This window comes from Akebia trifoliata, chromosome 16 (genome assembly GCF_017979445.1).
Source record: "Akebia trifoliata isolate Shusen 1 chromosome 16, ASM1797944v1, whole genome shotgun sequence".
Taxonomy (NCBI): Eukaryota; Viridiplantae; Streptophyta; class Magnoliopsida; order Ranunculales; family Lardizabalaceae; genus Akebia; species Akebia trifoliata.
The window spans coordinates 20,023,300-20,095,388 of NC_141390.1; the positions used below are offsets into that span (position 1 = coordinate 20,023,300).

At 36.1% G+C, this 72,089-nt stretch overlaps 1 protein-coding gene, 1 long non-coding RNA gene and 1 pseudogene across 2 annotated transcripts; all 3 read right to left on the minus strand.

Moving 5' to 3' along the window:
- Window positions 1-28,678: 28,678 nt before the first annotated feature.
- LOC147382766 (dynamin-related protein 4C pseudogene) lies at window positions 28,679-31,278 on the minus strand (annotated as a pseudogene).
- Window positions 31,279-36,073: 4,795 nt separating this feature from the next.
- LOC147382767 (hexokinase-3-like) lies at window positions 36,074-40,646 on the minus strand. Its single transcript, XM_086427224.1, has 4 exons — window positions 40,604-40,646; window positions 40,257-40,387; window positions 36,809-37,124; window positions 36,074-36,177 (listed from the first exon to the last, which is right to left on the minus strand). The coding sequence occupies exons 1-4, from the start codon at window positions 40,644-40,646 to the stop codon at window positions 36,074-36,076; spliced, it is 594 nt and encodes a 197-aa protein (XP_086283350.1).
- Window positions 40,647-47,407: 6,761 nt separating this feature from the next.
- On the minus strand, window positions 47,408-52,069 carry LOC147382768 (uncharacterized). Its single transcript, XR_015173203.1, has 3 exons — window positions 51,852-52,069; window positions 50,606-50,697; window positions 47,408-49,021 (listed from the first exon to the last, which is right to left on the minus strand). It is a non-coding gene; the product is annotated as an uncharacterized LOC147382768 (long non-coding RNA).
- Window positions 52,070-72,089: the final 20,020 nt, after the last annotated feature.

The window sequence follows — 72,089 nt, forward strand, 5'->3', positions numbered from 1 at the left end:
AGATAAATAAAACGCATGTGGAAGTTACCAAATGATCTAACAAAGTTGATTACAATGTGCGAGCAAAAAAGAAAAATCTGACCGAAGATGAGTAACAAAAGCTGCCACATCACCGCGTCGCAGTGCCTTCCTAGTGTACTACAGTGATCTAAAGCCATCTTGCCTCGAGATTCACACTGAATACTCCAGATACTTCAACCGTTATAAATAACTGATCCTCTCGAATTGAATCATTCGAAAATTTGATGCAATAATCTGATTACAAATGTTATAAATTAAAGGGTTGATTTCAAAGAAAGGGATCAATATCTAGTTTTTCTTAGTGTAAATTCTCTGTAATATTCTATAATTTCTTTGATTCTTTGAGAGAACTCTTGATTGTAGTGAGAACATCAAGAGTGCTTGAGTTAGTTTTTCCCATTAGTTCTTATCGTAACTTTGTTGAGAGGCCATTAAAGAAGGAATCAAGTTGCAGCTCTGTTTTACACTCTCTTGTCTATTTATTATTTTCTTTATTGTTATTGCAACTATGAACCTTACAATGAGTAGCTAGACTCTCCTTAGAGAGGTCAAGAATGCCAGAGCAACTGCATCCCTCTAATGTAGTTTTAATTTCATATTCTTGCTTTACAAGTTAATTATTCTGAAAATTCTTCTATGATTAGATAATCTAACTTACATTTCCGATTCAAACTTTGATAGCCATTGCTTAGATAAGTTCAAGAATGGCTATGCTTTATGAAGAATTTAAATATAAGTTAGGCGATCTCAATTAAATTAGGATTTTCATGAAGAACCTTTGGTTATCTTCGATGATTAAACTGCTCCACTTTTCGGTTATAAACAATGACTTGCTGCATGAATTGAGTTATTTTTAGAATTAATCTACATTATGGATGGTTTGCAAATGTTGGATTGACTTCTCTAAGCCCCCTTTCTTATATTTTCAATCTCTATTTTCTATTTTACTTTCAATTACAAGTTGATTTCCATCTTTGTTGTGCTATTACACTATTGTGTTTTCAATCAATCTGTTTTAAATTCTATTTTGGTTTATAACTTGAATTTTAAGTAAATCCCAACTGTCCCTGAGGAACAAATTTGACTTACCCAAAGTCCATATTTTAATCTCTATCTCTGTAATTTACACATCAAGTTTTTATGTCGATCATTCCTTATGTATGATGGGAAGGGTAATGCAAGGGAAGACGTGCCATAGTTGTTGGAAGCACTTGGGGGCTATGTTGCAGACGATGACGTACTATTGTGAGACTTTTCAAAATCTTTGACTAAGAAAGCATACACTTCGTACAATCATCTACTAGCTGGATTAGTCCAGTCATGGAGACTGTTGACAAATGCTTTTCACCAGAAGTTTTCATTATTTGTGAAGAAGTGACGGTGACCCACCTCGTTCAGATGTGCCAATAGGAGAAGGAACAATTGACTATTTTTGTGAGGAGATTTCATGAATGAGTCGTAGAACACTACGAGCAAATCAACGAGGCTAGGCTAGTGGAGATTTGTATTATGGGGATGCTACTCCCCTACCGAGCCTTTTTGGAAAATTTGAGGTTGGCTAGTTTCTCTAAACTCCATAATACAACCAAAAGAACCATGGCCTCGGTCTCGGTGCCATAGGAGAAGGCATTCACGCCCAAAATTTGGAAACTGGTAAAAAGAGGAAAGAGGAAAGATGGAAAGAAGATTTGGACACCAAGTTTGTGCGTTAGATAGACAATTGAAGAGAATAAATACACGAGAGCATTATTTCTTGAGAAAAAAGAATAATAAAGGATAAGGAAGAAGAAGTGATACCTGATTTCCTTTATAGGATGGAAGAGGTAGATCAGATACTAGAAGCATGGATTAGAGATGGTGGTGTCAGAATGTCGCTCGTCAGTTGAGAGGTAACGCCAATAGAGTAGGCTAGCCCTTGATACTACAAATTTGACCGTTGGTTGGGACATCCCATGCAGAATTTCCACCTTTTGAATTCGCTCGCACTAATCCTTTACTGGGCTACACCCAGAGGTGTTGATGGTCATTCACAATGATAGGGGAAAAACAATTGAGGAGGCTATGTCTGCGAAACTACAGGGAACCGCCTTGTTCTAAGAGTTATTTTATCATTTGGAGTTCTCAGATGAAAATGGTATGAAGCATCAGTGGCATTGGCTTCCATCTCAATAGGGAGTGGGTTGGCGAAATAAGACGGTGCAGTGGACATTGTCTTCACTGAAGTGGAAAGATCGACGGATTTGGATCACTTACAACCACTCTATATCATAATTTTCATCAATAAGACCTACCTGAAAAGAGCTTTCGTGGATACTGGGGCATCAATGAACCTAATCTCATTGAAAAATTCTTGGACATGACTAGAATTTTGAGGCAAAAGATAATGTTGTTCGTAGCTGAGGTAAAAGGTTTCAATGGGCAAAACGTCAACACCATCGACTATGTGTATGCACCTAAAGATAGAAGCGAAGACCATACAATCATTAGTATGTTTCCACATGATCAACATTGATATGTCGTACCATGTATTATTGGGTAACCCATGGATCTACAATGTCTAAGTAGTAAGCTCAACATTTCACCAATGTGTGAAGGTAGTGGTTAGAGGAAAGGTAATCGCATTGATAGTAGATGTAGATACCCTATTTTTGCATCCGCCTGACTTGGCGATCTGTCACTCAGTTGCTGTGGATTTCTAATGATGAGCGCAAAGAACTCGAAAGCTTAAGAGAAGCCTCCTTCCAATTCTCTTTTGTCTTTTAATTCTATTCCTTTCTTTCTCTTTGTCACGCGACATAGAATTATGCACGCTTAAGATTGCTACACCATATAACTCAACTTAGCAAGCACGTACGCTTAGGTTCGCTACACATTTTGATAACTTAGAGACCTCGCTACGCTAGGAAAATATAACCTCGAGACTTAGAAATAATCACGTTGCAATTGAAAGAAACTACACGCCAAAATTCACCAAAATGGAAAAAAATTGAAAAAATGATGAAAATACACCTTATGAATTTCGGACCCCGGAAAAGTCTTGAAAATACTTTCATTGTACTTAGAATAGGATTTCGAATCTAACGAGACCCAAATTGATGAAATCAGATAAATTTATGAAAAAATCAAAAAATGATCAAAATGCCTCTCGACCTCCAAACCCAACTTAGAGATCTCGATCCTTAGGAAAATATAATAAAAATTGAAACCAAATTAAACTTAAACAATTAAAACTTAAAATTTAATTTAAAATTAAACAATTAAAATCTGATTCAAAATTTAAACAATTAATTTGAAAACTTTAAACAAAAATTTAATCAACCCATCAATGTTTAAATAAAAATCCAAGCAATCGATAATATTTAAATCAAGCTCCAATTAACCAATCCGAATTAAAATATTAATTTAATCAACCAATCAAGATCGAAAAGTGAAACACAATTAATCTATCAAATTCAAATCAAATCAAAATTAAAAATTGTAACCCAAACCATCAACCAAAATTAAAAATCGAAATTTAATCAATAATGATCTACCAATGTGCCACGTGTTGTGAAACATGGGATCATGATCCCATTCTTTCTAAACTTTAAAAGAGAGACATTCTCTCTTTGATTCGGGCAAAGAAGAAACAAAAAAAAAAAATATTAAGGAAAACATCAAAAAGGAAAGAAAGAGAAAGAATAGAGGAATAAGACAATTAGAAACTATGGTTTATAAAAAGAGCCATACGTCCTATTGAAGAAGGGAGGCTTTCTTTTGGGAAAAAAAAAGTGAAGCAAATAGAAAAAAAACAGCAAGAAAGGGGCTGAAGGTTTTATTATTAAAGAAGAGGAGAGGGTGACAAACATAAAGAACAGAAGGATGAAGGAGAAGCCAAGGTACTACTTAGTTGGGAGGGCTACCCTAGCACAGGTCGATCATAAGGTCTTTGAGATTCAGAGTTGCTGGGTGAAGAATAATTTGGCCACCAGGATAGTGGAGAGAAGAGATAAGGGTGGTTCGGAACTAGTGTTGCTTGAAAAGGAACGTCTGTGGTTAGCACAGACCCTGGTAGATGCAAAGAAATGGAATGCAGAAAAGAATTTTTGGAAAAAATCGATAGTAATGGGGCGATGTAAGATGGCACGAGGTTTTGAAAATGAGTATGGACGATTTCTAAAAATTTCTGAATTCTCAGGGCAAGGATGGTTCCCATCCCTAATGATTCCTGAAGGAAATGATGGTATCGGGTGGGAGAATCTCTCGGAGGCTTTACTTGAAGGAGGAGTAGTGTTTGCTAACCCTTGGAGGAAAGGGTTCGAAGGTAGAACCGTGGCTGATAGTAATAATAGGTATCTGAAGAAATCACCAGTATCCAACAATGAACATGGATACACAGATAACTTTGGAGCATGGAGGTGGGCAATTATTTGTGAAGCTGGTGATCAGATGATTTGTTGGGAGGAGGCGGCTAGAGTTGTTAACTCAATGACCTCAAATCCTTCAAAAATTATCTTAAGACCATGCGGATTTAATTCAAGAATTTTTTTGTGCCACGCTAAGAAGGACTTTGATGCTTTTAGGAAGTTGAAACAACTAAAAGTTCAGGATGCGGTGGTTGATTTGAGAGCATGGTTTGCTAATTACAACATTTTAACGTATCAATGGGACCAGGCTGGCACATGGATAGACATCCTCGGTCTTCCTTTTCATAGATGGGAAACAAAGTCTTTTGAGTTCATTGGTGGCTTGTTGGGTGGGTTGTTGGAAGTTAAAAAATCTACTAGTCTGTTGGCGGATCTCACGGTGGCAAGCATTAAAGTGAGATGGAGGGCCTTAGATATCCCTAGATGGGTTAAAATCCCAGTTAGAGGTGGATCAATCACACTAGGCATTAAAGTTACTGAGAATTGGGATGTTGGACCGGAGAAGATGAAGCCTGGTGTTAGCAATAGAGGTGTGGCAATATCAGAGCATTTGGTGTCAGCTGCAATTAATGTTGGCTCAAATTCGAATTTGACAATAGAGGGGCAGGCGGAGTTGTCCAGAGAATTAGCAAATCAAAGGAAAGGCAAGGTGGCGATGGTCAGTAGTCAAGAAGTGTGTGAGACAAGCAACCAAGTTGGCAGGGAGAGGGAGTCGGGGGCAGGCCTAATCACAGACATACTTGTGCCAAATCAGTTGAAATCAATTGGCCACGTGGCGGAGGCAAGTGGGACTCGTGCAGCAATTTTGTTGGTAGATACGAGTGAAGAGGTGATAGGGCCTGCTATGCCCGTTGGGGTCAAGCCCACGAGTGGTGATCAGATCGGGCTAATATCTTTGGATAACCATGGGCAAGATCCAATGTGGGCCAAGCCCACGAAATTCACACAGCCTGATAGCGTTGAGTTTCAGGTAACGGGTCCATATGGCCCAACTGTCCAGCACGGCCCAACGGTCAAGCACAACCCAATGGACCAGCACGGCCCAACAGTCCAGCACGGCCCAACAGCTCAATATGGCCCAACGGGCCAAGACGGCCCAATAGTCCAGCACAGCCCAATGGACCAGCAAGGCCCAACAGTCCAATATGGCCCAACGGTTCAGCACGGCCCAATAATCCAGCACAGCCCAACGGTTCAGCATTGCCCAACGGTCCAACACGGCCCAACAGTCCAGCACGGCCCAATGGTATTGACTAACATAGGATGCAAATCAATGGCTAGTGACGCTGAATTTGTAAATTCCCTTGAGCTAGCAGTGACGAAGCCTAGGGACGCTGTGTTCTTAGAGGACGAGTTGATACAGAATATGTTAGAGATGGAGCTTTTTGTGGCAGACGGGCTGGATAAAGTCAAGTCAGGTGGAACGACCGATAGTAGCATGTTGCGTTCAGAATGCAAAGGGGCAGATCAGGTAGACCAACTGGAGCCCGATGCAACGTTACAAGTAACAGCAAGCCCATTGACTACAACAATGGTAGAGGGAGCTTCGTCGCTGGGTAAACAGTATGCTCAAGATTACAGCTGGACAACAACAAATGATACACCGGTGATAGGGCATTTGGAGACACTACAGGAGGTGGATGATGGATTGAGGTGGGGAGGCTTGCACAACACTGGCCAAGGGGGGTTTCTACAGCTTCTCCAATCCGTCGAAGGTTCAGATCACCGCAAGGGCTGTTGTGATAGAAGGGAGTTTGGTGAAGAAGATGATCAAGTAAGGCCTATTGCAGAAACATGTACCATCGGCATGGCAGAATTAGAGGATAATTCGAGGGGTTGGGATAGAGGCAAAGCGAAACACCAGGTGGTGGGAGTTCTAGCAGATTGGATTATTAAAAATCTAAATGAGATTTCTTGGTCTGCTGGACTAGTTACAGAAGGACAATACGAAGGAGCCGGGTTGCTGCTGGAATTGGCTTTAAAGAAACGAAACGGGATTAGGGACAGCTTTGATACGGTGATCAGAGAGGAAGATATGTCTGACGAGGAACAGGATACTATCCGGGAAGAGGTGGAATTCATCCTTGGGTCAGAGGTGGATCAGGATCAGCTGGGTCAGCAAGACCATGTGAACAAAGGAAAAGGAGTAGAGATGGCAGATGAAAACAGAGTGAAGAGACTAAGGGTCAGGTTGGTCAAAGAGGTTGAGGAACTGCAAAGATCAGGGGCCGGAGAGAAGATTGGGACGTCCTTAGGCTTGAGAAGTGGGAGAAGAATTAACGTTACAAATGTCGATTAAAATTCTATCTTGGAATGTGCGCGGGATTCACGATAAGACTAAAAGGGCCTCTATCAAATCAATGCTACAGTCGTACAAACCCCACATTGTAACTTTACAAGAAACCAAATTGAGCCAAGTAAACAATGCGGTGATGCGAGATATTTGGGGTATTCGTTGTATGGGTTGGAAGTATATAACAGCTAATGGATCAGCAGGGGGAGTCTAGGTGTTATGGGATAAGAAGCTGATCGAAGTGGTGGACTCATTATTGGGAGCTTTTTCTGTTTCAATCCTGTGTAGATGCGTAGGAAAAGAAGATAGTTGGGTGTTCTCGGGGGTTTATGGCCCTACTAAAGAGTGGGAACGTAAGCAATTCTGGGAGGAATTGGAAGATGTGGGAGCTTATTGGAATCGCCCGTGGTGTTTGGGGGGAGATTTTAACGTCATTAGATTCGCATGTGAGAGGAAAGGGGGATCGAGGATAACTTCAAGGATGAGGAGATTTGGGGAGTTTGTGAATCGGAATAACTTAGTGGATATCCCCCTTCAAGGCAGAAGTTTCACGTGGTCTAATCATCCTGCAGAACCCATTTTGAATAGATTGGATAGATTCCTTGTTTCAGAAGATTGGGCAATGTTATTCTGTCAGATCTCTCAAATGGCCATCCCTAATCCAATTTCAGATCATTGCCCCATTCAGTTGGAAGCGGGGCCGTTTAGTAGGGGTCCTATTCCATTTCGCTTTGAAGTTATGTGGTTGAAGCATCATAATTTCAAGGACTTGGTAGCTGATTGGTGGAGAAGTTTTGTGTTTGTAGGAACAGCGGGGGAAGTGTTTAGAAAGAAGTTGAAGGCTCTAAAAGAGGCTTTAAAAAAATGGAACAAGGAATCATTCGGAAGAGTGGATATACAGAAAAAAGATACCTTGGCTAGAATTGAGGAACTGGATCGAATTGAAGAGTTGAATCCAATATCAATGAATGATAAGACAACTAGATTCAACCTTCGTGAGAAGTATCAACGGTTGGCTCTTATGGAAGAGGTCAGTTGGAAACAGAAATCTAGATGCAGATGGCTTAAAGAAGGCGATAGTAATACAAAGTTTTTTCACAGTATGGCTAATGCTCGCAATAGGAACAATCACATTACAAGAATAAAGGTGAACGGGGAATGGATGGAAGGGGATGAGACGGTTGCTAGAGGTTTTGTGGATTTCTACTCGAAGTTGTATTCTGATGATACTCGTATCAGACCAAAACCCGATTTATTGCAGTTTGCAAGAGTCACCGAGTTTCAAAGGAACTGGTTGGAAAGACCTTGTGGGGAAGATGAGATTTGGGAGGCCATCTCAAGCATGAAAAACGAGAAAGCACCGGGGCCGGATGGTTTTCCTGTGGAATTCTACAAGACATGTTGGGAGATAATCAAAAGCAACTTCATCGCAGTCATAGAGGAGTTCTTCAGAGATGGAGTGCTTGATATCGGGTCCAATTGTACGTTCATTGCTCTTATCCCTAAAGTGGTGGGGACAGAAGATATAAAAGACCTGAGACCCATTAGCTTGGTGAATACTAGTTACAAAATCATCACGAGCATTCTCGCTAGAAGACTGAAGTGCGTTATTCAAGGGTTGATAGGCTGTAACCAAAGTGCGTTCGTCAAAGGGAGACAGATTCTAGATGGGGTCCTAATAGCAAATGAATGTATTGATTCTAGAATTAAGGTTGGGAAAGCAGGAGTGGTTTGCAAGATAGACCTTGAGAAAGCATATGATCACGTCAATTGGAAATTCTTGGAATACATGCTAGGGAGAATGGGATTTGGTAGTAGATGGATCTCCTGGATCATGATATGCGTGTCTTCTCCATCCTTTTCGGTATTGGTAAATGGGACACCTCACGGCTTCTTTAGGAGCTCTAGAGGTCTCAGGCAAGGAGATCCTATCTCCCCCTTTTTATTTATCATTGTAGCAGAATCACTCGGGAAGATGTTGGAGAGAGGGGTGGCGATTGGGCATTTATCAGGCTTTGCTGCAGGAGCAGGTAATGTAACTGTTTCGCACCTTCAATTCGCAGATGATACACTAGTCTTCTTAGATGATTCCATTGAGCAAACAAGAAGATTGGGTGGATTGCTTTGTTGTTTCGAAGCAGTGTCAGGCATCCCAGTTAATATGAAGAAAAGCAAGGTGTTTTCGGTTGGCTTGGTCAGATGTGTTCCTTTACTTGCGGCATCGTTGGGATGGCAAGTGGGTAGTTTGCCTTCCTCCTACTTGGGGATTCCGCTAGGGGCTCCGTATAGGAGAGTGGCGATTTGGGATCCGATAATAGAAAGAATTGGAAGAAAGCTCGCAAATTGGCAAGCAAATTATCTTTCTAAGGGGGGTAAGCTGACTTTGATTAAAAGCGTCTTATCGAGCATTCCAATATACTTTCTTTCAGTACTTTCATTACCTCGTAACGTGAAACTAAGGTTAGATAAGTTATTCCGGAATTTTCTTTGGCATGACAGGAATGGGGGTAGAAAACATCATCTAGTTAACTGGAAACAAGTTTGCTCAGATAAGAAGGGTGGCCTCGGGGTTAAGAGACTTGGAATAATGAACATGGCCTTGAGGGGGAAGTGGTTATGGAGATTTGGATTCGAGGAGAACAGTTTGTGGAGAAAAGTCATTCAAGGAAAATACGGAGAAAGGCGAACGGGGTAGGAAAGTGGTCCAGTTAGACATGCTCATGGTTGTGGGATGTGGAAAGGCATCATGAAAGTCATCCCTATGCTCAAATCGAGAATCAAATTTATAGTAGGGCAAGGGAACAAAGTAAGATTTTGGGAGGATATTTGGTGCAACAATCAACCTCTTATGGAAGTATTTCCTTCTTTGTATTCCATATCCTTAAAAAAAGGGTTCCCAATCGCATCCTTCCGACGAGATGTAGGCGGAGAACGGGCTTGGGACTTTGGGTTTCGAAGAGGTATTGATGGCTTGGAGTTGGTAGAAGTTGGCAGATTAATCGATGTAGCTTCGAGTATCGACCTTCGCTTGGGTAGGGAAGACGAGAGAGTGTGGATGGCAAGCAAAGATGGCAAGTTTTCGGTACGTTCCTTCTACCATTCCTTGGGTAACAATGGCGATAATACATTCCCTTGTGTCCCAATTTGGGGATCAAAGGTGCCAAGCAAAGTTGCTTTTTTCACTTGGACGGCATCGCTAGGAAGGATACAAACGATGGACTTTTTGATGCGGCGGGGGTGGTATGGGGCAAGCTGTTGTGTCTTATGTATGGAAAATGGAGAATCCTCGGATCATCTTCTCCTTCATTGCAAATTTTCTCATGGTATTTGGGCACAATTCTTTAAGTTGTATGGAATCCTAACTTGTCTTCCAAAAACAATAAAGGACCTTCTCACGTGTTGGCCGTCAATCGGGTATTCTTTTAGAGGCACAAGGAGACTTCTGTGGAGCATTACACCATTCGCAATTTGTTGGGGGGTGTGGCTGGAGAGGAATAGACGCATCTTTGAAGGGAAACAAATGGATTGCACAGACATGTTTGTATCTATTTTGGGTCTTTTGTTTTGTTGGTCTAAAGTTTATAAGGAGTTTTGGGGGCTGTTTTTCGAGGACTTTCTTTACAATTGGGAGGGGATTCATTGTATTTCTCGTGAGTAGTTCCTTATGTAAGGTTCTGCTAGGTTGGTCATCTCGACCGGTCTAGCCTTATTTTTATGAATATAATGATACTTATCAAAAAAAAAAACAGAAAGGGGCTGACATGATTGAGACAATAGAAGAGATCTGACATTCTTTGACCCTCACCTCTCTCTAGACAGCTTCTTCTCTCCTTCTTCAACCATTAACTCTCACCTTTCTCTCTAATCTCTCTCTTCCTCACGTCTTTACAGCCCCCATCAATTACCATAAGCTCTCCCCATTGTTTCTGCTGCACCAACGTCTTCATCACAGCAGCCAACTATTTTTCTTCCTCCTCTCCATTAACGCCTAGTTACCTCTTCGTTCCTCCTTCTCTTCTCCATTAACGTCCCAGCCACCTTCATACAGCCATTGCTGCACCATAGAACATCTCCCTTTCATCTCCATTAATACCCAACAGCCCCTACCTTCACTCACGTCCTCTATTAATCTGCATCAACCTTTACTTATATTCACTTCCTCCATTACAGCCCCCATCAACATACTTCACAGCACCCCCCCACATCTACTACTCTTCCATTCAACACAACCCCAAGCTCCCTCCATAAGCACCCCCAAACACTCTCCATTACGTCCATTAGCAGCAACCTATCTCTGCTAAACCGACGACCCAACCAGCACCATTAAAATCACCCACACACCTCCGTTTTTATCCACTGTTGAGACCAACACATAAACTCTCGGTTCAGCCACTATCATCATCTGCAACACCTTCGCTTACTCACGGTTTCAGCACGTTCCTCTCAACTTCTGTTTTCCACTATATCAGCATACCATCTCGTCATTTTGGTCTCACAGATCCCTTCTTAATGTCCCAACATAACAGCCCCTATCTCCTTCTCCATTATCGTCTTCTTCATTCTTCTCAAACCACACAGCAGCCTCAACCCGTTGTCCGCATCGCCATCACCTATTTCGTCACTTACACGACAACATTGACACGTCCCCGATCGGATTTTCTCTCATCGAAATATTTTCTCTCACTTTTGAAGTTGTGCCTGAAGGAATCTCACGAAACTCGACCCTTGCAAGTGGTAAGTTCGATTTTATTTTTTTCTTTCTTTGTCTCTTCTTACGCCTCTTTCGTTGTTATTCTATGCGTAGATTTTATTCATGAATTTTAATTCATAAATTCTCACGAGTCGACTGGTTGTTTTTTTTTATGTGCCTCGAAGTTTCGAAATCGGATTTTTCTATCAAAGTGACACGAGTCGACTCGCTGTCCTTTTATGTATTCAAGTTCCGAAATTTATTTTTCTATCAAAGTTACATGAGTCAACTCACTGTTTTATTTTGTGTGCATAGAAGTTTCGAAACCTTTTGTTGATTAAATTGATATGTAAATCGAGTTGCTTCTTGTGCACATACAAAATTCAAAATTGGAATTTGAATCAAATTTGCCACGTGAGTTAACTCACTAATTTGTGTGAGTATGGGAATTTCAAAATTGAGTTTTCAATGAAGTTGCAACTGAGTCGACTCACTGCTTTTGTTACATACATGAAAATTTAAAATCTTTTTTTTAACAAAATGGGCATGAGTCAACTCATTGATTTGTGTGCACATATGGGTTTAAAATCGATTTTTCTTTTTAATAATAAGCATGCGGATTGATTCATTGATTTCTGTGTACATTGGAATTCCAAAATTGATTCATGAACAAAATAGACATTGAGTTGACTCACTGATTTTGGTGGACATTGGGGTGTGAAAACTTATTTTACTTTTCAAAATGTTGTTGATGAGTCGACTCGCTGATTTGTGTTCACGTGGCAAAAATGGATTCTTGAAAATTCACAACTTGCTAATTTTGGGGATTTATAGATTCTTCATTGATTTGGTGATTTTTCTAACATCACGATTTTCTATTTTTGAAAAATTAATGTTGGTAAATTTCTAATTTGGGAAATCCAATAATGATAATTATCTAATTTGGAAAATCATTTAGCAAATTTCTAATTTGGGACTCTCATATTTGTAAATTTCCAATTCGAGAAGATTATTTTTCTAAGTTTCCAATTTAGTAGCTTCTCATATTTTTATAATTTCCCAATTTAGGAAATTTTTAATCTTTAGTTTAGAAATTTCATGAATTCCCAAATTAGAAGTTTCATATTCCCAATTTTTCATTTTAGAAAGTTTTCGCAAATTCCTATTTTAGTCGATTTGGAAAATCTTCACATATTTAGATTTGTAATTGAAATATTGCTACGTGGACTTTGGAGCATAAGGAAATTAAGGCTTTTTCAAATATTTTTATTGGTGTGCGTAATTCGAGAAATCGCATGAGATTTGGGACAATATTGGCCTTGAGATTCGTTTAGCACATTTGATATGATTTGATGATGACGGTGATGATGATTGGACCATAGTCTTGATTTTAGTCTGTATCCGTTGACCATAGAATAGTTTGGATCGTAGTAGAGACCGATCATCTCGATCGGGCGGGTTTGGTGCCTAACACCTTCCGAAACTCGTAATCTGACCCTTTACCCATTTATCTGATTTGTGGACCGACCTGATCCATTTTGGAGTCATTTATGGTTCCTAGACCTAAACTAGGTGGCGATTCCTGATTCCCTAAAAGTCCCCAATTTACCAATCGGACTCCTATCCACCATTTGGTGGAAAACGAGTCGAGGCGATTTCAGTGGAAGACCCCTTTTAGCCAAAAGAAATTCACATTGCAGAAGTTGTTTTCTTTCAAGAAGATAGTGGACTACGGTTAGGCTCGACTCCCCTGCCTATGTGGTAGACCACAGGGCACGACAATGCCATCGATTTACCAGAATAAGCTCTAGTTGTTGAAGAGAAGCTGAAAGAAGCTCCTCCCACCTTGGAAGAAAAAGTAAAAAAATGTGGTCGATGAAATGATGAAGTTTTTTTTTTGTTCTCCAAAATGAAAATAATTTAGGGTTAGAATTGGAGCACAAAAAAGCTTATGAGATCACAGAAAAGCTTTCAAGAGTTTACAAAAAAGCTTCCTGTAATTGCTTTATATTATTAATGGTTTTATCACATTTGTTTTTTAAAAACGCCATTATAAACGTCCTAAATTTCATGCAAAAAAATAGCTTTGTAACATCAGTTTTTGAAAAAATCAACGTTATAAACCTCTCTAGAGCTGAAAGAAGCGCCTCCCACGATGGAAGATTTTTCAATGAAGTTGTTCAAATGGCTGCCTTTCTTTCAACCATCTGAAAGATACTCTTCCATCATTTTGGGGTGGATATCCTTTCTAGATCTTCTATTTTATTGTTAAGAGGAAGCCAACCTTCGAAGCGTGGTTTGTGTTGTTGGGGGCCTCAATGCATGTAGCAAAAGTCAATGTCCTCTTGGATTTTCTTAAAGTCCAATCAAAGTGTATATGGATTTTTCATATCGTTTTGGGGACAGCCCATAAGCTATGACTCCATTCCCTAGTTTTGTACATGTTACTCAAAACTGGGTCATCTGGAGGTAGTTTGTAGATCTAAAAATTTGAAGAAAACAAATGTTCAACCTTAGGGAAAGGTAGTCCGTGAGAAACCTAATGATGTTCTTGCTCAAGACAAGTCCAAGAAACTTCCAAGAAAGGTTCTTGTAGAAAAGACATTGATTCTCCGAAAGCCTTTAACTATTAGGAAGGTGTGAAAACGGCTATTTTGCCTGTAAACAATGAATCCGAAAGTAAAAGGAAACAATCATGTTCAGGCCAAAATAGTAAAGAAGAAAGTGTTGATGTGGAGCAAGTCCACATGGCACCCAAGCTTACATGTTTGGTTGATGAATCCTCTAAACCCAAGAGTGTTGATATAGAAGGCCACATGGAAAAAGATTCAAAGGAAGTTGGAATTGAAAATTCAAAATTTGAACAAGAGAACCCTCATATTAATGGAAATAATTCAATCTTGGTTACTCAAAATCCTTCATTACAATAAAGGGAGGTTAATATTAAGGAAATCATGGAGTCTACTTCTAATAAGGAAAGTCGTGATAATGAGGAAACAATTGGCGTTTGCCTTGCGAATGAGGAAATTAATGAGAAAAAAACATGATCATGAGGATATCTTGAAGTTTCCAAATGTGGAAGGTGTTCATAACGTGTGGGATTGTATGGAATCTTCCCCCTCAAATGCATTATCCCTCGTAATGGCTTAATGATGACTTTGATGGACTGGACCTATATTAGCCCATGTACTAAACCTTTGTTGCTTTTGAATGGTGATTTTGTGGAACCATTAGCAATGGAGAGTTCCCATGAGGAGTAGTCCCGAGATGAAGAAGATGACGATTCTTTCTTTACTTTGGGATTTAAGTAATTGGATTATACTTCTGATGTTGGAAGTATCAAACTTGAATCCAAAAAAATGTCAATATGTAAGTTGTGATCTAGTTTGGGTCCTGCAAAAATGACTTGATCGAGGAATGTTGTTTATTCTTGTTCTTTATAAAAAGACTAGTATGGAATATCAGAGAGATACTCAATACCTCATCCCAACTTTGCTTGAGAAAGTTAAAGAAGGATTTAAATCCTTTATTTATCTCAATCCCTGAACCTATGTCAAGAAAAAAAATTTCCTTAATTTTAGTAGAAAATTTAAGCCTACAAATGCCTTCAACAATGATGAGTCAAACAATTGTGATTTAATTTGGTTTCGGTGGTTCAATATCTAGTTAAAGTTTATTTACTTCTTTTGCATCCTCAAACGATTGTGGTTCAATTTGGTTTCTGTGGTTCGATGATTTAGTTAAAGTTTATTTACTTCTTTAGCATCCTCAGTTCATGTTGTTGGAAGCAAAAATGGAAAGCATTATGGTAAAAAATTGTGTTGACTGTGCATCCTATGACATCCAAGAGAAAAGAAGCTTATGTTCGAAATTTAAAGAATGTACTTAATCCGTCAAAAAATGTCTTGATTGTTAGGGATTTCAATGCCATTCTCCTGGGAAAATGTCCTTTATCGGCCTCAATAAAATATTTCGGATGTTTTTTGAGTGATCATCGTGTTGTGGATGCAAGATTCTTTGGATTTAGGTTTACTTGGTGTGACAATAGACAAAGTAGGGAACAGATTTGGAGAAAATTGGATGAGGCATTTTCTTCTCCTACTTGACTTACTCCAATTGCTCATTTATCTTCTGACCATTGCCCTTTCCTTCTCCATTTCATAACCCCTATTCCAGCCCTAAACAATTCATGTTTTTGGAATTTTGGTTAGAAAGGGATGATTTCCTCAGTGTAATAAAATTTGTTGGAATATTCGTTTTGAAGGAACTCCGTTCTAAAAAAATTTCTCAAACCTAAAGCGTCGTAAATTAGCTATAAAAGATTGAGATAGAGAAGTGGTGGAGAATATAGGTCTCAAGGTTAAGTATGTTGTAGCCAGAGTCAAAGCTTGTGAGGAGAGATTATCAGATGTTGGTTGGGATCAACAAATCTATGAGTAGTATTAGAAAGCCTAAAATAAGTACATAGTATGGTATGATTGTGAAGAGTCTTTATGGAAGCAAAAAGATAGAGTTTCTTGGCTCCAGAATGGGGATAGTAATTCTAATTTCTTCCACATGATAACAAAAATCCAAGTTTCTCACAATTGCTTTAAAAAAAAGCTAGATGGCAGCTTTCTAGAAAACTAAAAACAGAATGGTCATAATCGATGTAAAAACTTGATGTAAATTGCAGATGAACAAATTTTTAAAATGAAACTTTGGGAAGTCGAATTCATTTCACAGGGACAGTTGGGATTCACTTAAAATTCAAGTTGTAAACAAAACAGAGTTTAAAAACAGATTGGTTTAAAAACAAAACAGATTTGTTTCACAAATAAGATGGGAATTAACTTGCAATTGAAATAAAAACAGAAAGTAGAGATTGAAGATACAAGAAAGGGGCTTAGAGAAGTCAATTTAGCCTTTGCAAATCATCCATAATGTAAATTAATTCTATAAATAACTCAATCCATGTAGTAAGTCATTGCTCATGGATCAACAGGTAGAGCATTTTAATAATTAAAGGTAACCAAAGGTTATTCATGAAAATCTATATTGAGATTGCCTAACTTATATTTAGACTCTTCACAGAACATAGTCGTTCTTGAACTTATCTAAGTAATAACTATCAAAGTTTGAATCAGAAATATAAGCTAGATTATTTAATCAAAGGAGAATTTTCACAATAATTAACATGTAAGCAAAATAAGGAATTAAAACTACATTAGAGGGATGAATTTGCTTCGGCATTCTTGACCTCTCTAAGGAGAGACTAGCCACTCATTGCAAGGGTCATGGTTGCAGTAATAAGAAAATACAGAAAATAATAGATGGAGAGAAGAGTGTAAAACATAGCTGCAACTTGATTCATTCTTTGATGATCTCTCTAGAGAATTACAATAAGAACTAAAGAAGAAAAACTAAAGAAACAACTAATCCGCTCACTACAACAAAAAATCTCTCTAAAAGAAATGTGCAAAGAAATTGGAGATAAAAAGAGGGTCAAGAGGGACCCCTTCTCTTAGGGATGACCCTTTAATTTATAGCATTCGTAATTGGGTCATCGGGTTAGTTTGTTGCTTGATTCGATTCGAAAGGATCATTCAGTTACAATGGTCGAAGAATTGAGAAATCACAGCTCGAATCTCGAGGCATAATTTCTCGAGATTACTACAGAGTACTAGGGGTTACGACGGAGCGGTGACGTGACGACGAAATGCTTCGAGATTTGGTTGGATGCTTCCTCTTTGCTCGCACGTTGTAACAAAAGTTGTTACATGATTTGTTGATTTTCAAATCCGTTTTATTTATCTGCAATTAGCAATAATATCTCATTAGCTCTATTAATTTGGAGAAATAATTTAATTTTACAATTATTTATACGAACTAACTCTTATACATTGATTATCTTTGTAGAATTACAGTCCCAAAATTGACTTAATGAGACCTTATCACACCCCCAAACCTAGATTTTGCTAGTCCCGAGAAAAACTTAAATTTAAACAACTCCTCTTTCGTGAGGTTCCCGACTGCATGTAACATATGCAATAAGCCCTTAAACCCTTAGGTTACTCCCAATGGATGAGTTTGACTCGTGAGGGTTTGTAGTGAATATACCCATAAAATTCTAACACTTTACAAAAATATTAAAATCAAAATCAAAGTATGTAAAGTGAACATAACCACATTTTATAAATCAGTCAAAGGTCATTTATGTTTGAAGAAAGTTCTAAGTCTTTATTCCTTATTTTAGAAATTTTCAAAGATAAGTTGAGTGCTTGTGCGATTTTCTGATTTTTTTCTTTAAAAATAAAATCTTTTAGGAACAAGATTTAATCTCCTAACTGCTAAGAATGGTCGTAACTACTTAAGTTCTAACTTGAAACTAAGCATCTTGTCTGGGATTGTAAGAGGTGTGGATGTTCACTTTAATACCTCTAAGGGACTTTATCTGTGATATTCCAGTTTACTCAAGTTTTTACCATTGATAGCTTTCACCGTACTACACTATTTGATCTCACTGGACTCTTTTCATTTTTATAGTTCTAGCCATCTTTGAAATCTTTCTTGTATTTTTTTGCTTCTTAATTTTTCTTTTTCAACTATTTCACATGTCACCATTTTCTGGTGTTCTTTTTACAAAAAGTAGGTAGCCCTTTTCAAGTTACCCAGTCTAATCCTATGATTGCTGTCGAAATGATACTAACTTCAATTCTATTTTTCTTCTAACCAGCCAACCCAAGGATAAAGAAGTCATAATTTACTGGATTAGGTTTTCCCTAACACTCTAAATAGAGAAGGAGGTGAACTTTTATTCTATAAAATCTTATCTACTCAATCAGAAGTAAATTTTTAAAGTAATTCTTTCATGATTTTGTTAATGAGGAATAATCAAAAAGAACTTATGATCAAAAGTTAAGACATGAACCTGAGATTTGAAATTCTTATGTAAAAAATACATACAAAGATTTTGAAGAAAATATTTCAAAACTGTTGTTATATTTGTTAATTTTTTAATTTTTTTATTTTTTTTCTGAAAATATGAAATTAAAGTAGAAGGAAATGTAATGCAATTGTGAGCTAACCTAATACCCCCAAACCTAAATAAAATATTTTTCTCAATATGCAAGTAGTAAGAAAGAGAAAGCGGTTAGATCACATCTTAAACGGATTTGATAGTAATGTGCAAAGTCATGTTACAACTAAGAGTGAAAGTTATAAAAATGATAATTTTCGAAGCAGGTTTTTGCATAAAAGAAATCCTACCTAAAATAAAAAAATGACCTAAAAACATCCTAATCTAAATCTGAACTTTCAGTAGCTTCTGCCTTCTTCTCCTTAATATAGTTAACATCTATTGCTATTATTTAATTAAGAATTACTGACTAGGCTGCAGTCCTAGTGGTGTTGATTGATTGGTTTGGTTAAGAGTGAACTTGAAGAGAAAGAGAATGAAAAAAGGATTCGAGTTGGAGGGTTTTTTTTAACTGCACTACTTATTAAAACAAAAACACATGGGTTGCCTCCTAAGCAGCGCTAAGTTTAATGTCTTCAGCCAGACCTATCAAAAGGTCTGAATCTTAGGTATTTTGCTAGCATCTAAAGTGATAGACATGGTGATTGACTTCCCATCCCGAATGATAGATAGACATATTTTTACCATCGTTAAGATATGAAAATGATTTTTTAAAATGATCAACAACCCTCATTTGTCTTCAGCTCTTAGTGTTATTTTCTTTTCAAAATAAGTTTCAATCATCGTATTCCCAAAGAGAATGGAAGTTGTAAAACATGAAGGGTCTTTACACTCTTGTGAAATGATGGATTGGATGGGATACGAAGTTTGATCAATAATGGTCGGAATTGTTGTGACTAACAAATTAGAGTTGGTTTTTAATTCCTCGTGGACAACAGTCTCTTCAGGTGGTGGAACAGTTTTCTCAGCCAATTTTGTACAATTGGTTAGCTCATTGGGAATTTGAAACATCGGTTGGCTCTCGAAGGTTATCTCATTTGGAAATTGACTATTCTCTCTTTCTTCTAAGAGCACAATAAGCTAATCTAGTTGAACTTCCATCATTACTTTGATTGAAATTGTAACCTCATAGGTTTGAATTTGAACTTTAATTGAAACGAGGTTATTAATTATTGATGGACAATCATCAAAATATTTAAAAAGAGTAGAACTGGTCACTAAGGTTATTTTGAGAGAATAGTGGATTTTCTAGGATGGAGATATTATCATTTTTCAATTTTTCAAAATTTCCTTCTTCTAAAGATAACACTAGGTGTCTCAATTAAGTTCCTATGTTGACTAAGGCTTGACCTATGTCCTGTTGTTGTTGTTGATGGAGCTATTGTTGTTGGATGAACTGTTGTTATTACTTTAACAATTTAGTCATCAAGGACTCTAATGATGAAGTTGGAGGAGAGGATAAAAATGAGTTCTTGAATTTCAACTCTAGCTCTAAAGCTCTATATTAGGAGAAATGTTGAGAATCATAAGATTGTTAAGAAATTATGGTTAGATTCATCATTGAGGTGTTATGCATATAAAAATTCTCATAGTTACCAAAATTACTACCTTGAGTGAACTCGTTCTGACATGATATGTAATCTAAGGAAAACCAATTATCTACGTAGTATGGTTGGTCGAACGAATTGGGTATCGGCATTTAATACGAGTTTTGAGAATGATGCATATTGGCCTGTGTAGCATGAAGTATTGGTAGACTCAGACAATACTCATGAGAATGACCATAATTATCACATAAGATGCACGGGATCCAAGATTCTCTCCTAAACTCCATGATGATGTAAATCTGTTCGAGGTTCTGTATCTAACTTAACATACACTATTGAATTGCTCACAAAAGAGAAAGGAATTCACACGTGATCACTGGGTCCTAAGACTAGATAGTTTCTAACTGATTCAAAGGATTAATCAAAGCCTCCAACCCAAATCTCTGAAATCGAAAATAACCAATTTAATCCCCAAGGGAGAAGTGGTGCACAATGTTGAGAAATGGCACTTTTAAGTCACCTCTCGTCTAGAATAGATGTGTATCTATCCCCTGAATACACGTAGTACTACGGGGTAGGATTACGCTTAGGCATTGTTCACGATTAAGAAGTACAGTTGGTATAACTTTGATTAACTTTGCTTAATGAGCTTAGTAGGGCCTAGAGTCAAGTCTAACCAATTTTAATTAATTTTATAATTGTGAATTCGATTTTCTAGAAAGACAAGATATCGGTGATGAAATCCGATTCTTATCTTATGATGTTATCCCGGTAAGGGTGCTCTTATTACTATGTACAATTGAAAGTGTACAGATTAGTCACTCAAAGTCAATATAGAAACTCACTAGCAAAAGATGCGTGAGTGTTTGGAAAATTTACGTCTCGTTCTAGATGGGGGATGATAAAGCTGAGTCGACTCGGGCCACCAACACCAAATTTAGTGTACAAACCCAAGGGCCTGAGATAGTTTCGTCCCACTATTGTTCGTCCTTAAATCTATTACAATCCGAGCCCTCTCGGATACAGTTAAAAAGTATTACAAGTTCAAGTTCCTATTAAAAATTATTTTCTAAGAAAAATAAAATGAAAAGAAAATTGGAAGTTCCTGTCTTCTTGGTGAGGGAACCAATTCAGTGGATAAAAGTTTCACGTGTCGCCTTTCGTCGACTTCCGTCGAGTCCTTCACCTAAAAATAACACAATTATTCTAATTAGAATGTTAAGGCTATAACCAAGATATCCATTAAAATGTCCATGATATTAGAAATTTACTCGACAAAAATCAGCAAAAAATATTGCCATGTCACCGCGGAGCACTAAAAGAATACCGTTGAGTGGTGACATTTTGATGAAAATTGATTTTTCTAATTGGAACTAGTTTATGATATTCCAAGGATTGTAATAAAGATATTTTAAAGATTGTTTCTGTTCTTTTAGCTTCTGTTTCAAGCAAAAACGTCTCGGTTCTGTTTCGAATCTATTTCAGACTCTTTCCGAATTGAAAATCAATCAAATCGCTTGATAGATGTAAATTGCAGATGAACAAATATTTAAAATGAAACTTTCGGAAGTGGAATTCGTTCTATAAGGACAATTGGGATTCACTCAAAATTTGAGTTGAAAAAAAAAATAGAGTTTTAAAACAAATTGGTTTAAAAACAAAATAGATTTGTTGCACAAATAAGATGGAAATTAATTTGCAATTGAAATAAAAACAGAAAATAGAGATTGAAGATATAAGAAAGAGGCTTAGAGAAGTTAATTCAGCCTTTGCAAATCATCCATAATGCAAATTAATTTTATAAATAATTCAATCCATGTAACAAGTCATTGCTCATGACTCAGAAGGTGGAGCAGTTTAATCATTAAAGGTAACCAAAGGTTATTCATGAAAATCCAGATTTAATTGAGATTGCCTAACTTATATTTAGACTCTTCACAGAGCATAGCCGTTCTTGAACTTATCTAAGTAATTACTATCAAAGTTTGAATCAGAAATATAAGATAAATTATCTAATCAAAGGAGAATTTTCAGAATAATTAACATGTAAACAAAATATGGAATTAAAACTACATAAGAGGGATGAATTTTCTCTGGCATTCTTGACCTTTCTAAGGAGAGTCTAGCCATTCATTGCAAGGGTCATGGTTGCAGCAATAAGAAAATAAATGAGAGTGTAAGATAGAGCTGCAACTTGATTCCTTCTTTGATGATTTCTCAAGAAAATTACAATAAGAACTAAAGAAGAAAAACTAAAAAAATAATTGATCCTCTCACTACTGCAAAAACTCTCTCTAAAAGAAAAATCAGGAAAAATACAAAGAAATTGGGGAGAAGAAGAGGGTTAAGAGGGATCCATTCTCTTAGAGATGACCCTTTAATTTATAGTATTTGTAATTGGGTCATCGAGTCAGTTTGTTGCTTGATTCGATTCGAAAGGATCAGTCAGTTACAACGGTCGACGCATCTAGAAATCATAACTCGAATCTCGAGGCATAATTCCTTGATTTTATCGCAGAGTACTAGGGGGTTACTGCAGAGTGGTGACGTGACGACTAAATGGTTCGAGATTTTGTTGGATGTTCCCTCTTTGCTTGCACGTTGTAACAAAACTTGCTACATGATTTGTTGATTTCCAAATGCGCTTTATTTATCTGCAATTAGCAATAATATCTCATTAGCTCTATTAATTTGAAAAAATAATTTAATTTTGCAATTATTTATAGGAACTAACACTTATACGTTGATAATCTTTGTGGAATTACGGTCTCAAAATTGACTTATTGGGACCTTATCAGGTCACGTTGCAGCCCAGGAGTTTGAATGAGTCCTTACTTACAATAGAAAATCCGACAATTAATGAAAGCATTTTGGAAGGTGTTAGGACAAAAGTCTCGGCTTCTCAAAATCAAAGCCTTGTTTTGCTCCCTAATCCAGAAAAAAAATTAAAATTTTTTTTCCCATCATTGAAAATCAATCTAATTATAGTATAGGTTGTGAAATGAAAATAAAGGCATGTGGATAAATGGAAGGGTGAAAGAAAGAGAGAAAGAGAATATCAAGTATGTTTTACCTAAAAGACTGGGATGTGATTAAACAAGATCTCCTTTGTGTGATTAGATGTATTTTCAAGGAAGGAATCATCCTCAAAGTTTTCAATGCAATTACAATAGCTTTAATCACCAAAGTTGAGGTACCTGTATTTTTTTTAGGGGATTTTAGGCCTATAAAGCTTTGTAGTTTTCTTATAGGATGTTGTCTAAAATCCTAGAAAATAGGCTAGGAAACATCCTCTCATTTATTGTTTCTCTAAAACAGGGAGCCTTCGTGAGAAGAATAAACATTTACGACAACATCTTACTTACCCAAGAAGTGATAGATGATCTCAAGATTTTAGGCCTATAAGCCTTTGTAATTTTCTTTATAAGATTTTGTCTAAAATCCTAGCATACTAGCTAGGAAAAATCCTTCCATTTCTTTTTTCTCTAAAATAGGGAGCGTTCATGAGAGGAGAAAACATTTACGACAACGTCCTACGTGCCCAAGAAGTGATAGATGATCTCAATAGATGAAGTGATAGAGACAACAACATTGCTCTAAAGATAGACATGAAAAAGGCTTACGACATATTGGAGCAACCCTTTTTATTTACAATCTGAAAGAAGATGGGCTTTGTGAAGGAATTTATTATCTTGATCTGGGGCTGTTTGGAAAAAACTTCTTTCTCATTCCTGGTAAATGGGTCCTCAAATGGATTTTTCAATGGGTTGAGGGGGCTAACATAAAGGGATCCTAATTCCCCTAGTCTTTTACATTTTAGCGGAAGTGCCTCTTAGCCAAGGTTTAAATTATTTGATGAGTGCAGGAAAGATGTAGTGGTCTGCAGTCTCAGGGTAGAGGAGTGCCCCTAGTCATATTTTAGTTGGGGATGACTTGATTTTTCTAGAACAAAACAAACCTCCAGGCAATTAAAGGGTTTTTTGCTAGCTATGAGTGATCTTCTGGTCAACAAGTTAGTGTGGCTAAAAGTATGTTTTGTAGGGATTTTTCGCTATTTCTCAATAACTGGTCTGGTGAAGGGCTACTCATAGCTCTATTTTCAAATGAATGCAAAACAATTAAAATATCTTAAATCTGGCAAGATGGTGTTTGGTTCGAAGAGAGCCTTAGAACACTAGTTCAAAATAAAGAAATGATTTCAACTATTATGGTTTTGACCCTCAATAAGAGCACACGTGCAGATCATTTGGACAAGAAAGACCTCTGGTATTTTCTCCTCAAAATCAGCTCATTAAGATTGAAAGGGCATCAAAGAAAAATTGGCTCATTCTATGGAATGCTCCAATTCCTATGAAAATGCAATGCTTCACTTGGAAATTCTTGAACAAATTGGTTCCTATAGACACAAATAGGAAAAAATAGGGACCTTGCTTCAAAGTGTCCTATTGAGGTTTGAATGAGGAATATGTGCATCACCCCTTCCTTAGTTGTCATTTTTCAACGAGGGTTTGGAAGTTCTTCTCAAATGTTATTCTAAATTCAACAGACACAAGACTATCTTTCAATGGTATTGTGAGGATGGAAAGCTCGAAAAGAACTTAGTTCAATGTTGTGGCTGCCGTGACGCCTTGGATCAACTGTTGGTGCTTATGGATTACTAGAAATGGGGCCATTTTTTTATTTATAGAAAAGGTCATCCTCAGTAAAAAGGGATCCCTGCTTATAGTGATTAAAAGAGATTGAAGGGGTGCTAATTTTTAAAAGGAATGTTACTTCAATTGAAAGGAGTAGACTTGTGAACATTGGCATAGTTCCCAAAATATTACTTAATAAAAAGGAGAACTCCTCTAATTTGGGAGAACCACCACTTTGTGGCTTAAAGAAATGTGGATGAAGCATCTCAGAATAATGGGGTCATGCTAGTAGAGGAGGCATGTTAAGGAATTAAATTGGTAATCTGTTGGCAAGAGGGGCTTGGTTCTTTCGAAGTGCAACAAACAATATGGCCAAATGTCTGGCTTTAACTACGACCTTGGAGTACTTTAGTTTCGGTTTGAATAATCTTGTAGTTTAGATGGAGTCCTCTCTTGTTGTCAAGGGTTTATTAGGTACTTTAATCCCCTAGACTCTTGATTGGATTTTTGCAATGAATTAAAGTGATTTTGCCAAAGTTTTCTTGGAGGATCAAACATATTTGGTGTGAAGGAAATAGCATTGCAGATGCCTTAGCATATTCTGCGTTGAGAAACCTCTCATCAAGCTATTTTGTTAATGTTGAAAGCCTTCCCTTCATTCCTAGTAAAGCGTTCATGGGGGATAGGCTTGAATTTCCCCAGTTTAGAGTTGTAAACTAAGGCTTGCCCTTGTGTATAAATTCTTTATCTTATTAATAGAATTTTTACTCACTTAGAAAAAAAAGTTCTTGAAATATATGTGATTTCATGATCTTGGAAATATTATCGAATTAATTGTTGTGGAAAGACTTAGAATTGGATAAATCTCACATAAGTGGATGATGAAGAAAATGAATTCTTTAGGAAATTGATTCCCTTCATTTGAGTGCACCTTGGAAAATTTCAAAGGGTGAGGGGGTTATCTTTTTATTTGTTGGTTATTGTAGCACGAGTTCTAGTTAGGTTCCTACTTTAAGCTAGAGGCAATTTTCCATGTGTTGAAAGCTGCATTTTAGCAAGGCTACCATCATGTGATGGTAAATGTTGATTCTTTGTATGCTATTAATTGTTTAAATGTTGTGTGGGAGTGCACGTGGTTGCACCTTTATCTCTTGTGGTCGATTAAAGACGTGGCAAATGGATTTAGTTCGTTAATTTAGATGGCATGAATCAAATAAGGTGCCCAATTGGAAGGAAAAAGATGGGAGTTTCCTCACAGGAATATAATTTGCTTGTTGATAATTTTTTGTACGAATTGGTTTTGCTTTGTTTACAAGACATTGCTTGTACGTCTATTTGGCTCTAGCCTTCTTTTAATAAAAGAGTGGGACCCTTTATAGCCTCTGTTTACGGATAAAAAAAACATTAGAAGTAGGGAAATTATTTTCCACAAGGAGTGGGAGGGAAAATCTTTTTCCACCATGGAAGGAAAATCACCTTGGGCCAGAAAATGGTTTTCTAGGAAAAATTCCGCAATCATATAAATGAAATTCAGATTATCCAGTGAAAATTTTTCCCAACCCATTTCCCATGGAATCATGCATACTCTTTGTAGATTTAGTAATACAATTTATGATGCAGTTCAACAAACCCAAGTAGGGCCACGGATCTAGACAAGTGACGAATTCAAAATAATTTGATAGGACTTATTCTTGAATTAAAATGTCGAGATCTTCAAAATCCATATCTATGGACTTTACGTTTCTATGCTTGATTCCTTTGTTTAGCCTATTTTTTAGACGTTTTTGCTATTTTAAAAATGATTTGTTTTGTTAATTACTTTAGATATAGAAGTCAAAATTATGCACCGTCGACTCCAACTTATTTCTAAGGTTAAGTAGTATCTATTTCAATGCTTAGGTTATTTTTGATATTTTTTTTTCCTATTTAGACTCCTTTCATGTTTTGTAGGAATAATACACTTCTATATAAATATTATTGTAACTCCATTAAGGGAGAGCAACTTTGGAATAATAAAATTTATGTTTTATTAAAGAGTTTTCTTTCTTTTCCAATTAATTAGTTTCTATGTGAATGAACGTGTTTTTGACGCCAAATTGTTTGGTATTCTTTTGAGAAACAACAAACTAATTGGAAGAATATTTTTTCCCCTGTATTGGTATTAGAACTTGGGTTGATTGCATAGCTTGTTATTCTCGTCAGGATGCCTCAAAGAAGACAGTCGGTTCAGCACGGTACTAAACTAAAAGATGTAATGCGCGAGGTTCTTTTTTTCATTCTAATCCTATCTATAATGAATACGATGATAAAAGTTGAGGAATAGGAAGTTGTTTACAAATATATGGAGGAGACTTTAGCCCCACCACAAGTTTCTTAACATCCAAATGCTAATCTTATGATGGTTCTCTTTGCAACAATATCCTTCATAGCATGCACGACGAGTGAGAATTAATTTATGGTATGGTAATCGACAGTGGAAGATTAAGGAATGTTCTTTCAAATAATTGTTTTTCCAAATTACAAATAAATACTCAAATTCATCCACACTCTCTTGGTTCAAGAAAGGTTATGCAGACCTTGGGTCCAAATTTAGCAAGGGCTCCAATCTTCTTACAATTGCAAAGTTCACATATTGTCTCATTACATTTTGGCTTGGTTTGGCTTTAGTAAGCTAGGAGGAGATACATTTTTTTTTTATGTTTCAACTATAGTCAAAATCATATTAGATGAGTTCATCGATGTATATCCTGAACAATTACTATTCAAATGGCCTCTATATTGGCATCCAATTATTGGGTACAAAAAGTTGAACTTAAAAGCAATTGGACTATATGTTTCAAACAACGTCTCCTTGAACTCCAAGATGAGTTCTTTTCAACTAGGGGAGAATGATGCAACAAAACAAGCCCTAGTGGGGCCACAAATCTGGATGAGAGATGGATTTAGAACAATCTGAGAAGATCTATTCTTGAATGGAAACGTACAGATCTTCACGATCCATAGAATTCTTTGGACTTTTTGTTTTTAGGCTTGATTCCTTTGTTTACCATATTTTTTAAGCACTTTTCTATTTTAGTAAAATTTTGTTTTGTTAATAACATTAGTTATAGAAGTCAGAATCATGCATCGTCAATTTCCACTTATTTTTAATGTTAAGTAGTATCAATTTCCATCCTTAGGTCATTTTACTATTTTTAGTTATTTATTTTTTTTATTTTGGATATTTTTTGTATTTTTGTAGGAATAAGATTCTTTTATATAAATAGTATTGTAACTCCAATATAGGGGTGATGTAGGGCATTAGAAGAATAAAATTTTAAAAAACTCAACACAAAGATAGACTATGAAGTTTTATTAATTCTCAAAAAATCACCTATTACCTAGAAAGCTAGTCCTTTTTTTAAAGTAATAATTGTTAAATAATGGAAGCAAGAAAATTACTAAAAATGGAAATTTTTGTGTTAACCACAAATTTGGAAACTACTAATCGAGAAGAATCTAAAGCAACAAGCGGAATTAAAAATGGACTTTCCTAAAGAAAGTTATAAGAAAAATAAAGCTTTTCTAAAATGGCAAACATACTAATTGGAGGGCCTAAATGATGGAATTCCACCAAAATCCATCATAGGCGATCAGGTGTGAATGGTATTGACCGGTTGGTCGTTTCTGATTGAACTAGAGTCTTCTAGAGTCATTCTGATGAAGTTGGATTTTGGCCTATTTTCTCTCGCATGCTTTGAGATAGATATCTGCCATTTCCTGTACTGTCTCAAGGGAAACATCTTTTGATTAATAAAATTTAGGTATTTTTAGAGTGTTTTCTCTTTCTTTTCGAATTACTTAGTACTCTGTATGAATCAACAAGTTTTTATGTTCAATTGTTTGGTATTTTTTGATAATCAACGAACCCTTCAACAATTTAACATTTCTCAATGGGTTAAGCTGTGAATTAGTAAGATGGATGGGTCATCTGAAGATTGAACTCAGTGATGAAAGAAAACAAACAGGTTATATATTTTGAAAACTTCAATAAATGTTAAAGACACAGACCACTTCTAGTGAGCTCACAAACTTAAAACGAATAATATAACAAAATAAAACCAGAAGCACAAAACAGCACAATCTCCACCACGCACTAGCTCCATTGTGACGAACATCATAAAAAAATACAACTAGAAACACAAAGCAGCACAATCTCCGCCACTGTCATGCACTACCTCCATTGCTTCTTACATATATCATAACACACAGTCATACTATATAAATAGTAATTTGTCTGCGTTGAGACACAGTCTGGGCTTGTTAGACCCATGTTGTCTAACGCAACAATTCTATAATGGTTAAGTCTGATTCATACCTGGTATAATGGGCTTGACCGTCACACAACCTAGGTGGGCATCAAATTGACATATGTTGCATCGATACAGCCAGTGGTTTAACCCGAGTGTTTGGCATATATTGCAGGAGAAGGTTTTGGTTTGGTTGGCAGGGCAGAAGGCGAGGTTGAGAGGGTGAAGGTGGGACGTGTGATTGAGAGAAAAGGGCGTGAAAGCACATTGCATGTGAATGTCAAGTTTGCAAGGGCTGCAATGGTAGCAGAAGCCATCACCTTGTTGTCCACATGCATCGCAATTGAATTTGCCATCTGGATAGGCTGGGTAAGGGAGGAAGATGAGGCTGTGGTTGGGATCTGCAGGGTGGTTGATGGGCTTGCATCCTTTCCACACAACTTCTTTGGATTCCTTAAGTAACTTAATACTCTTGTTCAGCTTTGCACGTCTGGCAGTAATACAATGTGGTTCCTCCATCATGCTTTTGATCCCTCCATTGCCTGGCAGCATTATCTCATTCACGATCTCCTTCTCCATCTCTTTGTTCACAAGGGTCTGAACACTGAACAGAAGATGATGTCCCAAATTATCAACTAACCTTCTCAAAACAATCTTCCAATAAGCAGTTAGTCTCATTTTGATTTCGAACGCTTCCTCTAACTTCGAGGGGTCCTCTCTCAGATGACCAACTTCAACTTCTTCAAACACTTCAAATTTGAACTTTGTCGGTTTGCTTGGATCGTTAATGACCTGCATGAAGTTCTCCCGTTGTGCCATGAGACCATTCAATGTTGACATATACTCTGGATTAGAAGTATAATCTATGAGCTTTTCCATCTCTACAATCTCAAGCACTCGATCAATGGAGCGATCTCTCATCTTTGAAATTAGATTACGTGCCGCTTTTATTGTAGAAGAATGAAGGTGAGGGTAATATTCCGAGTGAAGCAACAACACACGTACAATCACACATTCCATGTAACTCCAAGCCTTCTTAACGAATTCAACTGGCTTGTGCGATACTTCCTTCACTTTTGTCTGTAAGATATTGAGGAATGCTGCACGAGGAAGAAAATTTGGACGTCCAGTCCCTTTTGTTTCCTCTAAAATTCTAATTTCCTCTATTAAAAATTCCTCTGTGGAGAGCTTCTTACCGGACTTAGACTTCAGTTCTACAGAGAACTCGTTGAGCATTTGTGCCATTCGAGCAGCACAGTGCATCTCTTTTTCGTCGAGGTAATCATCGAATTCTCCTCTGATGAAGATTTTGTTCAGAGACTCCTTTGCAGATCCAAGAATTTGCATAAAAGCCACCATTGAATCAGCAGCAGAAGAAAAATTCTGAGGCATTCGTTTCAGATCAGATGCAATCTGACTCAACTTCTCATCCATCTTCTTCACAATATCAGGCAAGCATTTGGATATATTATTTGCTTGGATTTGGACAAGTTTTTTAGACAAAACAGGGATACCAAGGATAGATTTATCCATTGTAGAAAGAATTGGGTCAGTTTTAAACAGTTTCTCTTCCTCTCTCATAGTGTCTTCAATTGTCTCGCCAACGCCACGATTCCTCACGAAGACATAACCAAGCCCAGTACCAACATATGCAGCAGTGATTTTCTCAATCCGCCCCTCAGGAGCCTCATCAACTCTTGTAATAACAGCCAGTGTCCTCTCACCAGTTATATCTGCTCTCTGCGACATCTTATACGACTCACAAGTCGAGAAATCAGCGGAGGTAACTGATAAAGCATTGAGAATTATACTCTCTTTAGGGCTTATATACTCCATTATAATATTAGAAAGTTGCTCATATGTGTCGTCAGGTTGGCCCTGAACAGGTACTCGAGTAATACTTGGCAAATCAACCATGGTGAGATCAGGAACACTTCTCTTTTTGACAATAAGAGTCAAGGGGGTGTTAGAGATAGATTTACCATCACCTGTTAATTCATCAGTAGCATCACTAATAGCTTGGGTGATGCGGTCTTCGTCGATGGTGACAACCTTGCCGTCATATTCCAACTGAAATTCTGGCTTGGGTGTCGGGTGGTTTTGCAGGCGCATTATGAGGGGGACGCGAGTGGGGAGGCTTTGGCCACGAGAGAGACTGATGCCAGCTAGGCATTCGAGCACACTTATTTTGAATGATGAATGATCGCCTACAACGACAATGGTGGGAAGACCTATGCCTTCTTGCATGATTTTTTTCTTGCGAAGGTTATCGACAACGTCGAGAAGGGGTCGGATTCTGTCATTGAAGCTTGAAGAAAGAGGTACAGAAAGTACTGTGGGCCGAGTTTCTTCATTGCTGAGACCGATTTTCCCCATTCTTTAGTGAAGAAGTGGATGCAAAGCGTTTATAGGAGTGAGATTGAACAAGAGAGGTGAGGGCAAGAAGTTGCTTGGTGCATGCTTCATAGATCACTCCTTGGAGGTTTTTATAGTGGTTGTCTCTCATATGGGAGTAATAGGCCACGTCAGTGGAAATGATCTAAGCAATATTTTTTTATTATTATTTTTATTCTCGGTTTCTTTATCTTTTTTCTTCTTTTATTTTATTTTAAAGTAAATAGAAGTTTGTACTCTAAATAGAGATTTAGTAAATCTAGCATGATCCTTTTCTTTTGTGCTGTGATAGAGAATTTTTTCTCTTTTGTACGATAGATAGATATTTATATGATATAAGTTATTACTTCATTCTCTTCTTTTTCCTTTCTTCCACCACAGGTTCTCTCTTTAATTTTTACTTTTCCTGTTGTACCTTTTTAATTTTTACATTCCCTTCTCTTTCCTATTTTTTTATCGTCCTTTTGTTCTCTTTTCTTCTGTTCTCCTTTCTTTTCCTTACCTTCTTTACTTCTCTCCCAAGTTTTAAATTCGTTTTATCAATCTCAAGCACGGCCAAGTCAATCGAAAGTAAGTTGAATTTCCAGTTCACTCGCCACTGAATTCGTTTGAACCAACCCATTGAGTCCATTTGGAAACATTACAAGTTACACAATTACAATTTTTGGAAAAAAATATCAAGGGGTCAGGAGCTGAATATGACGTAATTCCGATTCTGACTCCATGTTCATTTTAATTCTCAAAACATTCGTAGTGAGATGACAAATTTTTTGAAGTGATGATCTCGCTAAATCTTGCTGATTTATAGAAGTGAACGTCTCCCTCTTTTTCGAAACAAAACCAGCTATCTCGCCAATTTTTAGCAGCGACATCATCACTTACAAAAAACCTTCGATGTCACTAGAAATATTTTTGGAATTAAAATGAACAGTGTGCTGGAATGGGAATTACTTCAGAAGTTTGACTTGACCCAGTGGACATCAGGTTGAGTCCAATTTGCGAGTTTTAAAACTGTCTGCCTAATTTGTTCCCACGTCTCTTCTGTCCCTGCTGTCTCTCCCACGTTTAATTTCCTTATTTTTGTTTTGTTTTCTTCATTTTCTTCATTGATTCTACTGTTAAAATGTTTGTCCATTGAACCTAAATTATTTTATAATTATTAAGAAGTTGGCATAAAATTTTATATAAAAGTAAAGAATGTTTTCAAACTTGAATCTAAAATTTAGTCATTTTGATTAGAGAATAAGATGCATCAAATTATGGTGCATGAGATACATGTATTATTGTCAACATATCTCATTACGTAAGGAAGGATATCTATTAGGATACTGATTCTACATTGGGAATATCTTTATAATAAGCTACTTTCTATCTTTTAGTTAATATGAGATAATTATTAATAAGCTTTTAGGGTTCATGAAATAATCAATCCGAGAATTCTCAATAAAGTCGATTGCTGTACATGTAATAATCGTTTTGTTTGTAAAGTTATCTATGCCTATCTTTATGTCAACCTCTTTAGCTTGTCCATAATGACTTCTTAATACCTCCTCTTATTATTAAAAAATTTGTTTGATAACAAATGGAAGCTTTATTCTTAGTTTTACTTATTATTTTGCTAGGTTGAATCTTAATCTTACTAGCCATGTGCTTATTGAAGTTAATTGGGACATTTCATTATAAAATAACAGCATTGTTTTATTGATAAACGACTATAGTGGGGCAATCAAGTCATCCACAGTAAGACAAGCACGATTAGAAGGAATACTAACAAGGTTTAACAAAGTAGATAAAACTTAACAAACCAAACCAGATTTAGCCTTAAAACCAGTTGTTCTTGGAATCCACACATACTAGCACTCGAAAGACACCCATTCAATGAGCAAAAAACAAGTCTGCGTGCATCACCTTTAGTTATATATCTCAATGGTAGCTATGTATATCACCAGATTTGCTCCCTCACTTAACTGGTGACTGTGATGTGAGGGTGTTGCACATGCACCAGGACTAATCCTTGGATAAGACTGTGGTCTATGGACTGGACAAAGCCCAAATACGAGTCTAGTCCATTGTCTACAGGGATACCCAGTTATTAAAAAAAAGGACGGTCCATATTGAGCTTTAAAGTGAAATTTTTTGGAAATTTTCTTTTAATGTACGTGGTGACTATATATTCTAGTTAATTAATTAATTTCGTAATTCCCATCTTAATTCTAGTATTCCCTTTTTTTCAGTCAAAGTTGACTTAAAAAAAGCTTATGATAAAGTTAGATGGGATTTTGTATTGAATATTCTTGATCAATTGGGGTGTAACCAAAATTGGATTACTTGGATTAGGGAATGCATTTCTATTCCTAGATTTTCAATTGTTCTGAATGGAGCGTCGTGTCGCTATTTTCCTAGTAAGTGTGGTTTGAGACAAGGGGACCCTATTTCTCCTTACCTATTCACCATAGTTATGGAGGCGTTTTCTTGTCTTCTTGAAGAGAAAATTAGGAATAATCTTATTTCTATTCCTAATAGGATTAATCTTCCCCAAATTTCACATCTCATGTTTGCTGATGATATAGTCCTTTTCTCTAAAGATAGTGTTCATTCTGCGTTGAATATTAAAGCCCTCCTTGATGAGTTTTTCGATATTTCAAGTCTTCAAACCAATGTTAAGAAGAGTAATTTATTCTTTAGTAGTTCTTGTTATAATAAAAATCTTATTCTTCAAGCCTTGTCATTCAGAGAAGGAAAACTTTCAATTCGGTACTTAGGCCTTCCGTTGTTCTCTTCTCGATTGACGTTGTCCATGTGCTATCCTCTGATTGAGAAAATTCAAAAACGTATTGAGGGTTGGAAATCTAAATATTTATCATTTGCAAGAAGGATTGAACTCATCAAATCAGTCCTATCTTCTTTTCAAATTTATTGGTCATCTTGTTTCTCTCTTCTCATAGGGGTCATAAACAAAATTGAATCTTTGTTGATTAATTTCCTTTGGAGTGGTTCCTCTTCTAGAAAAATTCATTCAGTTAGTTGGTCTAAAGTGTATCGACCTTTTAAAGAAGGAGGTCTTGGTATTAGAAGGATGAAAGATTGGAATACAATTAGTCTCATGAAATTATTTTGGAAAATAATCAATAACAATAGTTTGTGGAGTAATTGGATGCGCATGAGATATGTTAAACATGGTTCCATTTGGAGATGTATTCCTCCAAATAATGCATCTTGGGCTCCTATTCGATTTTTAGTAGGTGATGGATCAAATATTTCCTTTTAGACTGACCCTTGTTTAGAAGGTGGTCCATTGATTGAACAATTTGGGAGAAGATCTGTCGTACGTATGAATAGCAATCTCGAAGCAAAGGTATCTGATTTTACTAGGAATGATGGATGGGTAGGTCTTGTCAGAGATGATATGAGGCTAGCGGAAATTGCAAATCAAGTTGAAACTCATCATCCTTCGTGGCCACATGAAGAAGATAGAATTGTGTGGAAAAAGAATGTAAATGAGAAGTTTACTTTGAAATCAGCATGGAATACAATTAGAAGACATGATATGGAGGTTACGTGGTATAAAATTATATGGAACAAGATGAAAATTCCGTGGCATTCAGTTATAGCTTGGATTGCAATGAACCGAAATCTACCTATAATAGAAAATCTAAGAAAGAGAGGTCTATTACTGATTTCTAGATGTGTTTTATGCCGAATTGAAGCAGAGGAAAATGAACATTTATTCTTCAAATGCAAATATAGTGGAGAGTGCTGGAAAAAGGTGCTGTAGTGGGCTGCGATTGATAAAGAAACCATGGGAATACTTGAAGAGGAAGTTGCTGATATTAGTAATCATCCGTGTTATAATATTATTAGCCTAATGTTATGTTCCACAATTTATCATATTTGACGAGAGGGAAATCATCGAATATTCGATGACAAAGAGCAAAATGTGTAGCAGCTAAGCAGGAGAATTATGGCTGATGTGTGTGGTAAGTGTGAAGGGATGAGGATGTCTAATGCTGAAACTATGAGATTAATTCATAGGTGGGGTTGTAATGGAACATTCAAAATAAAGGAAACCTCTATTATTCGCTGGATTTCTCCACCAATGGGGGTAATAAAACTGAACACAGATGGGTCGTTAGCAGATATAGGGGCTGGTATTGGATTTATTGCTAGAAATCACATGGGTGAGTTGCTGGCTACTGGGATGGGTCGTTCAAACTATACAGATATTATTGTTGTTGAAATAGAAACAATTCTAATAGGATTGCAGCATCTTGGAACGAAAGGGTACTCAGATATAATCGTACATTCGGATTCGTTAGTGACTATCAACGGTATTAATGAATAATGGAATACGCCTTGGAAAGTGCTCAACCTAGTTAGAGAAATAAAAAATACTATGAGGGGGTTTAATTCAGTTAAGCTGGAGTTTGAGAGGCAAGAAGCAAATAAAGCGGCTGATTGGTTAGTTAGAAAAGGAGCTGTACATGAAAACTATGTTTTTTACAGTTCTTCTAATACTCCTTTGGAGTTGTACAACATCCTCTTAGAGGATTTGAATCTTTGTTATTTTCGTAATTAGTAGCTTTTAATATAAGGGTGGGGCCCTCTATAGCCTCAGCTTACCGATCAAAAAAAAAAAGTTAATTAATTAAATTAGTTAACATCATCTAATAGATCATGAATATCAAACATAAAAATACACTAAAATTCATGCATCCACAATGCACCAAATTTTTAGGTGGAAAACCCTTTTGGGAAAAAACCACGGGACTAATGTCCAAAACAATCTACTATAGAATTAGCAAATACAGAAAGGTTACTCCTGCACAAGTAACTAAAAGTCTCTAATCCATAATATACCACTTTCTTGCATCAACACCACCATTGCAACTTTGCGATATGAATTTAGGAACCACTCCTACAGCTTCGATCTCCACATGATCTGAATCTACAAACCACAACACCACACTCAAATGCACAAGCAATTGACAGATAAAATCTGGGTATGCTTGTTCACACAATTCTCTCAAAAAATTATAAGTTTGGAATGAATACTAGATTTTGAGAGAGGTTATTAGTGTTTTCAGCACTGCAACAAATATGGAAATTAGGAACAGTTTATAACTGTTCCTAAGTTAGTATGAAACGGTTGACAAACTGTTTCTAATCATGGCTTCATTAATGAATTTAAACAGCTGGAAACCATTTTAGATCTCAAGAATTGGAATCGCTAAAAACCTTAACAAATCTGCATTTATTTAACGGAACACACTAACACACAAAAATATCTTAGACATCGCTTTAAAATCCGATGTCTATAAGATTGATGCCCTAAGTTTGAGACTTTTGGCATCGGTTATAAATCGATACCTAAAATGGTCATAAACCGACATCTAAACTTTTAAATTAATTTTTTTTTTCTACGCACCTATTACCTGTGGTCAAAATAGACTCAAATAGAGAACATCAAAGTTCTCTATCACATTAATTTATACACAAAAAGAGTTACAATGAGTCATAATTTATAAATCCAAAATTACAATGCATCGATAAACCGTTCACAATCATTATACAAGTACATATCCTGGTAAGAGCTTCAGTCAGGTACTCCTTGAACATGGTATAATTAGAAAATAGACACCTTTCGATTGCCCCAACTGTTCGCCTCATGTTGCTACTTGATTCACTTGAACTACTGGTTCTTCCACTCGCAATGCCATCACTCTCATTCCTCTCTATCTTCTTTAAGATCCCCACAATTCCTACAACTACCAATCGAGCAACCCCTTGTGTCACCACATTGCATACTCTCACGATAAGCTTCCGTACCTTCAAAGGAGTGTTTGAGATCTGAAAACTCAAATCCCTCAGAAGAACAATGATTAGAGTGGTCCCCTTAACAAACAAATAGACTGGTCATGATGCAACTTGTATACCTAAAGCATGTCTTCCAAGATTCTGCCCACTTCTCTCAAGTCAGGAGAATCATCATGCATGACAGCCATCAATGGTGTCCTAGATTTGTTCGGGAAAGGGTGAAAATATTGTTGCAACCAATTGAAATAGTTTTAGCTGAATAATTAAGTTAATAAGGATGCTTTCAGAGAAGTGAAGAGATTTAAATATGTTATACGTAGGTTTAATACAAGAGCACAAATTTAAATGCACAGTTACAAAGTTTTCTAGCATCTGAGATAGCATTCATTTAACTACCAAGAGTTTCTATTAAGATTACACAAAATCATATACACATGCATTTGATATATGATGCAACGTGTGTGCATGTGTATAATCAAATCAGTTTTTCATGCCATAATGAGCCCCCTGCCCCTCGCACACACCCCAATGCATCAGATAAATTCATTGTTGCAAGAAGAAAATAGGCCTCATCATGGGACAAATACGATAGCACCAACTATCTACATCAATCCATCCAACTATAAGACTAAGAACAAAAAGACCAGTATCCAATAATAAGCATCATTGAAGAAAAACTATGTTATGCCTATTATGAAACAAAATAGTGAAGTTCAGGATACCTAAGGTCTCAATAACTACTGTTTAGACCATGCCATTGCACCTTAATGAATGACTTTGACACATAGGTTATACAACTTCATGAAGGAAAATGATGGGCAAGGGATCTTAGGTAGATAACTGCATCCACAACACCATAAAGAGACAAATCAAGGGGCAAGATATAAGCTAGTAATGGAAGGAATTGAATGTTAGTCATGAACTGTCTGAAGGCAAAAAACATAATTTGATATTTGGTGATTGAGATACCCACTAATGTCATACATAGGCAGCTGTTGTATTAGAGATTTGAAATAGCATCAATGAAAAATATATTTAAATATTAAGTAAAATACATAACAAATTGGGGCCATGAATCACATGCTTATCGCGGTCGTGTTATTTACTAAGTAACTAGAAATCAATTAAATATGTCAAAGGACTATCAAATTAGAATATTTTCCAAGGATCAACAAGAGAGGTAAAGTAATGAGCAGCATACGAATACAAAACATGCGACAAACCTTAGGATAAAGGGCGCTGAAAGGCTTGAAGCAACATCCCCAAAATTATCTGACTCTTGTGTCATCCCAAGAATTACCCCTTCTTATAATGTTGCCGAGATACATTCTTGAAATCATCTTCTCAAAACCCTAAAGAAAGAAGTACAATTTTATTGTACTCCCTAGGCTTTTCATAAAAAAAAAATACAAGAAAAAAAATAGTTGATTCTTGCCTGATCATTGGGGTTAGGGCTCTCAGCATCCAAATCAATATAAAAAAAGTTCGTGGCAGATGAGATGACCAGAAGTTTCCCCATTCCATATTGACAACCTAGGCACGACATGTAAACTACCATAGGCATAACATCGGAGGTTGAGGAGCTGATATTGCATAAAAACTTCTCAAATAAAATAAACAACGAAAAGCCATATAGTAATAAATAAATAAAAGAATACTATGATGGTGACACCATAAATTTATTGACCATACATGTGCCCCCTCCAATCAATTAGTAAGAATGTGAAGTAGGCGACCACCTCACTTATTGGATTTTATATAGCCTAAAAACATGCCAACAATCTTAGACCTGACCTCAAGTTTAGGAACTTCTTTTCCAACCATAAAATTTGTGTTCTACTTGACCAAATTTTAGCTATAGACCTCCATGACTTCCAATCATCATGATTTTTAGCTATACCTCAGTGAAAAGATGGCCGCCATAGTTTCTAGGTTATAAGAATGTGGTGCATGATATTACCAGCCTCTATGGAGACAACACCTTCACATATTTCCTCTTTTTTTATAGATACACCTTCGCATTTCTAGATAATTACTAGAGAAATTTCCGAAAACATGGGGAACTTTTGTTAAACTTCCCATACCCATACTCATACTCATTCCCATACCCAGGCATCATAGAAAAAATATGACTAGACCATCTCACCAGCTCAATCATACTAAAGAAATTATGTTGTGAACCATATTATAGCATCGTCATTGTTTTAGCCTTGACACAAATATTGGATTGGCAAACAAGAATCCTACTTAACCATTCAAATATCAGACTCTAAAATAGAACAAGTATGCAAGCAAATATTTTCAACATTACCACCATCATCAGTCTACACCTTCTCCTAGTTACTGGGCTAGGCAAGAAGAAATTATATTTTGCAGTAACTCAATCATGAAACATATTTTCAATCAAAGCATCTTCCTTGATATCATTTCTTACTACCTCAATGCCAATATGGGAATTCAACAAGAAATTCTATTTTGCACCAAACCAAATCCAACTTATAAAGAGTATATAGATTACCAATCAAAGGAGGTATATTTCCAATAAAGCTATTATAATTTAGAGATCTACATGGAACCACATTATGTAGGTTCGGAGCATTGAGTCCCCATTGAGATTCCTATGTTCTTAAGCTATAGCAGCAGCTACTAACACTTTCATATACTCATTTCAAAGAGATTCCCAAATCCAAAGAAAAAAAAAACTCATAGTTGGTACATTGTATAAGATTTGTATATTGTATCAAACCATAGAAATAAGATACCTGTTTAGTAGACCTTTAGGTTTATACACTGCGTGGTGGTTAATGTGAGGCACATGCAGGAGAGTAGGACCTACCATTCAATTAACTCCACTAGGGAGGTCTTCTAGTTAGGACTTGGGACAGCACCTGATTGGATGATCCTAACATTTTGATCCATTTAATGGTGAATCTACTCCTAAAAGTGCACCACATTCACTGCTGTTTCATTGAGCAATCACTCTACAATGCATTTGGCTAGTACCTTTGGTTTCCTAATCAAAATGGTAGTTCCCTTTTTCAACCCTTCATGGATCAAATCAATTTCATAGCATTGATCTCTCAATATAGTACTCACCATTTTTAGAAGTAAACAAAAAGAAAGGAAAAAATGATTGTATAACTATAACTATACTATATAAGAGGTAAATTGGGGGACAAAACCTACATCTGTCTCCTAATGACATCCAACGGGTATGTGAAGGTCTGTTCGAACAGCCCAAGTAACAGATTTTTGGTGTTCTTCAGGGACCCGCCCCTTGAGTTCCTCGTAAATGTAGAACTTCAGACCAGCATAAGGGAGGATCCCAATGAGTGGTGAACCTGTTCAATGAAGAAGTGAAGCCTTATTATGAAGTTGCAACAAAGTAGTTGTCCAAATTGAAAGATCTAATAGTGTCACTACAAGAAAAAGGTGAATTACAAACAACATTGTAAAACGGATTTGACCTGTTTTGAATTAAAAACAACTTTAATCTATTTCACCCTTAAAGACCGTTTCTAACGGGCACTTATAGATGGAAAAAAATTGAGAGAAACCTCTCAGGGCTCTCATTCTAACAGGAACGAGAATATCTCCCATCGATCTCTCCCCTCTTATATTTTTTCCATCGATTTCAAATATTTTTTCAATTCAAATTGATTTCAGCCCTATCTTCTTCGATTTTGGGAAGGTGAAGTTCGCTTTTACCCATTTTTCTTTTTGGCCCTTAGTTCTTCTCCCTTAAAGTCAATTTCTTCAACATCTTCGAGTTCTCTAAATATCTTGATCTCTGTGGCTTTCATGCCACCTTCACATCACATTCCTAGTCCATTTTTCTGATCTTAGGTCAGGTACCTCCCTTTCTTGACCCATATTGTGGGATTGGGGACATTCTAGGCACACTTGTAGTAGTCTCTTTCCATCCCTTTTCATGTTGGCCTAGATCTGGGACATAGAAAAATACTGTGTTTTCACATATTGTTAGAAGTATTGTATGAACCCAATGTTTTTGTTCCGACTGTTAGGTTCGTTGCAACTTTCACATGTTCAACTTTTGGGCAATTGAAGTATCACCCCTTCAGATACTTCATCATCAACCCCTCATTCATCCTAATTCCATAGTGGATGTCTTGGTCATATCCAGCTGTAGGGAAACTCGGTACGACATGTACACCACATGCATTGCCCTGTCATTGATTTCTTGTTTGTTCAATACCAGGGGATAGGTGGGCATGTTGACAAGGTTTCTTAGGGTTACCATTCTGTTTATGTACAACTAGGAAACCCCATTCCCACTCACCTTCTCTCAAGTCTTTAAAAGTGGCTATGCTTTGTATTCATTTCTAGCATACGGCTCTAGGTTAAGTTTTTTGCTCTGTTAAATTGTTCTAGATACTGCAATATGCTCTTTTATTTTGTTTCTTATATCTATAGCAGCATGTTTGGTATATAGTAAATGGAACTACCCCATCCGCGAGTCTTGCAGTCAGGGCCTAGAACCTCTAAGGGTCCAAATTTGTAGTACCCTAAAAAGGAAATACACACTCTTCATTTGTTTGAAGGATAAGTTAACGATGGAAGATTTTCTGATGAGATTGTTCAAATGGTCGCCTTTCTTTCAACCATCAGAAATAGACTCTTCCATCACTTCAGGGTGGATATCCTTTCTGAATCTTCCCTTGTATCGTTACGAGGAAGCCAACCTTCAAAATGTGAACTCTGTTGTTGGGGGCCTCAATGCATGTAGCAAAAGTCTGTGTCCTCTTGGATTTTCTTAAAGTCCATTCAAAGTGTATATGGATCAGTCATGGCGTTTTGGGTTTCTGACAGCCCATAAGCTATGACTCCCTTCCCTAGTTTTGTTTATGTAACTCAACACTGGGTCATCTAGAGGTAATTTGTAGATCTAAAATGGTGAAGAAAACAGATGTTCAGTCTAAGGGAAAAGAAGTCTGTGAGAAACCTAAAGATGTTCTTGCACAAGACAAGTATAAGAAAATTCCAAGAAAGGTTCTTGTAAAAAAGACATCGGTTCTCCGAAAGCCTTTAACTATCAGGAAAGGTGTGAATAAGGTTTTTTTGCCTATAAACAATGAATATGCCAAAACAATGAAAAAGAAAGTGCTGATGTGGAGCAAGTCCACATGGAACCCAAGCCTACATATTTGGTTGGTGAATCCTCTAAACCAAAGAGTGTTGATGTGGAAGGTCACGTGGAAAAAGATTCAATGGAAGTTGGAATTCAAAATTTAAATTTTGAACTAGAGAAACCTCGTATTAATGGAAATAATTCGGTCTTGGTTACTCAAATTCGTTCATTAGAATTAAGGGAGATTAGTATGAAGGAAATCATGGAGTCTACTCCTAATAACGAAATTCGTGATAATGAGAAAACAATTGGAGCTCACCTTGTGAGTGAGGAAATTAATGAGAAAAAACACGTTCATGCGGATATCTTGAAGAGTCCAAATGTGAAAGGTGTTCATAACGTGCGAGACTCTGTGGAATCTTGCCCCCTCAGATGCACTATCCCACGTAATGGCTCAATGATGGTTTTGATGGATTGGACCTATATTAGCCCATGTGCTGAATCTTTGTTGCTTTTGAATGGTGATTTTGTAGAACCATTAGCAATGGAGAGTTCCCATCAGGAGTAGTCCCAAGATGAAGAAGATGACGATTCTTTCTCTATTTTGGGATTTAAGGAATTGGATTATACTTCTGATGTTGGGAATGCCAAACTTGAATCCAAAAAAATGTGAATACGTAAGTCGTGATCTAGTTTGGATCCTCCAAAAAGGACTCGATCGAGGAATGTGGTTTAATCTTGTTTTTTTTATATAAAAAAGACTAGTATGGAATATCAGAGAGATACTTAATTCCTCATCCCAACTTTGCTTGAGAAAGTTAAAGAAGGATTTCAATCTTTTATTTATCTCAATCCTTGAACCTATGTCAAGAAAAAAAAAAACAAATTTCCTTGAAGTTAGTGGAAAATTTAAGCCTACAAATACCGTCAACAATGATGAGTCCAACGATTGCAGCTCAATTTGGTTTTGGTGGTTCAGTGATCCAGTTAAAGTTAATTTACTTCTTCGGCATCCTCAGTTCATGTTGTTGGAAGCAAAAACGGAAAGCATTATGTAAAAAATTGTGTTGTCTGTGCATCCTATGACATCCAAGAGAAAAGAAGCTTATGGTTGAATTTAAAGAATGTACTTAATCGGTCAGAAAATGTCTTGACTGTTAGGGATTTCAATATCATTCTCCACCCTAGCAAAACTAAGTTGGAAAATGTCCTCTATCGGCCTCAATAAAAGATTTTGGAGGTTTTGTGAGTGATTGCCGTGTTGTGAATGCAGGACTCTCTAGATTTAGGTTTACTTGGTGTGACAATAGAAAAAGTAGGGAATGGATTTGGAGAAGATTGGATAGGGCATTTTCTTCTCCTACTTGAATTACCTCGATTACTCATTTATGTTCTGACCATTGCCCTTTCCTTCTCCATTTTATTAACCCCTATTCTAGTCCTAAACAACTCATGTTTTTGGAATTTTGGTTAGAAAGGGATGATTTCCTCAGTGTAGTAACATTTGTTTGGAATATTCGAGTTGAAGGAACTCCACTCTATAGATTTTTCTCAAAGCTAAAGCATCGTAAATTAGCTTTGAAAGATTGGGATAGAGAAGTGGTGGGAAATATAGGTCCCAAGATTAAGAATGCTGAAGCTAGAGTCAAAGCTTGTGAGGAGAGATTATCGGATGTTGGTTGAGATCACCAAATCTATGAGTAGTGTCAGAAAGCCAAAATAAATACATAATATGTTATGATCATGAAGAATCTTTATGGAAGTAGAAATCCAGAGTTTCTTGGTTCCAGAATGGGGATAGTAATTCCAATTTCTGCCACATGATAGCAAAAATCCAAGTTTCTCACAATTGCTTAAAAAAACTAGATTGCAGCTATCTAGAAACTAAAAGGAGAATGGTGCCGCTGCTGTCTAGGAGTTTGAATAAGTCCTTACTTGCAACAGAAAATCCTACAATTGATGAAAGCATTATGGAAGGTATAGGTACAAAAGTCTCGGCTTCTCAAAATCAAAGCTTTGTTTCACTCCCTAATCCAGGAAAAATTCTTAAAATATTTTTTTTTTCATCAGAGAAAAGTCAATGTGATTATATTATAAGTTGTGAAATGAAAATAAATGGATGTGGACAAATGAAATTGTGAAAGAAAGAGAGAAAGAGAATATCAATGATATAGGATTCCAATATGTATGGTCTAAAGTTATAAATGGATTGGATATGCATGGAGCAGGAGTCCAGATGGCTTTTCGGGTATGTTTTATCTAAAAGACTAGGATGTGATTAAACAACATCACCTTTGTGTGATTAGAAGTCACTACAAAATTTTAGGTTTTTAGCAGGGGTCAAAAACCGCCGCTGTTATTAATAGTGATGGCCACGTGTAGCGCCACTATATGTGGTGTAGCTAAAGGCCATATGGAGCCCTATAGTGGCGATCAAAAACCGCTGCTAATTGATTGTATTACCGTCGCTATAGGTATGAATGAGACCTATAGTGATGGTCATAAACCGCCGCTAATTGAAATTATTACCATCCGTGTAGATATAAATGAGATCTATGGTGGCGGTCACAAACTGCCGTTAATTGATTGTATTACCGTCGCTATAGATATAAATGAGACCTATAGTGATTGTAGTGGTCGCCGCTAATTTATTTTTTACCGTAGCTATAAATACGATTTTGAATGCCTATAGTGGCGGGAATGCCCGTCGCTAATAAGATTTTTTTTTATAATAGAAGTATAATGTGTATTTTATAACTGTGGTATAGCTGAAAGAAAAAAAAAATCAATTGCACGAGTCCACAAGGGGATCAAAGAGCTTATTCAAGAGTGTAAATGCAACGCCAACTTAAATGATCATCTTCTCAGATCAACCATTCCACTGTATGCTACAATCATTATATCAACACTTCATTGAGAACTTGGGTGATCCACATGAGATCCTATCCATTATTTATGAGGATGAAATTCAATACACATGTGCTTTTGAAGGGAATGTCTCAACTTCATCCAATGTATACATATGAACTGACCTATAATCTAGCCGGACCTTCTCATTCTCTCAATATCTGCAGATCAAAGTGAATATCAGTTCTAACCACAAATAAATAAATAAAGGATTAAGAAGAGAAGCAATTGATACAAGTCAAATGAAATCAGTAATTAGTAGGTTTCACCACCATTGCATACAACACCTGTTGAGACACCAATGGTCTCTCAAGGTAAAAGCCTAACTGTTACCATTAAGACTTAAAACTGAGGCCTTTACATTTATTTAGCATCTAATGTTACTGTTGGAGAAACTAAAAAGGCAGTCTAGCAGCATCATAGGAATCCACCTGGCATGTTAACGAGTAGGTCAGACTTTCTTAGAAGATCTCCTACTTAGAAAGTTGAAATACATTGTGTTACCTAAGCATTATTTTAGTAAGAATCAACTATGAAAACAACAACAAAACAAGCCTTATTCACAACTAATAATCTTAGAAAACAGATTTTGTAGAACATCAACAGATAGAGCTTTGCAAATTTGTTCATCGGAGAAATAGGGAGATAGGGAATTTCATATTATCAAATGTATTTAAATATGCAGATTATCGAAACTACTTTAAAAGTGGCTAGTCTAGTTTGTGGAAGCAGATTTGACTAAGCTAGAGTATTGAGTTGAAATGAACAAAGAGATAATGAAACAAGTTTTGTTTTGGCCCAAGCAACAAAGTTCCAATCAAGGAAATCAACAGAGTCAGATCCAAACCTAACGCCAGGAGGAATATAAAAACTCAACACCACCTGTCCGATAGTGTCAAAGTGCTGGTTTGGAGGTGAATGGGTAGTCCCAAGCAACAATGGATCTACAGTTATGAGAAGATTTAGAATAACATTTAGGTACATCTATCAAGATCTTAAGAATTATCTCCCATATTTAGCCTTTAATTTGCTTCTCATTTATGAACTTAAATCATAGATAACAGGCTTAAAAAGTATTCTAAATAGTTAGTTAGCCAAGTTCACTAAATAGACTCCTACCTATGTCTGAGTTCTGAAAGCATTCAAATCTCAGTCAGAAATTCAAATCTCAAAGACGTTCTAAATGTGGTGGTGATTTGTCATAATAAGCAATCCTATCTTTGAAAGTTATCCGAATGTACACTGCCTTACATATCAAAGGATAAGACTACATATGACCGTATTTGCAAAATGAGATCATCAATCAAAATCAGATCTAGTCAATTTAAGTTTCGCTACTAGTCATGAAACCTCGTGTATTAAATGAGCAAGAGTGATTGGTCAATATAGAGAAAATTTGCAAGCAGTTAAAATATGCTTTAATCTATCCAAGATACATGAGGAATCTGTTTCAATCCCACTCTTGAGGATACATGATTACAGCAACTAGTTGGTACATTGGCTAGCATGCCTCATGACACATAAAGAAGACAACATATGTTGGCATGTAATTGATGGATGATCCTTGTTGTGAACATTAGCAGATAAAAAATTAACTAGAAGTAGCTCATACCTCCATCAGCTTCTTCAAACAGATTGTAGCCCTCTCCAAGGCTTCAACATCTTCATCTATCCCCAAATATTCGAATTGGCATCTGCAAGATGGAGAAATAAGTACAAAAATAAGTTATTTTGAATTCTGATATACAACCCTCTATTTTTTACCATCTGTAAATCATAATCTGAATCCTGTTTTATTCATAAATGTATACTAAAATGGAGAAACGAAGTGATCTACTCAAAAGTATTCACGAAAAATAAAAAGGTGTTCCTAAAGGGTTGATTAGATGACCAGTTCATTCTTCAACTACATGTAGACCACCTAGAGCCAACTAGAAGTTTTATGGAATGACAAACAACATTCAAACAGAGGTAAAAGTTTCAAATGCACAACTATACTATTTTCAAGTGATGATAAATTTTCAGATCACTTAATCAAGTGGCAGTGTTAATGTAGGGATTCCCATGCAAGACAGAGAGAGTAACTGAAACTTAATCACTAGAAGAAAAAGCCTCTCTTATAGATAAAATGACTAAATAAAGATGATTTAATTAAAGCAAATAAGAAATGTGAAGGAGATGAGAAAGGTTCAATTAATTAAACAATGCATGAGGAATTGAGTTTTGTTAAAATAAAGAGTAGTGTTGCTATCAGCCCCATCTGATTGTTTAACTTAAGATCCAGATTGTGGGATGGTTCTCAAGATAGACAACATTGGAGACATGAGAATCAGACCTTGGCACCATGATGATCAGGTGGTGTCGGTATCACATTCCTAACATAATTTTAACAAAAACACTTTCCTTACTAGGTTAGTCAAGCTAGGCCTACTCTAATTTTAATACATAATGAGATAGAAAGTTTAGCTTACAAAATCTCTGATACAAAACATAGGTGCTAGAAATATAATAAATAAAATGGCAGCTGGTTATGAAGACTTTCTTTGATCAAATAAAATATGAAAAAAAATCGGGAAAATGAAGAAGAACACACCAAGTTCTTAGCTGGAAAGTTAGGAATTAAAGTCCATTTCTTGGAGATCAAGAAACAAACTATTCCACATAATTTGGAAAGGGTATATATGCTAGGTTATCTTTATCATATAAATTGCTAATTTTATTTTAGCTCATATTGGGTTCTACTTCTACCTTGGTACCCCTGCTAATACATAACAAATCTAACTCTGAGAAATCTATGGTAAATTTTATGAGTCCAACATTAAATTAGACTTGGATTCGGGTTTGAATCTATACTTGATCGATTTTAGTGAAGCATTGCACCAATTTGTACGTTGTCTCATATCTAAAGCTACGTGCATTTTGTCAATGATGTCATGATCACCATCGAAGAGTTATCACAAATATTTGGGGTCAGCCATTTTTTATAATAATGTCCAAAACAATAATATAATTGTAAATCAAATTTCTTTCTTGCATTCTCACATAAAAAAACAAGTCTTCAATTCAAACCAAGTGACACAAAACATGCTAAGAACAGAACTTACATTCAATAGCAGTGTTCTATCTTAAATTGACAATCTAGATTAGAGATTAACGTTGGAGTGCTAAAGAAGAACATAATACAAGAATATTTCATATAGAGTATACTACAAAGAGGAAGAGACACTGAAAAAAGGACCTTTGTCAATGTATCTCCACATAATCCTATGGTCTAGAAGTTAATTAGATCAATACGAAAAGTGTTTCGGTTTCTTTTTTCTGTAGTTAAAGAATCTTTTTTCGGATGACTACAATGGGGATTTAATTTATTCTGTTGTTAGGCTGTCCTTGACACATTAGTGAACCAAGTTGTCATTGAATGGTGTAGAAATACATCCATCAACATATAATAGAACAGATCATAAGAAAAGATATGAAGATTGACTAAGTATATAACTATAGTTGGAGAATTATGTTGCTGTTGTGGCTGACCATGTCACTCAAGATATAGAATGTTAGATGATTCTTGAGATAGACAATACATGACATGTGGGAACCATCTAATGGTCTAGACCTTGGCACGACGATCTGGCTTTTGGGGTTGAAGATAAACTACAGCAACCAACAACCATTCTATATGAAGAAATGTTTCATAAATAATGTAGATGCTAGCATTCAATCAAGAAAACAAATAATAATTGTGAAACTACGAGATCTTACATTGTTCCATCTGTCATCAAGAAATTCATTGATGGCTATGGCATTTTGCCCATACATTATAGGAAAAACATAGTAGCCACAAACCATCCATAGTTGAAGATCATCTGCAGACACAGATAGAAATAACTAAGCAGCAGATGCTGCATCCATTCCCCCTTCACATTTCTGCTAGGCTTGCTCAGCCATGAGTTGCAATTGTCTTGCTTCCTAGTGTTCTTGACTTTCAGAAACCAAAATAGGAACATGGAGATCAGAAATGTGGAGGAAATGTGGAGAAACCCGTTTATTATGTTTTTAAAATATGCTTTTTGTAGAACTACAGAAATATGGTCAGTCCAACGAGATTCTGATAATAAAAAAAATGTCTGGAATCAGAATCTAATAATCTGAACCAAATGCATTTTCATCCTATATCAATTTCACACAAAAATTTATAGAGCTGCTATTGGTATCCCAATTTTAACTTATTAACCAAAAGGTAAATGGAGATAGATAGGGTCTCCTTGCCTAAAGCCCCCTTTTCCCCTCAAAGTAGCCATTGAGGCCGCCATTAATAACAATAAAAAACATACATAGGGGAAGAGATACAAAGCATGACCCTGCTAACAAAAACTCGAGTTAGATTAAGATTCGATGCATGATTGCCTAGTCTCATGCTCAACTATCCAATTTTATAGATAGGATGCTATAAGTTGGCTAGAGGGGCTAATTAGTAGTCTTTTTGGTTCTCCTTTTTACTGTGATGTTCACCTCGATCATCGTCTTTATTTTTTCAGTTAATAAACTTTATACCTTGCAAAAAAAAAGGGGGGGGGGGGTCTGCCCAATGAAGACGAATCCATGTCGAAAACTACATTTTGGCCATCCAATTTGCAAACTTCAAAACCTCCACGAGGGCTTTGAATTTTTCATCATTGTTAGTTGCCTTTCCAAAGAAGAAAGTCGTAGCCTATAGAATGTGACCTGAGAATTTCTAGCAATACATTACCCACCTGCAATAAATGCAGCTTCCATCTGATATAGCCTTTCCCATTCAGGTTTTCTAAATTTAATGTATTAGACACGAATAAATCTATGCCTTTGTTAGACAGTTCATAATCAAGACTACAATTTAAAAGGCCAAAGTATCTAAATACTCCATAGTCTATTAAGCAATCGAATGCAAGCTCTACTTTTGGATGTAAGGTATCAGAATAATCTACAGTTAGAAATAAGGTGGAACATAAGGGCAGTGTGCGGCCAATGGAATAGCTACACATGGCACATATGTAGCAGGTGGCACTGAGGATCATACAACTAGTTATTCCTGTAGCCCAAACTTGAACCATTTTATCCTTTCAGCAAAATCAGGAAGTTATATTAGGCCAATCAGAAAAGTTTATGAATCATGTATTGGGTGAGTCAATTCTACACTTAAGGGATCTCCTATGTGCACCTTCAAATGATCAGTCTTTCTAATGAGGGACCTCCAATGATGGGTCTCACAGCCGCATGTGCACCTATTTATGATGATGTTGTTGGTAGACTACGATCAACAATCCACTAGACATATACCAAGCTACATGAAACAAATGCTGTGCTAAGGAAGCACTTTACGTTGCTGTTTTCTGGGTGAATTTCGTGTACAATCAGAGACCATTAGACGATACCTAGTTATGTCCATCCCATGAGAATTGAATTAATCTTAACATAGTCAAACCATTATATAAACAGGGTTAGCCACGTGAATTGTCTATGATTTCTCAGTCTAGAGAACTGAGAAGAAATAAAAGAAAGAATCTTAACAAGCTAAAGTATATAATACCTGCCGGTATAGTGGTGACTGAAATTTCTTTGTTTGCAGCTTTTGTAGGTTATCTTCAACCTTTCCAATGGTCACTTGTAATGTTTTTCTCTCTAACAAGACAAACCAGATTCAAAACGAAATAGGCTTTTAAACCCCAAAACACTCTTATATAGGTGTGAACTCAAAACCAAAAACAAAACTACAACAAAGAAGTCAGAAAGAACAATTGAAACAAGACTTGCAAGTGAAGCAAAATAAAATAGATCCCAAGAGCTCAAATCAGATCCTTAGACAAAAAAAAAAAAAACAACAAACCACATGCCTTATTCAATTTAATTTTGCACTACACACATAAATTGAAGATACCAAAATGAAGAAACTTCATACTCAAATCTCGAAACACCTCAAAAACTACTCCAATTAAGATCATATTAACATCACTTACAAGTGAAGGGTTCCCTATGAACCCAACACCTTAATCAAGAGTCTACTATTTCATTTTTTTTTCTAAAAAAAAGGCTCTTTTCCAAATCAAAGATAATACCCAAACCTCACTATCTCATTATATTTTCTTTTCATTAACAAAGGACAGAACTAGAGAAAGAAAGATAACCAAAACAAGAACAAAACAGAACACACACCATTACTTCCCTCATAAAAAAAAGAACGTTTTTTAATGACTTTGTTTGTATTATATAGTAGGTCAGTCCATGGACACTTGAAAATCCGAATCCAATTCAAATTTGTATTCGAAATTTTGGATATTATCCAAAAATTCTAGACATCAAATTCAAATTAATTTAGTGTTTGCTCATAGATATATGAAGAAACACTAGTTTAGAACAAATCCTGTATGAACAAAGGAAACAAAATCTGAAATGAAGTAACAAAACAAAAAATTTGCTTACAGGATGAGAATATTTGGGTGAAATGAAGTAATATTTTGGTTGATTTAAAACTATAAATGAAGAAACATCGAGTCACAAATGCTAACATCCCTCATAATCGAACCAAAAAAAAAAAAAAAAACTCTCAAATCAATTATACAGAATCTGGAGTTTCAGGATTGTACCTACTAATTGAGTAATCTGGTTCATCTGGATCTCTAAAACCACCAAATTTTTCTTAGATTCAAGCAATCTCTATTGAAAATCTCCCCCAAATATCGTACATAGATGAAGGACAAAAGCTTAATTCTAAACCATAAATCCATTGAATTCGATGGGAGAAAGAAAGCCTAAAAATCTTGTTATAAGAATGATACCTCGTTCGGCCGAGCTCAAAGAGCTACGAAATCTGCGATTTGGATTCTCCAAACTTCAGAGAATGTGAAAATCTACCATTGTTTTTCAACATTAAGATATCGAGAGAGAGAGAGAGAGAGAGACCTGTTAGAAGGGGAGTTTCCGCCATTAAATCAAAACCCTAACTGTAAAGGAGATGAGAAGAAATTGTTACAGAGAAAGAGAGAGAAAGAGAGAGAGAGAGAGTATCTTCAAGAAATTTAGTTGATAGGGAGAGAGTGTTTTTACGAAAATCCGTTAGTTTTCACGCGCAGGTTTTAATTTTTAATACCCTTTATCATAAAAACGTATTCAACGGTGGCGCCTAGTTTGGCCGTCGTGAAAAATGTGTCGCTAAAAGCTTGCATTTTTGTAGTGAGTATTTTCAAGGAAGGAATCATCCTCAAAGTCATCAATGCAACTACAATAGATTTAATCCCCAAAATTGAGGTACCTGTATTTTCATTTTCGGGATTTTAGGCCTTTAAGCATTTGTAATTTTCTCTATAAGATTTTGTCTAAAACCCTAGCAAGTAGGCTAGGAAACATCCTCCCATTTCTTGTTTCTCTAAAACAGGGAGCCTTCGTGAGAGGAAGAAACATTTATGACAACGTCTTACTTACCCATGAAATAATAGATGATCTCAAGATTTTAGGCCTATTAGCCTTTGTAATTTTCATTATAAGATTTTTCTAGAATCCTAGCATACTGATTGGGAAACATCCTCCCATTTCTTGTTTCTCTAAAACAGGGTGCCTTCGTGAGAGGAAGAGATATTTACGACAACATCTTACTTGCCCAATGAAGTGATAGATGATCTCAATAAGAAGGTCAGAGGCAACAACGTCACTCTAAAAATTAGCATGAAAAAGGCCTACGACATATTTGAGTGACCCTTTCTATTTGCAATCTGAAAGAAAATGGGCTTTGCAAAGGAATGTATTATCTTGATCTGGGCTGTTTGGAAAAAGCTTCTTTCTCATTCCTAGTAAATGGGTCCTCAAATGGATTTTTCAATGGGTTGAGGGGGCTAAGACAAGGGGATCTTAATTCCCCTAGTCTTTACATTGTAGCGGAAGAGCTTCTTAGCCAAGGTTTAAATTATTTGATAAGTGCAAAAAAGATGTAGCGGTCTGTAGTCCCGAGGTAGAAGTGCCCCTAGTCATATGTTAATTAGGGATGACTTGATGATTTTTCTAAAATGAAAAAAATATCCCTCCAAGCAATTAAAGGGTTTTTTGCTAGCTATGAGAGATCTTCTGGTCAACCAGTTAGTGTGGCTGAAAGTATATTTTGTAGGGACACCACAACAAAAATGGAAATTAGGAATGGTTTATAACCGTTCCTAATACAGTTTAAAACGGTTTGCACTGTCTCTAATCGAGACGTCGTTAATGAAATTAAACGGCTGATCTAAGGATTTGGAACGGCTAAAAACCGTTCCAAATCTGAAAGCAATCACAAAAAAAAAATACCTTTGACATCGGAATTTAAGATGAGACTTTAGACATCGGTTATAAACCGATATCTAAAGTGGTCATAAACAGATGTGTAAAATATTTTTAAAAAAAATTAATTAAATTTTTTTCTTCTTGGGCTTGAAAACCTTGATCACTGACTTAGGGATGTAAGCCGGTTCCACTAACAAGGGAGCTAAATTTGGTGGAAGGAAATTTGTTATAAAAAAGATAACCTCAATGATTTGATCCAACTTAATATTCAAAACTTGATTGAACTGGGATTCATTAACGCCATCCCTAGACACACAACACATTATTAATCAAAAAATAAGAAAGATAAATAGTATAGCTAGAGATAGAAAATTCTATTGCAGTCATTAAAGCTCAAACAAGTGATAAGAAAATATTATACTAAATACAAATCTCAAGATCAACTTTGACTTTACTGTCATTCCTTATTCTCATCCTTTACAAGAATACATTATTAATCTACTTTAAAATATTTCACAAATGCCAATTGAAAAGTTTAAAAAATAGATAAATAAATAAACAAATAAAAGTAACTGAAAATGATAACCAGGCTAGGCTTCCTTTTCCCTGAACTAGTATAGAAGTCCACCAATATCTCCCAGAAGTTGAAAAACGTTGTGCACCCTCACATCAATCCATATAATAAAACTAAATTGTAGAGCATGATAAAAAAAAAAATTTAAAGAAGAAATCAATTGATTTTAAAAAACTTTTGCTATTAAAATTTGAGAAAAATAAGAGAAAATTGTGCTTATCGAACTATGCTTTCATCCTTTGTATCAGAAACTTTCTTAAATAAAGAATCTATCATCTCAACCTTCGATGATTGTGTCCTCACCGATGCTCCATAATGAGAAATCAGTGGCCAATTCCTTGAGCTGACAACCTAAGAATTTTTTCACAAATTGAATCTAGATTTTGTTTTTAACATAGTAATGAATGTCAAGATAAGGGTAGATATACCTAGGGTGTGGAGAACCCTTGATTGGCTTCTACCCATACTTTCTCCATAAATTCTCATCACACGGGATATCTGAAATCTTGTCACTAATTGCAAGCACTTTGATAGTTGATAAGGTCCTAATAATTTCACTTTGGGACCTTAATTTCACCAAGATTATTAAATTTTGAATAATAATTCCATAAAAATGATAATAAATTTTATTAAATCCTAAATTTATGTAGCTAACAATAATGTGTTACCAATTTCAGGTAAAAAGGACACATTTGGAAACCAACAAAAAAATGTAACAATTACTGTTACAACATGCAAGCAAAGAGGAAGCAACCAGCCAAAGGCCAGCTAATTTGGATGCCACGTCACCATGCCGCGGCTAGCCAAGACCGCGTCTCTGTCATCTCGAGGAATTTTCCTCGAGATTCGCACGGAAGCTTCCAATTGCTTCGGTGGTTGTAACTGATTGGGCCATTCGAATCAAATCATCTGACAAATCGACCTGATTACCCAAATACAAATGTTATAAATTGGAAGGTTGATTTCAGAGAAATGGGCTCTTCTCTTCTGTAATTTTCTTTAGTTTATTTCTTTAATTCTCTGTAATTTCCTCTTGAGAAAACTCTTGAGTGTAGTGAGAACCTCAAGAGTGATCCATTCATAGTTTTTGTAATTCTTTGGTGAGCTATAAGAGAAGGATTACAGATTGATCATCATCTTCTTCACCCATGTTCTTTGTTCTTTTGTTATTTTTTGTAATTACAATGCTTGCAATGATTGGCTAAATTCTCATTAGAGAAGTTAAGGAGGCCAGAGCAAATTAATCCCTCTAATGTAGATTTAGATTCTTGTTTTGCTTACATGTTTTAATTCTGAAAATTCTCTTCTGATTAAGGTAATCCAACTTATAATTCTGATCCAACTTAGATAACCATTACTTAGATAAGTTCAAGAATGGCTATGCTCTATGAAAAATCAGAAGATAAGTTAGGCAATCTCAATCATACTAGTGTTTTCATTAATATCTTTTGATTACTTGCAAGGATTTAATTGTTCCACCGTCTGATCCATGAGCAATGACTTGCTCGATGGATTGAGTTATATTCATAATTTATCTACATTATGGATTCATTGCAAAAGCTTACTTGACTTCTCTAATCTCTCTCTCTTAGATTTTCAATCTTTCTTTTCATTTAAAAATTAGTTGTTATTTGCTTTTTTGTTTCTACTAATCAATTCTGTTTTAAAACCAATCTGTTTCTAACTCTGTTTTAGATTTTAACCGATTGAACATTTGAATCCAAACTGTCCCTGTGGAACGAATTCGACTTGCCCAAAGTCTCATTCTAATTTCTATATCTCTTCATTTTCATAACAAGTTTTACAAATGATCAAAATGGCGCCCTGCCGGGGACAGCGAGTTGATTCATTTTCTAATTCGGAAAGTATCCGAAACAGTTTCCAAAACAGAACTGAACTTGTTTTGCTTGAAACAGAAGCCAAACGAACAAAAAAAAAATTTTAAAAATTTTCATTACAATCCTCAAGATATCAGAAACCATTTCCAATTTGAAAAATCGATTTTCATTAAAATTTCACCACTCCGTGGTTGCCCCCTAGTGCTCCGTGGTGACGTGACAATATTTTTTGCTGATTTTTGTTGAACAAGTTTCTGACATCATAGACATTGTAATGATCATATTGGTTTTTTTTTCTTTGGCATTTTGATGTGAATAATTATGTTATTTTCAGGTGAAGGACTCGACGGAAGTCAACAGAAATTGACAAAAGGCAACACGTGGAATTTTTATCCACTGAATTGGTTCTCTCACCAAGAATATCAGCAACTTTGAATGTTCTTTGCATTTTATTTTTCTTAGAAACTAACTTGTATTAGGAACTTGAACTTGTATTAAATTTTAATAGTATCCGAGAGGGCTCGGATTGTAATAGAATTAGGGACGGACGATAGTGGGACAAAACTATCTCAGCCCCTCGGGTTCGTACACCAAATTGGTGTTGGTGGCCCGAGTCGACTCAACTTGATCATCCCCCGTCTAGAACGGGAGGTAAAATTTCGAAACATTCACGCATCCCTCGCTAGTAAGTTTTTATATTACTTTTAAGTGACTAATCTGTACACATTGGATCGCACATAGTAATAAGGGCACCCTTACGAGGATGACACCATAAGATAAGAATCGGATTTCATTACCGATATCTTGCCCTTCTAGGAAAATTAAATTCACAGCCAATTAATTAATTAAAATTTGGTTAGACTGGACTCTAGGTTCCATCGAGCTCATTAAGCAAAGTTAATCAAAAGTTGCACCAATTGAACTTCTTGATCGTGAACAGTGCCTAAGCGCAATCTTGCCCGTAGTTCTACGTGAATTCAAGGGATAAACACACGTCTATTCAAGACGAGAGGTGATCTAAGAGTGCCCTTGCACAGTATTGTGCGCCACCTCTCCTCTGGAGATTAGATTGGTTGTTCCGATTTCAAAGATTTGGGTTGGAGGCTTTGATTAATCCTTTGAACCAGTTAGGAGCTGTCTAGTAATAGGCACCCAGTTTTCACGTGTGAATTTCTCCCTCTTATTATGTGCAATTTGGTAGTGTATGTTAGGTAGGAGATCACAAAAAAATCCAATTGTTTTTATCCAGAGATCACAAGGTCTCATCCACTACCTAAGGTTAGACGAGAAAACAACACCGTTCTCACTCCACCAGTCCCGGAAATGGATCCACATCCACCTCCACCTCATCACAACCATGAGGATTAGCGAACTCTTAATAAGTTGTTTGTACCTATTACTACCAACCCTCCGTTGTATATAACTTTACGTGCACCAATGTGGCACAATTTGAAATTCGGGCAGCCACCATCAATATGCTATCCAAATTCCACGATTTCGAAAGCAAACAACCGTACAATCATCTCAATAAATTCTTGACCTTATGCCAGACATTCAAAAATGGTTACCTCGACGATGAGAATGTCAAGCTTAGGTTAATCCCTCTTTCTTTCGAAGACCATGCTGTGGCTTGGTTAAACTCCTTGTCCTCCAACTCTATCACTACGTGGGATGAGTTGTCGAGAAAATTCATGGTCAAATTCTTCCCAATGGTGAAGACGGAACAATTCAAAAATGCCATTCGGAACTTCAAGGGAAGACCGGATGAAGAATTCTCCCAGACATGGGAAAGGTTCAATGACCTTCTTGTTAAGTGTCCGCACCATGGGATAGACAAAGCCCAATTAGTTAATTTCTTTTATCAAGGTCTCCCAATAGCCTAGCATATTCTTCTCGAGTCTATACATCAGGGTAAATTTATGAATCAAACTCCTAATCAAGCTTATGAATTTTTAGTCAAATTGGCTGAGAATGCTCGAAATTAGAGCACAAACATAGGGGATTTCGATAGAGGAGATTTAGGAGTCAAGAAGCCGGGCATGTATGAGGTTAAGTCTGATCCTGAACTCAAGAATGTTATGAATAGCCTTGTGAGTAGCTTACAAAGTCTCAATAAGAAGTTTGACGCTTTCAGTGTCAAATCCAACTTCCAAGAAGCCACTCCAATTCTACAAGTCGCCACAGAGACATTTTCATCATGTTAGCTGTGTGAGAATTTCAATCATTCTACGAAAAATTGTCCCACTTTGACTCCCTCGCAGTCAGAGCAAATCAATGCTGTTGGAAATTACATCACATATAGGAAACCCACTCCTAACTCCTATAGCCATACGTACCATCCCGATAATAGGTTTCACCCCAATTTTTCATATCGACAAAGTGAACCTATCCAATCAGGAGGTCTCGAGGGTTTTAGAAAAATTTCAATCGTCAAACTCATGCCAGTACGAACCTATCTTTGGTTCCGCAGTCATCCTATTCTTCACCTCAAATGTCTGATTAGAGGGCGATCGTTGTTGACCCTATGACAAATTACTCTCCTCCTGTTGCTCAAACAAACTCAGCATTGGAATCAATGATGGTTAAGATATTAAAGCAACAACAGCAATTCATACAACAACAAATCCAAACTACCCAGAGCTAGTCTCAGACCAACCAGGTCACTGCACAGGCGATTAAAAATTTAGAGGTTCAGATGGGTTAGTTAGCTTCATCCATAGGAGAGAAAAACAAAGGCCAGTTCCCCAGTCAAACTGTGCCTAATCTAACAGGAATTATTCCAAAAGGATAGTACGAAATCAATAGTCAAGCAGGTCCCTCTAATTCTGTCCAAGCGGTCCACACCTTACGATCGGGTAAACTAGTGGACAATAAAGTTGAAATGCTTGAGGATGTTCTAACCAAAGAAACAACCTCTAGTACACCTTCTACAGAAAAAGAATACCAGTCTAAGGAAATACCTCTTCCTCTCAAGAGTCGAGTGATCATTCCCAAAGCCCCGTTCCCTCATAGACTCATAGACAACGAAAAGGAAAAATAATTGGAAGGAATTCTAGAAGTATTCAAAAATGTTCAAATCAATATTCCCTTCCTTGACACAATTCATCAAATTCCCTCGTATGCCAAATTTCTCAAGGATCTTACCACAGTAAAGAGAAATATTCTTATGCCAAGAGAGGCTGTGATGACAGTCCAGTCTTCTTGTCTGATTCAACAGACAATTGTTTCCAAATTCAAGGGCCTAGGCTGTCCTACAATTTCTGTGCATATCGGAGATACGATGATTGAGAAATGTCTATTAGATCTTGGGGTTAGTGTGAATCTTCTTCCTTTCTCAGTCTACCAGCAATTAGGTTTAAGTGAACTTAAACCTACATATATCACTCTAAGTCTAATAGATAGATTGGTGAAGATTCCCAAGGGAATAATAGAGGATGTGATTATCAAAGTGAAGGATTTCTACTTTCTTGCCGACTTCGTAGTTCTTGACACTAAACCTATCATTAACCCAAATTCTCATGTTCTAGTCATCTTAGGAAGACCTTTCTTAGCTACTTCCGATGCAGTCATCAAGTGTCGCAATGGTATCATGACCCTATCATTTGGTGACATGAAGGTCAAAATAAATGTCTTCCAAAATAAGTTTCAATCTACTAACATGGATGATTTGGAAGAAATCAACATGATCGACACCCTGGTCAATAGCACGTTTGAAGAAGCAGAAAACAAGGATCCGCTAGAAGAGTATTTTAGCCAATTTGACCTTGAGTTAGATATCGAGAAATCCATCAGGGAGGTGAACTCTCTTCTTGAATCTATCCCTATGATGGATTGACAGCCAAAAGTACGGAGTCTTTCCTCTCTCTCGTCATCCCCAATAATGGAGAAAAATTCAAAACTTGAGTTAAAGCAACTGCCTGATACACTGAAATACGCATTTTTGGGTAATGCTGAGACCTTCCCTGTCATTATCTCCCCTACTCTGGAAAAATCACAAGAAAATCGAGAAGCTATTGGGTGGACCATAGCTGATATCAAAGGCATCAGTCCTTCTGTGGTCATGCATAAAATTCATCTTAAGGAAAATTTCAAATCATCGAGAGAACCATAGAGGCGACTCAATCCGGTGTTACAAAAGGTAATCCAAAGAAAAGTCATCAAACTTTTAGATGTGGGTATTATATACCCCATCTCGGATAGTAAATGGGTTAGTCCAGTTCAGGTTGTCCCTAAGAAATCAAGTGTCACAGTTGTGACCAATCAGGATAATGAACTTATACCTACTCGAGTCCAAACCGGATGGAGAGTTTTTATAGACTACCGAAAATTAAATACGATGACACATAAGGATCACTTCCCTCTTCCATTCATCGATCAGATGCTTGAGTGTTTAGCTGGTCATGCCTATTATTATTTTCTTGATTGATATTCGGGATACAACCAGATCCCAATTGCTCCTGAAGACCAAGGAAAGACAATGTTTACCTGTCCATTTGGGACCTTTGCCTATCGACGCATGCTTTTTGGGCTATGTAATGCTCCTGCCACCTTTCAAAGGTGCATGTTGAGTATATTTTCTGATATGGTCGAAGACTTTCTTAAAGTCTTTATTGATAATTTTTTTGTATTGGGGTCGAGTTTTGATGATTGTTTGGATCATTTGAAGCTAGTTTTGAAAAGATGTCGAGAGAAGCACCTTGTGCTAAATTGGGAGAAATGTCATTTCATGGTCACCTCTGGGATAGTTCTAGGGCATATTATTTCCCATAAAGGAATTGAGGTAGATAAGGCCAAGGTCGATCTTATAGCAAATTTGCCTTTACCTAGAACTGTGAAAGAAGTTCGTTCATTTCTAGGGCACGCATGGTTTTACAAAAGGTTCATTAAAGACTTTGGAAAAATTTAAAAACCCTTGTGTGATCTGTTAGCCAAAGACACTACTTTCGAGTTTTCTACCGCCTGCTTATTAGCCTTTGAGAAGTTGAAAACTGAGTTGACCTCAGCACCTATTATCCAACCACCCGATTGGGATCTCCCATTTGAGGTGATGTGTGATGTATCCGATTACGCTATAGGTGCTGTATTGGGGCAACGAGTTGAAAAACTCCCCCATGTCATTCAGTATGCCAGCAAGACACTAAATGATGCCTAACTCAATTATTCCATCACTGAGAAGGAACTACTAGTAGTAGTTTTTGCCTTAGATAAATTCTGTTCCTACCTCATCGGGTCCAAAGTAGTCATTCACTGACCACGCAGCACTGAAATACCTTCTTGCCAAAAAGGATGCGAAAGCGAGGTTGATACGATGGATTCTTCTCCTTCAAGAGTTTGATATCGAAATACGAGACAAAAAGGAATGTGAAAATGTGGTTGCAGACCACCTATCTAGGTTAGTAGTTGAAACTCTCTCTGACTCTCTTCCGATTTCTGAAAATTTTTCTAACGAGCAAATTATGGCAATTTCTAATTCTGACACACCTTGGTATGCTGACATTGTCAACTACCTAGTGACAAGTCAAATTTCCACCTCTTAGAGTAAGCAAAATCGTCTACGCTTCCTTGCTCAAGCCAAATGGTTCTTCTAGGATGATCCGTATTTATTCAAATACTGTCCAGACTAGATAATTCGTCGGTGTGTTGATGAGAGAGAACAGAGTGGGTTTCTCGAGTTCTGCCACAATCACGCTTGTGGTGGGCATTTTGGAGGAAAAAAAATAGCAACTAAAATCTTATAGTGTAGTTTTTATTGGCCTACAATCTTTTGTGACGCTCATCTTTTTGCTAAATCATGTGATAGGTGTCAACGTCTAAGAAAAATCAGTCGAAGAAATGAGATGCCCCAACAACCAATTTTGATCATCGAAATCTTCGATATTTAGGGCATTGACTTCATGGGTCTCTTCTCCATTTCACACGAATTCCAATACATATTAGTCGCAGCCGACTACGTGTCAAAATGGGTTGAAACTACAGCTTGTCGAACCAATAATCATAAGGTTGTTGTTCAATTCCTCAAAAACACAGTGTTTGCCCGATTTGGTACTCCTCGAGCCATCATCAGTGATGGAGGGAAACATTTCTGTAATCGAGTTTTTGAAAGTTTAATGTGCAAATATTCAATCAATCATAAAGTAGCTATTCTGTATCACCCACAAACTAGAGGGCAGCTCGAAATTTCTAATCGTGAGATCAAAACCATTCTTGAAAAAACCGTCAATCCAACTCGTAAAGATTGGTCCTTACGATTATCTAATGCCTTTTGGACCTACAGAACAGCGTTTAAAATTTCAATAGGAATGTCCCCTTATCGTTTAATCTTTGGTAGAGCTTGTCATTTGCCAATCGAACTCGAGCATCGAGCTTATTGGGAGATCAAACATTTAAAATTTGATCTAGCAAAGGTCGGCGAGCTTAGAAACTTCAACTCACTGAGTTGGAAGAATTAAGGAATGATGCTTAAGATAGCGCAAAGCTATACAAAAATCGAACGAAAATCTGGCATGATAGACACATCCAGAGAAAATCTTTCCACATAGGCCAGAGAGTGCTCCTGTACAACTCTCGTCTTCATTTATTTTCAGGAAAATTAAAGTCCCGTTGGATTGGACTATTTTTGATCCACAATATTCACCCTCATGGAAACATCGAGGTACTCAATCCAGCCAATGGAAATATTTTCCAAGTCAATGCCCAAAGACTGAAGCCATTTCACAATCTCTCACATTCATCATAAAAAGATTCATTTCTAAGTAATCTTGTATACCAGTATTAGCTCTAATTCCATGTCTGGCTGAAGACATTAAACTTAGCGCTACTTCAGGAGGCAACCCTTGATTTCTGTACATATTCTGTGTGACCATGTAGGATTTATTTTTTCAAATCTTTCTGCATTCACTCACTTTCTTTCAGGTGTACACCCTGTGTAGTGTGCTTTTCACTTTTACACCCTGTATGGAACACTCCTTTTGGTTGTATTCACAACTTTTGCGATGTAATGAATTCTGTTTTCAGGTGTACCCTAAACTCATACTCTTTTATCATTGAGAACAATGCTAAATTTAGGTTTGGGGGTATGGGATAGCACATTTCAATTTTTGTACGATATTTGCATTATATTTTTAAAAAAAAATACCTTCATCAAAATGTTTATATGTACTGTCATCATACGAATTTTTAAAACCAGGCTTATGTCCAATTTGTTTATAAATTCTTATTCCTCAAAAATAAGATATTTTGAAAAAATAAAATTCTCGTCACTTCTGATTGTAGTGAAAAAGTTATTTTGGATTAAGAGTTGTCTTCTTCACTATCTAGAATGAGAGGGAAAACTTGAAAAATATTGAACTTTGATCTCCTTGACCCTTGGTTGGCTGAATAGAAGAAAAACAGAACTATAGTTGATATTTTTGACAGCAACCATAGGATTAAACTGCGTACCTTAAAAAGGGCTACCTGCTTTTTAAAAAAGAATATCGGAAAAATGATAAAGCATGAAAAATGTTGAAAAGAAAAGTAGAAAGATGTGAATATTAGAACTGAAAAAGTGCAAATTGTAAAAAGAGTCCAATGAGACCAAATAGTTCAGTAGGGTGAAAGCCATCAATGGTAAAAATGTGAGTACACTAGAATATCACAGATAAAACCCCTTAGAGGTATTAAAGTGAACATCCATACTTCTCACAATCCTAGAGAGAAGGCTCAGTTTCTAGTTAGAAGTTAGGCAGACCCAACCATCTTAGCAGTTAAGAAGGGAAATCCTATTCCGAAAAATCTTTGTTACAATTAAAAAAATTTGTGCACACACTCAAGATATTTCTAAAATGAGGAATAAAAAGAATTTTTGCTCAAATAGACCTTTGACTGGATTTTTGAAAATTTGTGTGATGGCATTATATGCAATAATTTTGAAGTTGTTATTTTTTAAAATGTTAGAATTTTGTGGGTATATTCACTGCAAACCCTCACGAGTCAAACTTGTCCACTAGGGGTAACCTAGGGGTTCAAGGGCTTACTGCATAAGCTAAATGCAGTCGGGAACCTCACGAAAGAGGAGTTGTTTAGGTTTAAATTTTGCTCGGGACTAGCAAAATTGAGGTTTGGGGGTGTGATAAGGTCCCAATAATTTCACTTAGAGACCTTAATTTCACCAAGATTATTAAAGTTTGAATGCTAGTTCCTTAAAAATAATAATAAAGTTTACTAAATCTCAAATTTATGTAGCTAACAATAATGTGTTACCAATTTCAGGTAAAAATGGCACATTTGGAAACCAACAAAAAAAATGTAACAATTACTGTTACAACATCCGAGCAAAGAGGAAGCAACCAGCTAAAGGCCAGCTGATTTGGATGCCACGTCACCGCACCGTGGTCATCTCGAGGAATTTATCCTCGAGATTCGCACAGAAACTTTCAATTGCTTCGGTGGTTGTAACTGATTAGGCCATTCAAATCAAATCATCCGACATATCGACCCGATTACCCAAATACAAATGTTATAAATTGGAAGGTTGATTTCAGAGAAAGGGGCTCTTCTCTTCTGTAATTTTCTTTAGTTTATTTCTTTAATTCTTTGTAATTTCCTTTTGAGAAAGCTCTTGAGTGTAGTGAGAACCTCAAAAGTGATCCATTCATAGTTTTTGTAATTCTTTGGAGAGCTATAAGAGAAGGATTACAAATTGATCATCATCTTCTTCACCCATGTTCTTTGTTCTTTTGTTATTTTCTTTAATTACGATGCTTGCAATGATTGGTTAAATTCTCATTAGAGAAGTTAAGGAAGCCAGAGCAAATTAATCCCTCTAATGTAGATTTAGATTCTTGTTTTGCTTACATGTTTTAATTCTGAAAGTTCTCTTCTGATTAAGGTAATCCAGCTTATAATTATGATCCAACTTAGATAGCCATTACTTAGATAATTCAAGAATGGCTATGCTCTGTGAAAAATCAGAAGATAAGTTAGGCAATCTCAATCATACTAGTGTTTTCATGAATATCTTTTGATTACTTTCAAGGATTGAATTCTTCCACCATCCGATCCATGAGCAATGACTTGTTCTATGGATTGAGTTATATTCAGAATTTATCTACATTATGGATTTATTGCAAAAGCTTACTTGACTTCTCTAATCTCTCTTTCTTAGATTTTCAATCTTTCTTTTCAGTTTCAATTTCATTTACAAATTAGATGTTTTTGCTTCTCTATTTCTACTAATCAATTCTGTTTTAAAACCAATCTGTTTCTAACTTTGTTTTAGATTTTTACTGATTGAACATTTGAATCCAAGCTATCCTTGTGGAACGAATTCGACTTGCCCAAAGTCTTATTCTAATTTCTATATCTCTGCATTTTCACAACAATGGTTCTTTTCACCCTCACTTTGGAGTTATTAAAGAACACTAACTCCAAATTTTCACATCTCCTTACTATTGCAGACAGAGATCCCTCATGTTTGTTTGGACAAATAATGCAATTTAATGATCTAATACAAGTAACAAAAGCCTCATGATATTACCTTAAGGTTGTAGATACTCTCTTTTCTGTCGAGACCACTCATCGTGAACCCACCAAAAGGAATAGCTACATCAGAAACATCAACGAAATTAACCATACAGTAAGAACTTGTACAACTTAATATCCATTTACTTTTAAAAGAAAATCCAGTGTAAGTAAAAGTTGTGTAGATGAAAGCAATAATACCCTTGTAGCAAGAACACTAAGTTGTTCGGCGATACAAATGCAAGTAGTTGCTCAAGTAAACAAAGAGCCAATGGATCTAGGATATACCTGTGATAGATAAATGACATTCAAAAAGTACAAAAAATAATATATGAAGTATTAAGGTCATAATAATCATTTTAGGAAGAGCAGTAGTTACCGGACGAGTGCGAAAGAAGTTCTCCTCATATGCAAGTGCTTCTGCAGTGCTCTTGTTTTGATTAATGTCCTATCATAACAATTTTACAGTAAACAGAACTAAATTAGTCCAATTTATATTCATCAAAAGGACCATATAACCAAGAAGTGGCAAATTTTGTAATTTAACATTGTTTCTCTAATGCTTGGCTTTCAATTTCACAATATTCAGGTGCATTGGGATCCATTGTTCTGATAAGTATCTATAAAACTGGTGTATTAATAAAGAAAAAGGTATAAAAGCTTAGAGGAGAGAGCTCCATAAGTACGAGAGATTTACTTAGGTAACTTTTAATAAGAGAATACGTTATGTGCAATTTGCTTCCTGTGCATATGAGAAAACATTAAGTTCCATCATTGAGAAAACTCTCTAAAATGGTTGAATCTGCTTCCGTATTTTTAATATATGATTTTTTCTGCAAATTTTTAACAAGCTATATATATATACATTGATTAGTAGACGAGTTAAGATGGGGACTGGACAGGTTCTGTTACTTGGCTGAAGATAAAAGTTGAAGGTGAGATTTCATCAGTTTGTAATATAGTGCAAGTTGTGCAGAAATGACACTACTAGTGTGCATCAAGCATTGCAGGTTTAAATAATGATTATGATAAAGGAATATAATACAATCTTAAAAATGGAAATCACAACGTGAGGCAAATGATCTACAGTTCTGTGATGGGGGCGTACGTCAGATAATAAATCTAAATGAAACCACAACCTTCACTCCGAACAAATTGGGGTTTTAATAGGAAACTCTTCTTTTTTTAAATAAGAAACTATATTTTTTTTATCTCTTGTGAGAAGAGTGAGTATGCAGATTAGAATTTGTTTTTCTTATGTGCAACAATGAAGATAGATCAACTTCAGGTGAGGTGTGACTTCTAAAGTAACGTATTGAGGAAATAAGAACCCACTTGCAGAGTACATCCTTGTAATGCGATAGTACACTTGGGTTAAAAAAAAAATTTCCTTTTCAAAATTTCATAATTATAATGTTAGTAGGCTTGCTGTGGAAACTAATAATCGGGGCATTTCAAGGTCGGTTCTGATTTAAAACTTGTTTAACAACACTGTGTGGATCTCTTACAACTTTTGGTCCTAAAACTGGTTCAACTCCTGCGAAAACAGAAGCACATAACTAATTAAATGTTGAAATCGATCCAATCAAGAACTAAACTTGAACTAGGCTAGGTCCAGGCTTGACCCTGAAAATTTGATGTCTCCAAACAGTCCCTTGGGCATCAAATATTCATTCATCCCAATAATTTTTCAGAATCCTCACGTATACCCTAACTCATTCAAAGATTTCACATTCAACTTCACACACTAACTAAAAACTGATCAGAAAAAATAAATAAATAAATAAAAGAACAAAAATTCAAATTAAATTTTAAATAAACGCTTCTCATGTTATCCAATTAAAAATTACTCAAAATATCACCCCAATTAAAAGCTTACGTTTTTTTAGTAGGTTAATCTTTCTATGAAGACCCCCGATCTCTTCGTCCAAATCTGCGTGCATAGGATCGATCTGCAACTGGATTTCATCGGAATTAGATACTACCCTTGTGCTAAGACCTTTTATGAAAAGATATAAAATTGAAAAAAAAAAAAAAAGGAAAGAAATGATATTTAGGGAAAAAATTGGAAATATAATGAATCGATTTGATAATTCTTTTTTCTTTTTTTCTCAAAAAAAAAGGAGAATTAAAATACCTGGATCTGTATGGAGCAGCGCCATACAGAACACTGGATCTGTGAGAGTTCGCCATTAGAGGATAATCAACAAAACTTCAAACAGGAGAAACCCTAAGTCGAAGAAGCGGATCGCAAAATGTTATTTTTAACGGAAATAAACAGACGAATCAAAATGAGAAAACCGTTCGCATGAAATTTACAGAAATCGATCGACGGATCAATCGAGAGGGAGACTTGCACGATAATGGATCGAGATTGAGATCGAGAGAGAGAGAGAGAGAGAGAGAGAGAGAGAGGTTTGAACGAAGTCATTCTATTCGTTCCAATAGAATGAGACGGATTTTGCGACTTTTAAGATACAAATAAAACGGTTTTAAAAAGTAAAACGGTTTAATACCGTTTTAAATAAAAACGGCTTAATGCCGTTTTAAACGTCTGTTCTTCTTTTGCAATTTTTTTGTAGTGGGATTTTTCGCTATTTATCCATAATTGGTCTGGTGAAGGGCCACTCATAGCTCTATTTCCAAATGAATGCATAACAATTCAAATATCTTTAATCTGCCGAGATGGTGTTTGGTTTGAAGAGAGCCTCAGAACATTAGTTCAAAATAAAGAAATGATTTCAGCTATTATGGTTTTGACTCTTAATAAGAGCACACGTGAGCTGACCATTTGGACAACAAATACCTCTGGTATTTTCTGCTCAAAATCAGCTCACTAAGACTGAAAGGGCTTCAAAGCAAAATTGGCTCACTCTATGGAATGTTCCAATTCCTACGAAAATGCAATGTTTCGCTTTGAAATTCTTGAACAAATTTGCTCCTGTAGACACAAATAGGAAAAATATAGGGGATTAACCTTGCTTAAAAGTGTCCTATTGCGGTTTGAATGAGGAATCTGTGCATCACCCCTTCCTTAGTTTTCATTTTTCAATGAGGGTTTGGAAGTTCTTCTCAAGTGTGATTCTAAATTCAACACACACAAGACTATCTTTCAATGGTATGATGAAGATGGAAAGCTCGAAAAGAACTCAGTTCAATGTTGTTGCAGCCGTGACGCCTTGGATCATCTGTTGGTGCTTATGGATTGCTAGAAATGGGGCCATTTTTTTTATAGCAAAGGTCATTCTCAGTAAAAAGTGATCCATCACTACTTATAGTGGTTAAAAGAGATTGAAGGGGTGCTAATTTTTAAAAGGATGGTTACTTCAATTCATGGGAGTAGACTTGTGAACATTGGCATAGTTCCCAAAATATTACCTAATAAAAGGAGAACTCCTATAATTCGGGAGAAAGCGCCACTTTGTGGGTTAAAGAGATGTGGATGGAGCATCTCAGAATAATTGGGTCAGGTTAGTAGAGGAGGCGTGTTAAGGGATGAACTTGATCTGTTGGCCGTAAGCGTTTGGTTCTTTAGAAGTGCAACAAACAATACAACCTTGGAGAGCTTTAATTTCGGTTTGAATCATCTCATCAGTGAGATGGATTCCTCTCTTGTTGTCAAGGGTTTAGTAGGTACTCTAATCCCTTGGACTATTGATTGGATGTTGCAACGAATTAAAACAACTTTGCCAAAGTTTTCTTGGAGGATAAAACATATTTGGCACGAATGAAATAACATTGCAGATGCCTTAGCATATTTATGTTGAGAAACCTCTCATCAAGCTATTTTGTTACTAGTAAAGCCTTCAAGGGGGGTATGCTTGAATTACCCCAATTTAGAGTTGTTAACTAAGGCTTGCCCTTGTGTACAAATTTGTTTATCTTATTAATACAATATTTACTCACTTAGAAAAAAAGGTTTTTGAGATATATGTGATTTCATGATCTTGGAAATATTGTAGAATTAATTGTCGTGGAACAGATTTAGAATAGGATAAATCTCATATAAGCGGATGATGAAAATGAATTCTTTAGGAAATTGATTCCCTCTATTTGAGTGTGCCTTGGAAAATGTCAAAGGGTTAGAGGGTTATCTTTTTGTTTGTTGGTTATTGTAACACGAGTTCTAGTTAGGTTCTTACAATTGAGTTAGAGGCAATTTTCCATGGGTTGAAAGCTGCATTTTAGCAAGGCTACCATCATGTGATAGTAAATGCTGATTCTCTGTATGCTATTAATTGTTTAAATGTTGTGTGGGAGTGCTCGTGCTTGATCTTTTGCGGTCGATTAAAGATGTGGCCAATGAATTCAATTCATTAACCTTTTAATTTAGATGGCGTGAATCAAATAAGGTGCCTGATTGGTTGGAAAAGAGAGGAGTTTCCTCACAGGGATCTAATTTGCTTGTTGATATTTTTTTTGTATGACTTGGTTATGCTTTGTTTACAAGACATTGCTTGTACATCTATTTGGCTCTAGCCTTCTTTTAATAAAAGAGTGGGACCCTTTATAGCCCCTACTTACAGATAAAAAAAAACATTAGCAATGGGGCAATTATTTTTCCACAAGGAGTGGGAAGGGAAAACTTTATCCAGTGAAAATTGTTTCGTGCCCATTTCCCATTGAATCATGCATGCATACCCTTTGTAAATTTAGTAATACCATTTATGATGCAGTTCAAGAAACCCAAGTGGGACTATGGATCTAGACAAGTGATGAATTTAGAATAATCCGATAGGACTTATGCATGAATTGAAACATCGAGATCTTCAATATCCATAGTTATGGACTATCCATTTTTATGCCTGATTTCTTTGTTTAGCCAATTTTTTAGACATTTTTGTTATTTTAGAAAAGTATTGTTTTGTTAATTACTTTAGTTATAGAAGTCAAAATTATGCACCGTCAATTCCAACTTATTTCTAAGGTTAAGCAGTATCTATTTCCATGCTTAAGTCATTTTCAATACTTTTAGTATTTTTTTTTATATTTCTTTTTATATTTTGACTATTTTCATGTTTTCTATGAATAATACTCTTTTATATAAACAGTATTTTCTTTTTTTCCAATTAATTGGTATTCTGTGTGAATTAACGTGTTTTTTATACCAAATTGTTCGGTATTCTTTTAAGAAACAACAAACTAAGTGGAAAAATATTTTTTTCCCTGCATCAATTGGTATCAGAGCTTGCGTTGATTACATAACTTGTTATTCTTGTTGAGATACCTCTAAGAAGATGGTCGGTTCAACATGACACTACCCTAAAAGATGTATACAAATTTGAATAGTCCGTTGGTTCTCTTTTTACGATCAAAATTGACTTCAAATATAATAAATCATGTAATGCGCAAAGTTTTTTTTTTCATTCTGATCCTATCTATAATGAATATGATGATGAAGTTGAGGAATAGGAAATTTTATACGAATATGTGGAGGAGACTTTAGCCCCACGACAAGTTTCTTTACATCAAATGCTAATCTTATGATGGTTCTCTTTGCAACAATATCTTTCGCAACGTGCACGATGAGTGATAATTAATTTATGGTATGGTGATCGACAGTGGAAGATTAGGGAATGTTCTTTCAAATAATTTTTTTTCCAAATTAAAAATAAGTACTCAAATTCATCCGCACTCTCTTGGTTCGAGAAAGGTTATGGTGACCTTGGGTATAAATTTAGTAAAGGTTCCAATCTTCTTACACTTGCAAAGTTCACTGATTCTCTCATTATATTTTGTCTTGGTTTGGCTTTAGTACGTTAGGAGGAGATATATTTTTTATTATGTCTCAACTATAGTCAAAACCATATGAGATGAGTTCATTGATGTATATCCTGAAGAACTACCATTCGAGTGGCCTCCAAATTGTTATCAAATTATTGGGTACAACAAGTTGCACTTAAAAGAAATTGAAGCGCAAGCTTCAAACAACGACTCCTTGAACTATAGGATGAGTTCCTTTCAACTCGGGAATAATGATGCAGCACAACAAGCCCAAATGGGACCACAAATCTGGATGAGAGATGGATTCCGAACAATCTGAGAAGATCTATGCTTGAATGGAAGCGTAGAGATCTTCAAGATCCATAGAATTCTATGGACTTTTCGTTTTTAAGCCTGATTCCTTCGTTTACCATATTTTTTAGACGCTTTTCTATTTTAGGAAAATTTCGTTTTGTTAATAACATTAGTTATAAAAGTCAGAATCATGCACCATCAATTTCCATTTATTTCTAGCGTTAAGTAGTATCGATTTCCATCCTTAGGTCATTTTTACTAATTTTAATTATTTTTTATTTTGGATATTTTTCTTATTTTTGTAGGAATAAGATTCTTTTGTATAAATAGTATTGTAACTCCAATATAGGGGGTGATGTAGGCGTTAGAAGAAGAAATTTTCAAAAACTCAACACAAAGATAAAGAAGTATTATTCATTCTCCAAAAATAGCTTATTACATAGAAAGCTAATCCTTTTATAAAGCAACGATTTTTAAACAATAGAAGTAAGAAAATTACAAAAAAATGGAAATTTTCATGTTAACCAAGAATTTGGAAACTACTAATCAAGATGAATCTAAAGCAACAAACGGAATTAAAAATGGACTTTCCTAAAGAAAGTTATAAAAAAATAAAAATTTTCAAAAATGAAAAATATACTAATTTGAGGGCCTAAACGATGGAATTAGGCAAAATCTGCCATAGCAATCAGGTTGCGAAGGTTATTGACCGGTTAGTTGTTTCCGTTTGAACTAGGGTTTTTCGGAGTCATTTTGATGAAGATGGGTTTTGGCTTATTTTCTCTCCCATGCTTCGAGATAGTTATTTGCCATCTCTTGTACTGTCTCAGGGAAAC

Bases quoted from the DNA above. Each gene is read 5' to 3' on its own strand.
- LOC147382767 (XM_086427224.1), bottom strand. From the start codon at position 40,646: ATGGGAGATATTCTCGTTCCTGTTAGAATGAGAGCCCTGAGAG. The intron at 40,388-40,603 runs GTTTCTCTCAAT...TTCATTGAACAG, and splicing joins TAGAATGAGAGCCCTGAGAG to GTTCACCACTCATTGGGATC. The intron at 37,125-40,256 runs GTTGGATGTCAT...TTGTTTGTTAAG, and splicing joins GAACAGACCTTCACATACCC to GGGACCACTCTAATCATTGT.